A 72,089-nucleotide genomic window follows, 5' to 3' on the forward strand; every position below is an offset into this window, starting at 1 on the left:
GTGGGATGTGTGTGGGGACATGTGTGGGGTAGGTATAGGGCCCCCCTGCCACATGCCCCCTCCCACGGTGTGCAGCCTCTGCCTCCAGCAGCAGCAGCAGACAGTGGGCCCTTTGGGTGCTCATGACTGAAACAGGCAGAGCCCCCCAGCAACACGCAGCTCTGGCTGAGTCCCAGGAATTGCATGTGGCAGCACAGAGCTGGCCCAGTCCACTGGTGCAGCCCTTCTGGCCAGACTAGGCTGGATTCATGCCAGCATGTGGGGCTACCAGTACTGCATTTGGGAACTGCATATCATTGAACCAGGCTGGGATGGCTTTGTGCCAGGCATGGGGCTTCCATCACTGCAGCAGGGAGCTGCACATGGAGGCACGGAATCAACCTTGCTCGGCCCAGTGGCATGCACTCCCAGCTGCAGTGCCAGGAACCCCATGTGCTGCACAGAGCCAGCCTGCCTGGCCCAGTGGTGTATGGACCGGGAGCCATGGGGAGTTGTGTGCCACTGAGCCGGGTGGGCTCCATGCCATTCCATGCAGCTCGCAGCACTGCAGGTGGGAGCTCCTCTCCCCACTCACCAGCTGTCCAGTCATACACCATCATGCTTGGTGCCTCCACATGGGACTCCCAGCTGGAGTGCCAGGAGCCCCACGGAGGTGGAGGCATAGAGCCCACCCAGTCTGATGGTGCACAGGTTGTGAAAGTCAGTGTCTCCTGCCAGGTTTCAGAGGGACAGCAGTGGGCTAGTAATGATTGTTTTTTGGAGGGGTCCTATGGGTTGGATAGAATGGCCTGGCAGGCCAGATCCAGCCCACCCCTGCTCTATAGACATGAATTTCTGTACTGAGAACATCTGTTCTTGTTCTCCTGTGCTTGATTCTGCTGTTACATTAGTGTAAGTCAGGGGCAACTCCACCCAAGTCAACAAACAACAAAGAGGCAGAGCTAAGACTGGTCATGAAAAGGGACAGATACTGCTACTAGGCTAATTTTAGGCCAGTAAAATGACCAGCAAACACCACAAGGAGTCTGCATATTGTGAAGAGATTATTTTTTATCACCTGCCAAATAGATGTTTATTCAAAACATTTCTGCAGATGGCGGTGCTGGGAAGTCAATTTTAGCATTGGAGAACATCATAACCATTCTGAAAGCCTTTTAAGTTTACTCTTACTAAACTTATTTACTAATTGTAGTTAACCTAAAAGTTTATACTATTGTCAGCCCCTTGTCTAAAAGACAAACTATAATAGCAAAAAGAAGAAGGGGGCAGAAGAAACCTATGCAACACAATCATGGTATTATTTAAAATAATTATTCACAGCTTATAATACTTTGAAATTTCTGCAATAAACAACATCTGTCCAATAGTGAGCAGTAACACAAAGATTTATTGGTTGGAATGGTAACATTACAATAAAAGAATTGAATTGATTTTAAATGTTGCTGTGGTTTGTGGCTGTCTTGATTATTTGGAACTGCAGCTGCTCCAGTGCAGCAGAGTATCCTAACCACCTAGTACCTTAAAACACTTCATTGTGAAGTGGGTTTGTTAAACAGAGCTGTTCATAAAATAGAATTTCTATCCTGTGGGAAATGCCAATAACTTGACTTTTTTTGCCCAGAGCAACAAAATGATCATAAGAAGACAAGTTCTGAAAACATTCAAAGTGAAATTAAATAAAACTGGTTCAAAATCTGAATTTTTGATACTTTACAATTTTTCAAAAGTAATTTTCAAAACTTGTCAAAAGGGATAGTGTTTCGTTTTGACAATTCATTTTGACAATTTTCAAGAAAAATGCCGATTTTAGTAATGCCTGTATTTTGGAAAGAACCATTTCAGTTGGAGTTTTTTTTACCTCTACTGTTAAGTTATAGCAAAACAATTATAGACAAGATTCTCTTTTATCCCTATAATACTCTTTGTATATTCATGAGCACAAGCCTACTTTAAAATAGGTATGAGATCTCTGAGGTGGCCAGATGCTGCTGTAAGACAAATGATCAGTGGAAGTTTTCTGACTTAGTATGTACACAATCTGACCTGCTTGAACACAGTTTCTGAATAACAGTCTCTCAACTAATGCAACTAGTTCCAATTACTTCCTTTCCACCGTAATCTTAAGCAATATTGATTTGACCAGAAGGAGGCATAACTCAAAGAAGTGCTCTGGATGTAACTCTGATCCTGGCAGAATAGATTTCTGCCACGATTGGAAGCTCTATTCATTGCTACTTATCAGTTGCCTGAAAGGTTGTTTAAAAATACATTCAGAGTAGGTTCTGAAAAATAAGGTCTTTAACAAGTGCATTCAGAGTAATTTCAATGAATTGTAGAGTTGCTCTATTTTTTATTAACTGTATTTTATGGAGATGATTTGAAATTCCTTTTAATTGCAAACATGATATGTGGATTCCTTTGAACCTTACCATGTAGTGTCAGTAGAGAAATTTTAATTGCTAGCTAATGGCGATTGGTGCAGATTTTGAATCCTGGACAAGCTTCAAATGCCAAGAACAAGAGACACAAAAATGTTCAATTGAAAAAATTAATTCCTTTTCCTAAAAAATGTATGAAATTGGTGCTCATTCTCTTTGTAATAAGATAAAATATGATGCAGCATCTGGGACCATATCATACCAGTAATTTTTAAACAACCAGAGGGAGTTCTGCCTAAAAATGAATGAAATGATAAAGTTCCTTTTCTCTGAGAATGGGGGTTAAGGACATTTGTGTGTGTGTGTGTGTGTGTGTGTGTGTGTGTGGTTGTTGGTTTTTGGTTTTTCCCCAAATTTCAACTGAGCTGAGAGAAGCACTAGAAGATCATGTCTCACCCATGGCTAAAATGTGAATTAGTAGTAATTTCAGACAGAAGAATCTCCATAAAATAGAGACCCTGGCCTTGGAGATTATTCAGCCGAGCATACACCAGGCAATTGTGTGAAACCTTTTTGTATTAGAATGCAGATGTAATTTTAGTGTACTAATAAGGAAGTTGGATTTGAAGGGTGATTATAAATAATTGACAACTGCATCATAAGGAACTGATTGTGAAGAATGTCTGAACAATAAAACTGCAATTTTGCAACAATCAGAAATGAGTAACAACATTTTTGTTAAAACTGAAGATTTGTAAAATAGAGGAAATGCAATCAGTCTGGGCTGTGTCTGCTTCTGAATTCAAATGTTGCATATCAGGTGTAGTTAAAAAAACAGAGAGTGAGCAGGTGTACATTACACATTCCATGAGAGCTTCATGTCCCCTGGAGAAGATTACAAACCATAGTTATTCCTTCAGTCTCAGACTATGTGAATGACTAATGAGAAACATCAAGCTGAAATCCATTTATGCCAAGGGTGAAGTCCAAGTAAAAGCAAGCCAGAGAGGCTTTACTCAGGGGACTAGCACAGACACCTGGTACAGCTTTTATGATTGCTGTCAACCATACATCCCCTGCGAAGGACCTGAGGGTGATAAACTTGGACAGAAAGAAGGGTTCTGTAGCTTTGATGAACATTATGCAATTGGCTCCCATGTCTCTGGTCATAGACACCTCTCTCTCCACCCTCAATAAAATCCATCTTTCTGTAGTACGAGGTTTATGTGTCCTCTGGTGCTCTTCTATCATACATGAATAAGCTTCCAAAAGAACTGATCAATAAATATTTCTAAGGCTTGAGTGGTGCACAGTCCTCATGCTTATTTTCCTGACTAGGAGTGCATTCCTCTCATTGTACATCACCCAACCACAGCATGTCAATGGTGTTTTAGTCTCTGTAGATGCAGGCCCATCCACTGGTTTTCATCCTGAATGAGAGCCCTCTATCTGGAATGTGCTTTAACATTTTAGAACATAAACACATTCAGAATGTGTACTTTCTACCTAAAATATACCTTCCTTCTTAATGCAGTTCTCCTACAGAAGTTTGTGCCAAAGTCTATGGGAAAATTCTCCTTCGGCCCAGTATAAAAAAAACACCATAGTCTTTACCCATACATTACAGCAAATGATCTTCAGTGTCTTTTGACCTGTCTAAGGGATGCACTTCTGATACTTCCACCTCAGTGGCCGCTCATTTTTTTCAGTTGCTTAGAATATGGGTTTTTATTAAATAAATCCACATGATTGTATTAGAATTATGGGCAGTGAGGTTCAACACTTTAGGTCAGGATTACACAACTTCTAAGCAGCCAGAAGATGCATCCTGCAGGGACTGTACCAGTGTACTGCACAAGTGCCATGCACCACGCATACCATGGGCTGCACTAGCATGAGCCATGGGTCCTGCAGGGACGCCTACCTCACCTCTGAACATCATGTGTGCACAGTCTCCCTGACTGTGGGCTCCCACTGCCCTGCCCTGCCCTGCCCTGCCCTGCCCTGCCCCACCCCTTGGGACAGATGCAGGTAGCAAAATCTGGAGGAGGGAGGGGAAGCCTAAAGAGCCTGGTTGCTGCTGCAGCTGAAGCAGTGGGGGGGGGGGGGGGGGGGGGGGAAGAGGGAGGGAGGAGGAGAGAACAGATGGGTGAAAGCCCAGGGGCTGCAAATTAACCCCATGGGTTACCAGTTAGATAGTCCTGCTTTAAGCTATCGATGACTGTAGTGACCTTTGCACTAGGATTTATCCAAATTGGTAACACAGCTCATTAAATCCTATGCAGTAACACAGATCCTAATGAGTTAGATACCTGACCACTATCTATAAAATAGTTAACAAATTACCTAATCCATGCCAAATTGCATAAACAGCTGTCATTGTTGAAATAATCATTAGAATTCTCAAGCCTTAACAGTAGTTTCCTTGGATGTGGAAAGCGATTAGCTTGCTTTAGTCTGAATAGTTCATAAAGCATGAATAATGGGACAAATTAACCTTGCCCATTATTACACTTGTTCATTCAACCCTTAAACTAAGTACAGATACACAGAAATTAGCCTTTTGGGAATAATGTTTACAGCAGCTAGCTAACTTACATAGAGGATTTCTGAAGTTCACTTGAAAATTTCAAGCCAATCTATACTGTATAAGTAAGCCCTAGTCAAAATAGAAGACTTCTCTCTGGATATTGATGTTTGAAGCACATTGTGGTCTGAGTTGATTCATTAAGTTGTCACTTATGCCCATCCAGCTGAAACCACCCCTCTACTATGATAAATTAGTGCTATGTTGTAGCCAAGGTAGTAGGGCTAATAATTAGTAGGGCTTTGCGAAAAAATTTCGTTTAGTTTCAACATCCTTTTTGCTGTTTCAAAGGGACAGTGTTTCGTTTAGTCATTTTGTTTCGAAGCACTGTACCATTTTGTTTTGCCAAAACTGTTTTGCTGTTTTGACGTTTTGCCCATAGGCTATAATGGGAAATCATGAAAATGTCTAAAACTTTGTCATTTTTTGCCTGATTTGGATTAAAATGGCAAGAATGGTAGCTCCTTCTGAGGGCATGAAGCTTGCCAAGTTTCAAAGACATAGGTGTAGAGGTTTCTGAGAAACTGCACCTCAAATTGGTCAAACCAAAAGTCCTGACGCTTGCCAGCAGTGGCAGCCTTCTCTCATCCGGCACGCAGATCCAGGGGCTCGCACCCCCAGGAAGGCTGCCGAGCTGTGCCAGACTTCTTCCGGGGCTGTGAGCCCCTGGATCTGCGCCGGATGAGAAGAGGCTCAGGCTACTGCCTGGGACTGGTGCTGGGCATAGCCCATGCCCAGGGCTGGGGAAGAGTTCTGCTGCCACTGGTCCCGGATGACAGCAGCAGCCTCCTGTCATCCAGTGCACAGACCCGGGGGCTCACACCCCCGGGAGGAGTCCAGCAGAGCCCCACAGACCTCCTGGGTGTGCAAGCCCCCTGATCTGCATGCTGGATGACAGAAGGCTGCTGCTACCACCTGGGACCAGCACTGAAGCCAAGTAAGCCCAGGTTCAAAACTCGAAATATTTCCAGTGCCCTTGTTTTGTTTCCAAAGTCTTTGGTTTCATTTCAAATTTGCTGTTTGAGCTCAAAATGCATCGAAACAGCTTCAAAATGAAACACCCAGTGAAATTTCACACAGCCCTAATAATTATTACCCATATTTGAAAAAAAATGCTAAATTGCTTTGAATACATGAGATAGTAGATGCTATTTACTGGTAATTGGCTGCCTTGGATAATTAATGCATCCTCATACAGAGCTAATGACACATAACTGACAATACAAAGTCAGTTGGATAACTCTGAGGATAGGGAAAAAATAGCAGTAACTGCTTTCAACCCCAGACTATTAGCACTAATTTCATATTCTCATGAGGCACATATCATAATTGCCATAATATGCTCAAATCCTAGAAAAACTAAGTACTATACTTACTCACATACTATACATTCCCTCCCAAAATTCAGCCATCTAAAATTGGGGTGCATATTTTATGCAGGTGTAGCCCGGGTATACATGGGTTTGTACTTCCGTCTCCAATTGAGGGAATTATTGGCAGGGCAGTATGCTATGGAGGGACAAAGCCCAGCGGCCGCCTCTGTCCCCTATAGAGTCAGGTCCAGTCAATCAATTACTTAGCTATATACAGATTTATTATTTCAACAAAATCATTAAAGGGTAAGGACATAGATTATAGATATATATATATATATCTATAATCTATGTACAAATTTACAAAACAATAAACCCTATAATACACACACACACACACACACACACACACAGTTATCATTTAACATACAGATGAACAATAGAACAAACCAGACCAAAGGATATTCATTGGGCAACCTTATAACTCTATTCATATACAGACTATTACTTCAAGTTATTCACATAAACTGTAAGGCACAGTTCACAAATATAATCAGCAGTCCTTAGACTACCTGGGTGCCCTCCAGGGCAGGGGCCTCACTCCAAGGTACCACTACAGGAAAGGAGGTGGGGGGAAAGAAAAAGGAGAGGAAGACCCCAAATACTTCTAAGCTCCCCCACTATCACCCAGGAGCAGCCCATGTGGTGCCCCTTCACAACCCTTGTGGGGTCCCTCCCCTGTGGGGACCCTCTCTCCAGGGTAACTTACTACTCTACAGTCCTGGAGGGTTACCTCTTGTTCTCCAGGTCAAGCTCTGTTCCCTGCCGGGTTTTCCTGCCACCTGACTCTGCTGCCACTGTCCTGGCTTAGGGCCACATGCACCGTTGTGTGTAATGGGCTCTTCTCCTTGTGCTAGGGGTTGGAGGCCTGGACAGCCTTGTGCAGCACCAGGGCTCAGTCTGTTCCTGGACTCTCTGGGCAGCATCATCTGCACCGAGCTGCTGCCCTGTGTCAGCAGCTGTAGACCCAAGCTACCTCAAGAGGCTCCCAGGGTCTCTCATTCTCCATGCAGTGCCTCCTACACCAAGCTCCCAGCGGTTGAGGACCTGAGCCACCCCAGGGGCTCCATAGATCCTGCTCCATGCACCAGCCTGCGCACCATGTCTCTGGCTGCACGCCAGAGGTTGAAGACCCGAGGCACCTCACGCAGCTCCCAGGGTCTGGATGCCATGCGCCGTGCTGCGCACTGAAAGCCTAACTGGTGGAGCCTCGCCATGCTCCATGCTGCTAGAATGCTTCAGGGGCTCTTCCTGGGCTACTGCTTTGCCCTGCTGAGCAGCTCTCCTCAGCTCTTCTAAGCCCCACTCTTCTCTCTTCTCTGTCCCTGATGCATCTGCCCCTTGTGCTGGGCATGCAGCTCCTTTTATACGCTCCAGGGCTCCACCCCTGAAATCTTCCAGACCTGATAGCTTGCCGTTTTCAAACAGGTCCGGAGGAGCTCTTCTCCCCCTCCCCTCAGGAAAGGGGCATGATGTGATTTCTCTTGCTGCCTCCTGATTGGTGGATAGGCTCCACCAATCAAAACAGCAGGATCTCAAGCCTGGGACTCAACCCAAGTTCTGAAAGGTAAGCCTGCTACACAGGTAAGATGATATTCTTTTCCAGAAGTTCACTGCATAGAAGGATAAGGACACTGTGCTACAAGATGGTTTTCAGCTTCCAAGGAAGGTCAACCCTTTAACATCTGCTGTCAAATTGCCACTATTTTTTGTCAACTTTTATCCTGTAATAAGAGTATGGGAGATAAGTAATACTCAGATGGCACCCACCATTGTGCTACATAATCCCCGTACCCGTGTTATAGGATAAAACTTGCCAAAAACTGGTACTAATTTGAGAGTGGCTTTGAAAGGGTTACCACTGGATTGGGCCCCCTTCTGTTTCCTGGAAGGGAGGGAGAAGCTGCCAGCTATCTTGTAGTGTAGTGTCTTCATGAAAAAGCCAGCTCTAGGCCATAACTCTGGAAAGATCTTTTCTTTCTACATTCTGCCTTCTAAAAATATGGTGCATATCCTATTTGGGGATGTGTGGTCTATGAGAAAATATGATGATTTTGACATTGATTTATTCTGCCACAAAAACTGTACCTTTAAAATCAACAGGAAGTGATATGTACAATGTTGCAATGTCAGTGCAAATTCAGAAAGGCCACATTAAAACACAAACTGAACCACTATCAGTTGAAGCTGTTTGGTGATAAGGATTTGATGCAGTACAGTGAACTGGGGGAGCTAAGGAACTTCACAGCTTCCAAATAATAACATGTTAACACAGCTCTCCAGGAATGAAACTGCCAAGCTAAAAACCCAACTGAAACTATGAGAGTGCAAATAGTGTAGTGAGCTATGGGTAGAAAAGAGATTGGACTGAATAGTGGGATTTGGAGTAGCGTCTTAACTGCCACAGCATTCCAGGAGCTTGGATCCAGTAGATATGGTTTGAATTTGTCCTAGGGAGAGGCTCAGTCCATGAAAAAGATGTACTTCTCAGTGTTGTGAAAGTCTTGTGGTTTTCAAGTAGAATGTAAAAATACAGTACTCCTCACTTAACATCATCGTCCCTGTTAATGTTGCTTCATTATTATGTTGCTGATCTATTAGAGAACGTACTCGTTTAAAGTCGCACAATGTTCAGTTATAATGTTGTTTGGCTGCCACCTGCTAGTAGGTAAGTGCGGAGAAAAGGGGGATTGAGGCCCCTATAGAGTGGGAGCTGAGCAGGGCTGGGGCTGCTGCCTTGGAGTCTGGGGCCACATACATGGCTGCAGGGCCCCAGCAGGGAGCAAGACAGGGCCATGGTTGGCTTGTCTGGGGGAGGGGGAGGACCAGCTTCCCACTGCCGCTCACCCTCCTATGGGACAGAGGGGACCCATGCCCTGAGATCTGTGCATGGGCATGGGCTTCCTCCCTGCTTCACTTCCCTGGGGCCTCCACAACCCAGCAGGCACAATCCAGCATGGCTGGGGACAGTAGGGCTGTGCGGGGATCTCCTCACTGCTGCTCACCTCCACTGCTGTCCTAGCAATGTGCCCCCAGTGCCTGCCAGTGCTTTGAGGGGTGCAGCCCCACACTGCTGCCCTCACTACAGCCCTGTGCGCAGAAGGTACATTACCAAGGCAACGCAGGGGTAGCAGGCAAGCAGCGGTGAGGAGATCCCCATGTGGCTCCCTGCCATGCCAGGTCACGGAGGAGGGAAGGAGGGCAGCAGGGAACACCAGCGAGCAGCTTCTCGGTGTAGGCCCACTGTTCCCTGCTGCCGTGCTTCCCTCCCCCATGACCTGGTGCAGCAGGGAGCAGAGGAACCACATGGGGATCTGCTTGCTGATGCTTGCCCCATGCTGCCCTGGCAATGTGCATCCTGTGCGTGGGGCTGAAGTGAGGGCAGTGGCACAGGGCTGTGTCCCTCAAAGCAGTGGTAGGTGTAGGAGGCATATTGCCAGGGCAATGGGGTGGGGGGGAGGGCAAGCAGTGTTGAGGAGATCCCTGCACAGCCCTGCTGTCCCCAGCCATGCTGCGTTGTGCCCACTAGGTTTTGTAAGCCCTGGGGGAGCAAAGCAGGGTGGGAGTCTGCACCTGCTGCCTACCCCACGTACGTATCTGGTGGCTCAGGTGCCCTCCGGGAGTGCATGCAGCAGCGGGAAACTGCCCCACCCAAAACTGCAGCAGTACCCAAGCTTCATAATCATCATCATTTTATTTAAATAAAATTATTTAAAAATTATACCTGCATTAAATTGTTTGTTTCAAATTTTTTAAAACATATACTGCATATATATATATATATATATATATATATATATATATATATATATATATACTGTCTTTTGTCTGGCAAAAAAAATTTCCCTGGAACCTAACTCCCTCTATTTACATTAATTCTTATGGGGAAATTGGGTTCATCTAACGTCGTTTCACTTTAAGTCGCATTTTTCCAAGAACGTAACTACGATGTTAAGCAAGGATAGCTGTAATAGGCAGTGCTCCCTGGTGAGTGGAGTAGTGGGACTTGGGAGATTTGTGTTTTACTTCTGGATTAGGCATTGGCTTGTGTGGCGACCTTGGCCAAGTTTCTTCCATTTTTTAACATCAGAAATGGCGCCTGTAATTCTGATCCCTTTGTAAAGTGACTTGACAGCAACTAAAGAATGTATGTGTGCACACAGATTTATAAAATGAGTTAGTGGTTGCTATAATGATTTATAATAATCACTAAATTAAATGACATAAGCTACAGCACTAGACTTGTCTTATAACAAAAATATGAAGTTACTATGGGGGAAAAAACACAGGACCTTGAACACATGATTGTCATTTAAATAGCTGGATGAGAATTCTTGTTCTGGGATCTGGTTGTACTCCTAATCCTGTCTTCCCACTTTATCCAATGACTAATTAATATGAAGTACAGAACCACATTGGAAATAGGAGCCAGAACCCAGGGCACCCTTCTTCCCAGGGCAGAGCCCAGCTCCCTGAGCTGGAGAAAGGCTCCCTCTTTTTTCTGACCTCATACATTTTCCCCTGTTGCCTGGTCAGTGGGTCAGCTTTAACAAGGGTCTCTTGACCCCATCTAGCCCAGGCCTTGAGGGCTTTCATCCAATTTGCTTAGAAGTAGAAAAATGGAGGTTCAAACCACCTCAGAAAGGGGGTAGGGGGATGTTTAGTAGGGCTGTGCAAAGCTTCAGTCACTGATTTGATTCGGCAGAGATTCAACCCAGTTCGGTGGCCGAATCTCTGAATCTGAATCAAATCAGAAGACCCTTTAATCTCTCCGAATAGACTCGGAACCCTCCAAGTCAGTTCAGAGAGATTCAGTGATTTGGGCATAGACACAGCCTTAAATATTTTTTCTACATACCTCAAGATACGAGGTGGCTCGTCAACACTGAGATGGTGTGGTGGATGGAGCATCTCACAGGAGTGCAGGGGAGTCCTCAGAGCACTCAGCAGTGGAGCCAGAAGTGGACCAGAAGCACTTCTGGCCGCAGAGCACACGGGTTCCCCCCATGGCTGATCACCAAGGTGGAGGGGTGCAAGGGGGGTCCGATGCCAAGCATGCGGGGCTCCCCCCGTGCTCCTGTGGGACACTCCATCAACCCCAGCATCTCAGCGTTCATGAGCCGCGCCTGATACCTCTAGGTATGTAGAAAAAACATTTAAAGCTGTGTCTATGGCAGAATCACAGATTCTCTGAATCAGCATCGAATCTTGAGATTTAGATTTGGCCGAATTGAATTGGGACAGTGATCCGAATCAACAAATCAAATCGCTGTCCCTGATTTGGGCCGAATCTGAATTAAATGAGACCCATTTTGCACACCCAGAACCAGAGTCTCCCACTTCCTGGGCAAGTGCCATAACCACGAGGCTATTGGGCTATAAATTGGGAGCTGCCATCTCCTCTATTTTGTGCTTTGCTGGCATAATAGGATTGCAACAGAGCACATTTGGCCCTAGTAGATGCCTCCTAAGCATGCTCAAAGCAGAAGTCTAGACATAGGGGTGGAAATAGGATCGAATGGCAGTGAGTTTAGCCATTTGATCCTAATCTGTCTACTTTTAGATGGCTAAGTACTAGTTAAATTTAACAGGTAAATAGATTTTGGGCCTCTGTGTCTTGCTATTATAGGAAAATATTCATATTTATATATTCCAAATTAACCAATTGTTAGTGGTCAAAATGGTAGTTTTAAAATACAGATTACAAGAGAGAAATTACATCAGCAATTTTCCTAGTAACTATTGGGATCCAATAAACTTCCTGAATGGCAGATGAGGCTATAACAGTGAGGAAGCTAAAAAGAAGCCATGCAATAACCATAGAGAGAGGAATAAGTTTAATTGTCATGATGAGGGATTATAGGGAAGCAAAGCTTTTGATAGTCTCCTCACCTCTCCTTGCAGGTACCCTGGAAAAGAGGTCTCAACCTTACCACACCATTGATTTTCAAATTAGGTATAGTCAAATTTGAGAACTGGTTAAAATATGTCTGACTTGTGATTTGTAATCTGATTTTTGATAATGTCCTATATCTATGCCTAGTGAGGCACATCTTATAGTACAAAAAGAAAGACTGGGTGTATCAAAAATCTTACTCTTCATGTGGTAGTAGGAGATTAGTGGTTTTGTAGCAGCGATGGTCCAAGGAATATGTGAGAAACAAAGTTGTTTTGGTAATATCTTTAATTGGACCAACTATATAGTTGTGAAAGCTGTCAGACATCTTAAGTTAGGCATGTTGTCTACCAACTGTATAGTTGGTCCAGTGAAAGATACCAAGACAAAAACTTTGTTGCTTTCATGTGGTGATTTCTGTCTTTTAATCCACTGGCCCAGTTCCTTTTCAGATCTCTATTTTGCATTCATTGCTAAGGACACAGCAGAAGAATCCTAATTAGCACTCTAATTGAGTAGTCCAATAAGTAATCATTATTAAGCCCAATGCTTCTACTAGTGATCCATCAGTTTTCTTTTCAAGACGTTGCCAAACTCATATCTTTAAAAGCTTCTTTTAAATTGACTTTAGGAAGAAATGTCAATTGCATCTTAAATCAACACCTACCAAAGTGTTTAAGTCCTTCCCCGAAAGTTAGAAAAGATTTAAAACAAATAATAATGATATAAGGACTAAGAGACCATTTGAAACTAAAACAAGTAGAGCAACATAATATAGGGAGGTCTGATCTTAGTTCAGCCTTCTTTAAACTACCATGAACCAGCTCTTCAACAGGAGTAAATCACCTATGGAAATGGGTTAAATATTGATAATTTTACACAAAAAAAATAGCAACTCACAAATTTCAAGTATGTGTTTACCTCTAAGACTTTTATAGTTGCATGTAGAGAGAAGGTGAATTGAAATGGGGCAGGTAAAAATGTTGAAAATTAAAGAATCTGAAGGAGGTAGACTGATGTTCCAGGACTTACACTATAGTCTTTTATTTCCACTGGAAAATAGTTAGGCTTTAGACCATACTGAGCTAGTCAGTGGTGCTCAACCTTCTGGCCGCACAGGCCAGAAGAGGGGTGTGCAGCCAGTCTGTGGATCTGGCTTGAGGGCCCCTGCACCAACCCTACCTGCTGGGATCAGGACCCAAGTCCTTGTGCCACCCCCACCTGGTCCCACACACTGGGATGGGGCTCTGGGGCCCTGCACCACCTCTGTCCACTCCTGCATGCAGGGTTTGGGATCCAGGGGCCCTGTGGTGCCTGTGTGCCCGACCTAGCACACACAACTGATGACGCTACACAGGGGCCTGGGACTGGGCACTCCTAAACTAGTCCATTGAGAGCTATGTATTGGGATAAATGCATACATTTTGAAGGAAATTTCCTGAAAAAATCCTTATCTTTGTGGCAGTGATTTAAACTGCATTCTTTTGTGTTATGGGGCGTAGACCTGAACATCCCTGAAAAATTCTGATCTGGAGCTGAATACAAATATTACAGTTGGTTTCTTTCTAATAGACTGAACCAACTAAAATCCTGGGCCTTTGGTTGGAGGGGGTGTGGAGGGGCACTGCATTCTCGAAAGATTCCGTAACAGAATTGGAAATCAACACCTGGAAGATGTTCCTACTGCAGATGTTTTAGCGTAATACTTTTGTCACTTCAGGTGCATTCCTAAAGTCTAGACATAAAGGAAATGTTTTATAGGTCCTCTTTGCAAATGATTACATCACTTAGTTAAGTACAGTGTTCCTTCTAAGGTGTAGCAATCCATGAGCATGCCGCTTTAGTCCATGAGCACACCTCTTCAGTCCACGAGTACACTGCTTCAGTCTGTTCCTGAATTGGTTCTGCCTCCCCCTGCAACACTGTCCTGGGGAAGGTCACAGCCTCTTCCTAAGAGCTAACATACCCAAAGGTACAAAATCCATTACATGAATCTGGACTACACTCAGCCTAATAGACAAGCATCCTCATGTAATGCATTTTGCAATAATGGGTTTTGAGTAAAAGTAACGGTGAGTACTAAACTAGAACTAGAATGATGTGTGGTTTGTTTGGAGGGAGAGAGGAGGCAGGTGTTGCTTACAAAGTGGAGGGGAGCCAGGGTGCCTGTGCTGCAGGACGGGTGAAGGGAAGGGAGGAGAGGAGCTACCCAGGTGGTGCATGCAGCTGGAGGGGCTGGGGAGCAGTTCCCTGGTGCCAGCCCCCACCTTGCCTTGCCTCCGGGAGCAAGGGGCATATGGCATCAGGGCTGGGGAGCAGAGCAGTTCTCCAGCACCAGCCTCTGCCTCGCCTCGCCGGGGAGTGAGGAGCACATGGCATTGAGGCTGGGAAGCAGTTCCTCAGCCCCAGCCCCAACTGCTGCCTGAGTTTACCTTGGTAAGTATCCCGTGCCAGCCTCAGTTCATCCACCGCACTGCACACCCAGCTCATTGCCGCAGCCCAGCTCCTCTCTGGGCAGGTGCGCGGCATTAATAAGTTTGTGTGTGGCATAGTTTTAAATCCTGTGTGGCCATGCACTCACACAGCTTGGAGGGAATATTGGGTAGAGTATTTAAAAATTGGCAGCCAAAACATAAAATATGGACTCGCTATTTAAGTTTGAATGATTTAAGCAGTGGGAATTTATAGTAAGTAGGATGGCAACATGAAATATATAATTGCATTTACTAGCCATTCATGGATTCTAAAATACCTCACCCTTTCAAAGCTGCTGTTTCTGTTGTGAAATGTTTCCTTAAAATTATTGTTAAGATGGGCCCTGTCCTTGTGGTATTTATTTTTTAATTCATTACAACTTGGTATTGGTTACTCGGTGCAGATATTTTTCCACATTTTAAGTGAATCTTAAATTGTTGTAGTTTTAAATGTATGTGTGATAGATTTTCAGATTCTGTCAGATTTTTTGTCCCTTCCCTCCATGCCAGTGTTACTCAAACTAAGGCATGTATACCCCCCTTTCAAGGGGTTCAAAATGTATACCCCCCTTTTGAAGGGGTTCAAAATGAGCTCCTGGATAATGCAGAGAAAGCAGAAAAAGGGGAAAGGGTAATAGAAATGGAGGAAAGGGAAGAGAAAGAAAAAATGAAGAATATAGAGAATTGGTTGGGTTTTTGAGAGGTTACAGTGTGTTCATAGTGACATCAAATAGTATTTTTTTACTATTTTTAACACAGAATGACAGGGTTATCAGGCTTAAAAGGGGTTTGTGATGACAAGAAGTTTGAAAACCACTGCTGTGTGCTAAATGAATTAGAACATGACAGTTATATTGGAAAGAGCAGGTGCATCATTACTCAATAATATGAAACAATCATTAATCATGCTAGTATGCAACCAGGCATTCGAAGTTTGTACAAGTGACACTCCCCTGTAACTGATAGAACTAAGCATTTTTTGGCTTTGCGTGAGAGACTATCTCAAATCTTTGGCTGATCAACACAGCTACGTTGATAGTTACCAGCAAGGATTTGATCCCTTGCCATCTTGGACATAAACCATTGAAAGATGTCATTTAAATTTAAGAGTTGTAAATGGTTCAGCTGATCCCTTCCTAAAGTCTTGCTTGTTGGATATCCCTTCACTAAAGAATGGGTTAATCGGAGCCTAAATGAAACCCGTGCTGCATAGCTCCATGCAACGTGCTCTGAAAAAAAAGGAAAAATACATCTTTTCTTCATAGTGTCCCAGCCCATATCCTAAGAAATATTCCACAACATGCTGCTCGTGTTTAAAACTGAATTCTATAATGGTGTTGATTCTTTCTGTGAGGCATGTTTGCTATTTAAATGTGTTATGTGATCCAGGATCTATTTTATCAGTCTAACTACTCTTTTGTGTAAGAAACCCATTTTCTTATTGATTTATCTTTTTTTTAGTGAATTGTGTTCATACCACTCAGTGAAGGTCTACACAGATAAATTCTTTGTTATATTTAACAAATTTAAAATTAAACTACATTAGAAAATAAGTTTAAAATTATGCTATATTAAAAATAAAATTCAATAAGAACCCAGAAAAAGGTAGTGTTAATTTATTTTGTAAACTCTTTCCTCAAAGGCCTTGGAAGATCACAAAGCTAGCCAAGTAGATATTGGCACTAAATACGTTAGGGAGATTGGAAAAGAATGAAGATTTAGTTCACGTGGTCAAGAGGCTGCAAATGTGATGCACATAAAGGAAGATAATATGCAAGTGTGTGATGCCATTCTTTGAGGCAAAGTAAGTACACAAAAGGAAAAAGAATCCCTTTATTACAAGGAAAGTGAGAAAATGTCAGCATTGAGGGAGGGGGAAGGAAAATAAGAGTTGAGATTTATGCATAGTTTAAAAAATGTCTGTGAATTTCTGTAATGGTTTACTGGACTGAATAAAGCAAAAGTGATCAAAAGGCAGAGGTAAAGTGGTATTGTAGTCGTGATGGTCCAGAAATTGTGAGGGGCAAGGATTTCTGTGATATCTTTTATCGAACCAGCTATGTAGTTGGAATAGGAAACCTGAAGAATGGCTTTCTGAAGGACATTTTATATTATTAACAAGTTAGTGGAAAAAATGGAAGACTTGCAGGTGAAATTCTATGGCCTGTGTCCTGCAAGGGGACAGACTAGATAGCCATAATGATATCTTCTGCCTGTAAAATCTATGAATCTATTTCAAATGGTGCTCTATTCCTGACTAAAGACTTGTTTATTAGATTATGAATCTGCTGGTTAGTAGACTAGTTTGAAGATACTTCTAAGTTTGAAATATCTTGAATATTTTAAATATTCAGATTTTGAATACTACAAAGCCTAGAAGTGTTCAAACATGTACTATGGTAAAGATCATTTGCAAATATCAGAGCCATCCAGCTCTAGTTCCAGATAATGGATTATCCCAGTTGTTTGGGGATGGACAAATGCCAGGACATAATTATCTTTGTTTATTAGGGGTGTCTATACACATGGTCCAAGGTGGGGTGGACATTTTAAAGAAAGCAGCTCCCAGACAGTCACTCTAATTAAAACACTGCAGCATCACATGTATTAAGTGTCCTGCATTTCAAAATGACCACGGGGGCATTTTAAGTAAAGCTCATTCAACGAGTTTTAGTTAAAGCATCCCTGTGGTGATTTTGAAACACCGGACACTTAATATACATGACACTGGAAGCCTATACTCACTGAAATCATAGAAAAGTTGGGTGAGAAGGGACCTCAAGAGGTCATCTAATCCAGCAAAGACATTTAATCCAACCAAAACCATTCCTGGCATACATTCTTTTTCCATTTGCGATGATCGGGATTCTACAGTTTCCCAAGGTAATCTGTTCTAGTGCTTAATCACAAATTTTCCTAGTATCAAACCCTATCCCCTTTGTTGTAAATCAGGTAAATTATTTTTAATCCTGCTTTCAGTGGTTGTGGAGAACACTTGATCGCTGTCCTCTTTATAGCAATTGTTCTATATTTAAATACTAGTGTCAAGTTTCCCCACAATCTTCTTTTCTAGAATCCTCAGCCCACATTTTTTCAACCTTTTCTCATACGTCATGTTTTCTAACCCTATTCTTGTTGCTGTTGTCTGGAATCTCCCCAGGTAGTCTATTTTTTTCTTAAGTGTATTGGCTCAAGCCCAACACAGTACTCCAGCTGAGTATTGATGTCAAATAGTGCAAAATAATTTCCGCTTATCCCTCACATACCATAGCCCTATTAAGACATCCCAGAACGACATTTACCTTTTTTTTTTTCCAAAAGCATTTCATTAAATTTGTTCGTGGTCTTTCCTGAGATCCGAGGGCTAGGTTCTTTCCCACCTATTAGGTGTGTAAGTGTCAGTGTAAGTGACTTAGGCATCAAAGTGTGATCCTATTCCATCCTGCTAAAATCTCTGAAAAACAGTTAACTCAAAAGGTGGGTGGGTACTCCTCTTTTTACAGGGTTTTTTTTTTTTTGTGTGTGCTTTGTTTTTAAAAATAAAGATGGTGGTGTGTTACAAAAGTAGATGCATCACTGTTACCCAGGCATATATTCCCCACAATTTTATATTTATGCATTTGATTTTTTTCCCTCTTAACTATAGTATTTTTCAGTTGTCTTTATTGAACTACATCTTGCTGATTTCAGACAATTTCTCCTATTTATCAAGATCATTTTATATTTCAGCTTTGTCCTCGAATGTACTTGACACCAAGCTTGATGCACTGAATGTTCAGATTTTATGTGTACTCTTTATTCTGCCATCAAACATGCTTATGAAAGTATGAAATAGACCTGGATCTAGGATTGACCCCTGCAGGACCTCACTTGATATTTCCCCTTAACTGGAGAATGAATCATTGATAACTGTACGTTCAGTGTTTTTTTTCAACAAGTCATACACATACATTTTAATAATTTCATCTAAAATGTATTTTCCTAGTTTGCTTATGAGCATGTTATGTTATACCAGGGTTGTTTAAAGTCAAGATGTAGTCAAGATCTATCACGTTATTGATTCATCATTATCTACTAGGTTGGTTACACTGTCAAAAGAAGAAATGTAATTGGTTTGGCATGATTTGTTCCTCACATATGTACCTTGGCTGTTTCTTATTATCTTTTTATCTTCTAGGTGCTTACAAATTGATTGTCTAATCATTTATTTCACCATCTTTCTGGGCATTGAAGCTAGCCTGACTGGTCTAATAATTTTAAAGCTCAGCTAAGGACAGACATTCAAAAAGCCGGAGCCTGAATTGATTCAATCTTTGCAGGTTAGTCTAACCTACCTAGGTTGAACCAATTTGTAACAGTACAGGCATTCTTTCTGGACTGAGGAAATGTGGGCACATGCCTGTAGTTGCTAAGGCCAGGCACTGGGAGGTGCTAGAGTGCACCCTTGGCCTCAGGGAAGGGACTAAGCCCCCTCCTGCCCCCCTCCCTCTGGCATCTAGTGGAGGAGACTTATTCCATCACTTGCCCTGGGCACAGAGTGAGGAGCGGCAGTTGTGGTTGGGGTGGGCAGATCCCTCTGTGGTGCCCATGGGAAGAGGAGAGAATAACCCCACTCCCTGCCCCACCCCACCTAAGGGGCTCTGCCGGCCAGCATCGGGCCCTGCCCCACCCAGCCGCTATAGCTGCAAGGGGGGAGTGATTATGACAGGGGCAGTAAACCCTGTCATGGTTTACCAGGGCATGAGCCTCTTCCCGGCAGGGAGCCATGCTGTGGGGTGAGGAAAGCTGCTGCAAACTGTGGTGGTGGTAACACTGCAGGGGGCTTGGGCCCTCTGAGCCCCAGTGCTGCTGTGCACAGCCCACCACAGCTCTGCCTGCCCCACAGTGGGCCCCCTGCCGGGAAGGGGCTTGTGCTCCCCAACGCCATGACAGGGGCTGCTGTCCCCATCAAGGGCCCTGCCTCCTCGCTGCTACAGTGGCCAGGCAGGGGCGTGGACAGATGCCAGCCAGCAGGGCCCCTTTGTGGGGAGGCAGGGACAGGGGTTATTCCCCCTCACTCTTGCGTCCAGTGGAGGGGTCAGCAGTGGGCTTATTCTGCCACTTGCCCCAAGCAGGGAGTGAGCAGTGGCAGCAGTCAGAGCAGGCAGAGCTGACTGAAGTCCCCTGGGGGCAGTTGGAGGTTAAAGAGGGGAATAACCCCCCTCCCTGCCACCTCTGCATCAGCAGCCATGCCAGCCTAGCAGGAGTGAGGGGGCAGAGCCCAGCAGACCCGGCTCTGGTCCCTGCTGGTGGGACAGGAAATGGGGAATTAAACCCCTCTCTGGCCAGTCCCCTACCCCTGCCTGTCCCTGCTTGTCCCTGCTCAGCTGGAGAGCAGAGGGTTTGGGCCATCCCTGGTTGTCTGGAGCATAGAGCCCAGCCAAGAGATCACGCTGGGATGCTGGGGGACTCTGGTTTAAGTTAAATCAGGAAGGGGTCTGGGATAGACATTACATAAACCGGTTTGAGCTCAACCAGTTAAGTCTGATACTACATTCAATCAGGTTTATCTCAAGCCAATTTCAGCCATTTCGAAATTGGTTTACGTACACTGAATGTCTGTTTTGTTACAGGTTTTAACTATTTTCTGATCACTCAAACTGGTTTATGTGTAATGTCTGTCCCTAGCCTTCATGTTCTTTTCTTTTCTAAAGATTCTTTGGAAAAAGTATACACCAGATAAATTTAATATAAACAAATTTGGCTAACTAAAGCCTGTTGGGTTTATAGGCAACTCCAAAATTGTTCTGTAACTTGGAAATTTTAACAGACAAGTACTCTATGCTATCATAGCAGGGATGAGACAACAGGTGGGATAGATGAAGATAAAGGGCAAACTAGGGCTGGGGTTCTGGTCACCAGAAATAAGATAGAAGAGGCAGTGGTGGGTGCATATTTTATACATGAATTTTGGAAGGTGATGAAGAGTAGGGCTGTGTGAGTCAGCAGCGATCCGATCGGGTTTCAGATTCAGCCACTTCAGATGGCCATGATCTGATCCAAAGTTCCAGACTGGGTTTCCGCCTTGATCCTGCCAAAGTGGCTCCGAAGCTTCAGAGCTGCCTCAGACATCTGGCCATAGGGTATAATGGGGAACCAATGGAAGATCTGTAACTTTGTTGTTTTTTGTATGATTTGGATGACGCTTGCAGAGATGGTAGCCTCTGCTAAGAGCATGAAGCCGGCCAAGTTTCAAGAAGATGCAGGGATTTTGGGGGAACTGTACCTCAAATTCTTGAAAGCCAAACTCATGTCACAGTTGTGTATTACACCACAGGGGTCTGAAAACTGCAGGGGTGGTAGCTCTTGCTGAGGCCACAAAGCTTTCCAAGTTTCAAGAAGATAAGTGCAGGGGTTGGGGGCGGGACTGCACCTCAAGCTGCTGACAGGCAAAACTTGTGACACAAATGACCGTGTCTATGTTAAGGCGCAGCGGGCTGAAAACTGCAGGGGTGGTGGCTCTTACTGAGGCCACAATGCCTTCCAGCTGTGTGTCCTGGAGCAGGCCTGAGTGAGTGCTGGGCCCTGCCAGGCCGCTAAGCCTGCCACACACATCCCTCTTCCCCCTTTACTCCGCACCCCAGCCTGTTCCTTACCCCCTCATGCCTCCATTTCCATTTTCACTGAATGGCTTTCTTGCCTGCATTGCATGCCAGGCCAGCCTCTGGCTTCTTTACTATTCCTTCCATCCAGGACCAACTGCAGGTACTTCCTCAGCCTGACAAAGCAGTTTTCAACCCTAAAGCTGGCATCCTGGGCAGCTAAGCTGAGCTTACCAGGAGCCTCACAACTGCACTGCAACCAGCAAGCATCAGGCCTGTCAAAGACGTGACAGGTCTGGGTGTTCCCCAGCCAGGACTTTGTGTGTGTGTGTGCATTAGCTGGAGGTTATGGCATCTCCTCCCCACATTTCACCAGAGGATCGTTGGTCCTGGCATTTACGGGGCTGCCACACTGCCAGCAGTCCCACCAGGCCTCCCTACCCTGGCAGGGTGCAGTTTTAGTGGTCATGCCCAGGACCTGGGGCCTGCTCCTTCCCCATAGCCCCAATCCCATACTTCCACGTTTGTCCTGTCAGGGGAATGAGCTCAGCAGGGACATGTTCTTCCCCTGCTGGCTGGTGATGCAGTTAGTGCCCCCTCCAGCTGAGAGTGGGGCATTATTTGGCTTTTCAAAACCTGCAAAAAGGAAATTGGTGAAGATGGAGTGAAGAGGGTGGCACTCAGTTTGTCTGCAGATGGAACTTGGGGAACCCCAGCAGTGGGAGGTTCACCTTTAGGAACACCAGCTGCTCCACCAATGTAGGATCCAAGCAGGTGCAGTGGGGTGTCTCAACATCCCCAACAATGCTGAACACCCTCTCGCTTGGAACACTAGTCGGTGGACAGGACAGGTGTTGCCGGGCAACTGTGGCCAGAACCTGCCACATCTGGCTGCGACTTGCCCAGTAGGCCAAGGGATCACATTCCAGTGGCTCCACATCCTCAGTGAGATAGGTAGCCACTGAAGCCTCAGCGCTACCTGCCCAAGGCTGGAGTCTGGTGCGTTTGGACCCCAGCATTGAAGCCACGCCCACGGCCCACATTGGCAGTGGCTGGCATGGAGGAGACTGGCTGGTGCTGGTGCCGGTGCCAGTGCTGGTGCTGGGAGTGTTGGCACGGGAAAGTGGATCCCCCTCTTCCACATCCCCTCACCTCTGCACTTCAGCCTCCCTGACTTTGTTCACCAGCACTTGCGTCCAGTGATCAAGGGTTTTGGGGCTGCCAGTGCACGTGCCCCCCTTCACCCTCAGGTCACACATGCCCGCTATCATGTGGACAGTACTGGACTACAAGGGATCCAGCCATCTCCTGATGCCCTCCTTCAGCCACCTCACCAGTGCCTGAACGTCTGGTGACAGCGGCCTGCCCCAGCCAGGAATATTTATCCCTTGGAACTTCTCCATTTGGTTCTTCAGTTCCCTCACTAGGGGGATCACCTGGCTGAGGAGGGCATTGCCAGCGCTAAGGGTCTCAGTGGCCTCAAGGAAGGGTTTGAGGACCACCAACATCTGGGAGATGGTACCCTATTCAGCTCTGTTCAGGGGGGCGCTGATCCCTATCTCCCCAAGCAAGGCCATCTCATGGATGGCCTTCTGTTGCTCCACCAGCCTCTCAAACATCAGGTATGTGGAGGTCCACCGAGTCTCCACATCCTGAATGATTCTGTGCTGCGGGATGCTGAGCTCTGCCTGTTTCTCTCGCAGTATCTTGCCCCCCCTTGATGCTGCGGTGGAAGTAGCCCACCACCTTCCTGCATTTTGAAATCAGGTGGCTTGTAGCAGTACTGGTGGTGGTGCCGTCACCAGCAACCCTGTCCCCCTCCAAGGCATCCCTCACTATTAGGTGCAGCCTGTGTGCCACACAGCGGATGCCAACAAAGTTGGCATCACGGGCAGCCTTCACCATATTGGCCCCATTGTTGGTGACCATGAACCCACAGGTGAGCTCGGCCTGCCTAACAAGCCACCCCTGCACCATGTGGTTCAAGGCCCCCATGATCTCCTTTGCTGTGTGGGACTCATCCAGCACCTCGGCTTGCAGTAGAGCCCACCAATGGCCTGACTGATCGCACCAGTGCCCCGTGAGGGAGAGGTAGGTGTGATCGCTGCTCCAGATGTTGGAGGTGAAGTGCAAGACTACCTGCGGCCCTGCCTTGTGCAGCTCCTCCCTCAAGTACTCCCTGCATACCTGATGCAGGGAGGGCACCACCGCCTTGCTAAAGGTGGTGCATGTGGGCACTTTGTAAAATGGGGTCAGAAGTGCTACAAGCTACCTGAACCCTGGTTTCTCAACTAGGGAAAAGGGCTGGCTATCCAGAGCAAGCATCTCTGGGTGATCTTGCGCATCTTGGGAATGTGCCCCCCTTTTTGTCCACCTTTCCCCCACTGGTCCAGGGTGGCCTACCTCTGCTTTGGGGGTAAGGGGGCTTTGGAGTGAGCGGGGGACTCCCCTTTCAGCACACTCGCACTGGTGCCAGGCTGAGCAGCAGGAAGAAGGGAAAGGGGGTGGTGCCTCCTCAGATGCAGCAGCATGGCCGTGGTGGAGAAGTGTCTCGCGTCCTTGCCACAGCTCATGTGCCTTCAGTAGTGCTGGCAGATGGCGAACCTGGGATCTTCTGCCACCTCAAAATGATCCCACACTACACTACTGCCCTGCTTCTGGGTTGAGGGCAAGGATCCTGCCTTTTCCCCCTTCTCAGCAGGCTGAGGCTGAACAGCACGAGGAGCTGCCTCAGCTGAGCCACTTGCCTCCACAACCTCAGCCTCCTCCGAGGTGCTGCTTTCCAGAGGAGACCTGGGTCTAGGGGAAACGTGAGGGGTGTGGAGCACTAACTCTGATTCCCCCTCAGTCCCCAGAATTGCCTGAGCCAGCGCACTCAGCATCCCTGGTTCCATCTCCAGCTCCTCCTCTGGCAGTGGGAGGCTCAGACTGAGAGCTGAAATTGGAGTGGAAGAGTCAGTGATTCCACTGCTGGTGCCCACTTCTGGACTGAGCAGAGGTGGTGCAGGTGCAGGGATGTTAGGTGCAGACATTGCTACCACCTCCTGGCTTCCACTGGCAGCACTGATGTCATGGCTGCTCGGGAATAGAATGCGTCTGTGTTTGGGATGGGGGGAGTTGCAGCTCTAGCTCTCTCCTTACCCCCTCTCCCTCCCCTGCCAGAAGACCTGGCACCTGCCTTTCCAGCACACTTTGTATTGATCTTTCCTGTGCTGCAAGAGGTCTCTGTGTGTTTGTGAATCCTTTTGTATATCTGTCTGTCTTGTTCTCCTGTGAATATCCGCGTCTATCTTGTGCTGTAAATGAAATTATTTTTGTGTCTTCTTTCTGGCTCTGACAATATTGTCTATCTTGTGGTGTGAACAAAATTATTTGTGTGTGTTCCTCTGTCTCAATATATTATCTGTGTCTTGCTCTTCTGTAAATATCTGTCTGTCGTCTTCTGCTATGATTTTTTTTTTTATATTCTGGGTCTCTGTGTATGTGTATGTGTGTGTGCGTGAGTGTGTACATGCATGCAAGCAAGCAATCTGTGCCTCCCTGCACAGTGATAGATAACACTGTCTGGGAAATGTGATAGGAAACAACTGTCTTTTTGCAAAGTTTCCAAAACAAGTTCCCAAAAAATAATTCAAAGAAATAAATTGAATTGTAATACTGCTAATAATTGAATTGAATAGCTAAGTTAAACGAAGCTAAATTAAGTTAAATCCTAACCACTCCTTTATAAAACAAAAAAGCAGCTGGCAGGTCTCAGTCAGTGTTCCTCCCTCACACAGCTGCTGACAGGGAACGAGCTGCAAAAGGCACAGAAGAGCTGGAAACAGGGGCTTTTATCCTTTTTTTAGTCCCATCCCACAGACGTTGCCTTTGGAAAGGTAGCCAGGGAGAAATCCTTCTCACTGGCTACCTACAGACATCAGTCTTTGGCCACTCCCACTCTGCATCCCTCCCCCGCTCTCCCTCCCTCTTCTAATTGCCTCAAAAGGGCCGAAGCAGCTCTGAAGCATCCAAAGTGGGTCCAAAGCACTTCAGATGCCCCCAACCTGCTCTGGACACCATTGCTGGTATCCCGCTTTGACCTGGAAGTGCCACTTCGGATACCAAAGCATTCAAAGTGGGTCTGGATCCAAAGCAGGATCCGAAAACTCGCACCGCCCTAATGATCAAGGGGACAAGGTCTGAGCTGAAGAGTTTGAGTTGATGACTATTAATAGTAGATAACAGGTTAGCAAAAGTGAAGGAGTAATTATCTCAGGAGTGGTAATAATACTTTAGGAACAGACTGAATTTTGTTATAACAATTTGCATGGCATAATTCCTACTGAAGTTCACAGGAATCTGGTGCATAGAAGGATTCTAGGATTAAGCGTAACTTGTAGGGTGGTAATGTTTTATGAAGTGAACACTCCAGTGAGTCTAATTTTCTGTATTTCATCAGAAATCATTCTGCTTATACTCTGTTCACTCTCCCTTTCCGTGACACAGGATGCTTGGCAAGACGGTCCTATGGTTCAACCCAGTAAATCACAGTTCTTTTTTTCTTATAAAACTCGCCTCTGATCATAATATGACTGGTATGCCATGATACCTAATGGAAATGATCTTTTTTTATTTTAATTTAAACTGCAATGGTGAAAGAAAACTACCCCCTCTTTTTTCCCTTTTGCAAAGGACTGTAATTTGCTGTGCTTTTGTCTAAGAGAATTGCTCCATTTTAGAGACAAACAAGATGAGTCTGATAATATTTGGGAAGAGTCATACATCGCAGAGTTACAGGAGCAGTATTTTTATGGTGCATCCTACTGTCTGGTCAATGGAGCTAGCCTGATTTCATGCAAGAGTAAGTGAAAGCAGAACAGAACCCACTGACAATGGCTGGAGGTGCTTAGGGTGGGAGAGTCATCCTGGTGCTCACCTCTTTTGTTGGGTATGTGTTCAGGGTGATTTCGTTTCATCAAAAGCTACAATTGTACAACTGCTTATCTGCCATCTGAGTGCATAAAGCGATACAGGGATTAAACCTTAGAGTCTCACAGCTTTACTGCATTTTAGTATGTTTGTGGGCTCTGACAATGCCTCATGTTTTAACAATTCCAATTGCAATCTATGGAGATTAGAAAATTTCAGATTGTCTGAAGTATGGGGATGGGGGAGGCTGAAAAGACTTTTGAACCTGCAGACATGTCATGAAAAAAAAAATCTTGTTGAAAGAATTATGTTTTTCCAAACCAGAGCCCTGGAGTTGGTAACTGGGGAGTCAGCAAATTACCTTTGTTTCTGTATACTGTAAGTGTGTTAGAAACCTCACCAAAGTCAAGTAAAGACCTTGCTGAATCAGGGCTCAAGTTGCGTGCTATATCTCTATGATTTCCAAGAGACTAAACCAAAAGCACCAGTGAGAGAATCTACAGTTTGTAATCACTTGTCCTTTTTCCTTTCTTTTATTTTGTGTGCACTTGGATTGGTATGTATGGTAAAGAAAATGTGTCAAATGTGAACAACAAAACCTGAAAATTCCCACAGGGAGCTGACTTGGTGTTTCTCTATATATTGCCCCTCAGGATGTTGTCAAGTAAATATAGGGAGAGGAGATAGGAAAAACTGGTGAAATCAAAATGAATTATTTTTTCCCCTCTAGTTTTACATGATCGTAATTGTCTTTTTTCCTTTTGCTTTTTTATTTGTTTACTAAAGTTAAAAATAGATTTAAATTTAAAAATTACAGATACCCAATTATTCTTCTGCTCTGGCAGAAAAACTGTACCCTCTAAATAGGCCTTTCTTTGTCCTAACAACACAATCTCTCACCTCAGGTTGGTACTTCTCAACGTTTTAGAGACAGGGATCCAGCAGGCCCTTCTAGTTGTTATGGTTGTGATGAAAACCTTTAAATTGTCAAGGAAGTTTGACCAAGATGAACTCTAGGCCTACAACAGATGTTGCATTTGTCCTAGGAGAAGCCATTTTCTCCTGAGACAAAGTACATTTGTTCAGATGTTCATATCCGTTGTCCCAGGACAAAATCTAAACAGGTTCACAGGATAGGAAGTGCTAATATTTTCTCCTGGGATAGTGCAAAGTGCATCAGAACAATTGTCCCAGGATTAAATCAGTGAATCAATGGCAGAAAAATGCAAGTGCATTCGGCTGTTCTCTAAACCCCAATTGGAAGGCTGATGTGTTCCCATACTAATCTTTCTGTTCCAGGACAAACACAGGTACAACTTATTCTGGGTTAAATAAAAAGGTCTATTCCTAGCCTGAGTGTGCAGAGAACCTGAAACCTAGGGTATATACAAAGGTGTGCAACACCCTATGTACACATGACTTACTTACAGGCTCCTAAATGTAGACTGGGAGCAATGTATACAGACATTATTGGGGGGGGGGGTTGTATGGCCTAAAAATAGCCTGGTCAGGGTCTGGGGAGTAGAAATAGCACAGCCCCAGGGCTGGGGCAAGTAGCTATGCTTTCCCAGCCCTCGTCTGTGTTGTGAATGCATACAGGCATTTGGGAAATTGGGTCAATCTTTTTCTAAATCAGATTTGCCCTTTCTGGATCTAAGTGCACTAACTTAGCTTGGGCATCCCATTTTTGGGCCAAATTAACCCTTCTGGAATGCCCACACGATTAGGCATTTAGATCAACCTAATGCAATTAGATCAACCTAACCCTGGATAGGTTGCTCTAAATGTAATGCCTATACTGCCCCAAAGCTCTGAGGAGATCACTCAAATACCTTATCCATTTCAATCAGAGCTAACTCAAATACCCAATGGTGATGTTATAAATTATATATTATAACTGTTTCACTGCTTATCACATCATGTAAGCAATAGGGCTGTGCAAAACACCATCGTTTTGTTTCAACATCCGTTTTGCCATTTTGAAGGGACAGTGTTTCATTTCATCATTTCATTTTGAAGCACTTTCCCATTTCGTTTTGTCAAAACTGTTTCGCCATTTTGATGTGTTTCAACGTTTTGCCCATAGGCTATAATGGGGAATCATGAACATGCCTAACATTTTGTCATTTCTTGCCTGATTTAAATGAAAATTGTAGGGATGGTTGCCCCTTCCGAGGGCATGAAGCCTGACAGGTTTCAAGGAGATAGGTGCAGGGATTTCGGGGAAACTGCACCTCAAAGTCTTGAAAGCAAAACTCATGTCACGTGTATGTGTTAAGCCACAGCAGGGTCAAGACTGCAGGCATGCTAGCCCCTGCTGAGGCCACAGAGCCTGCCAAGTTTCAAGCAGATAGGTACAGGGTGCAAGGGTTTCCGGGAAACTGCATCTCAAATTCTTCAAAACACAACTCCTGACACTTGCCGGCAGCGGCAGCCTCCTCTTATCCAGCGCGCAGATCTGGGGGCCCATACCCCCACAAGGGCTGCCGGGCTGTGCAGGAGGCACGAGGGTGCTCTAGTATGGGGCTACCCAGCAGGCAGCCCCCGCACTGAAGTACCCTTGTGCCCCAGCCAGCTCCATCAAAATTTACACAGGTATTGCTGCACACTAAAGAACACCACTATAGGATAGCCCTTGTGTTTACAAGTACTAACCTACAGCAAAGTGAATGTGTTTACTGTGGCCTTATAGGGCCAGATGTGTAGACGCTGAGCCAGCTCTGCAGTTAATGTCTCTTGTAGATATGCCCAGAATGTATACTGGCCCACTGATCACAGAAAGACAGCGGAAGAAATGACAGTACCGATAAAAAAGTATTCCCTCATCTCCCTGCTTTAGCTTTATCACCTCTTTCTCTGAAGTTTCTGTTGTTTTTTCACCTACTTTAAATGGCCATGGTTTTGAATTCTGATAAGACATTAGCTTTGGTTTAATTTCAATCATTCTCTCTTTTTTTAAGGTAACTTGTTTGAGCACCTGACACTGGGTCCACACTTTCAGAGGCACAGAGTAGAACAAGACTAAGGACTGTGCCCATGGGCTTCACCAAAGTATCTATTGCGCCATTGTCTTGAGGGCGAGGATAATTTGTCCTCAGAGTAACACATGCAGAGAGAAAACATATGCCTACTGAAACATCTTTATAGCTGAAAACCCTTAAATCAACTGATGACAGCTACCCATTCACTTTCAATCAGACTCTGCATATGTCTTGTATTCTTGTGACTTGGTTATTGCTCATTGTTATGCATTACCCAAGCTATAAATATACCTCCTGATTTGTCAAGAAGGCTGGCAGTTAATATGTTGGTATACCTGTGAGAGACATTTTCATAAGCAAATATTTACAGCAAATCTTATATTGTGCTGTATCTTGACATACAAATATTTACTACATTTGCCTAACTGCTCTTTAGAATACTCTAGCTGGGGCACCAATCAGAGGGTAATAGATGTAGCTGGGGAAATAAAGAAATAAAACAGCAAAACTTGACAATTTTGCACAGAAGTAGCTATTGGAATTTTCAGATTTGAAAACAGATTCACTTAAAGGAAATAGAGTTTCTCTCATTATGTATAAATAAAAATTCTCTCTCTTTTCATCTTCTTGTGTATGCCTCTATGAAACTATCCTGTCTGTTTTTCTATACTGCATTTTTAAGAGCTCTGTTCCTACAAGCAAAGAAAAAAGCCATTTTGAACCAAAGCTGCTGTGGCTTGTTATAACCCACTCAGACTAAATGCTCTGATTGCATATTTCAGATTGCAGAAAACAATCTTAAGTGCAGAGTTGCTCTTTGCATAGGAAGGAAGAAACAAACATCCACGATAGCAAAGTAGTACACCGTTAGTAATATTAACCGGGATTGATGAGAGCCACTTTCACATAGTCATCCTTGGCAATGTCTCTGACGGCCAAAAGCTCCCAAATCGACAAAAATGCCAAAACGTGCAAAGATAAAGATACGGATGCTGTTTTTGTCATATGAAAGAAGACGTAATTTTAACTGGCCATCCACACAAGACTCAAAAGACCTTATAATCTTCCTAAGCATGGGTCAAAGAGACTCTAGACAATGTCAGAATGTCTCAGCCACATATATACACCTATTCCTAATTTGCTTTTCCCATCCTTTGTCTTCAGTCTTATCCAGCAATATTCCCACCTAGCAAGTAAAGTATCTTGTCAGTATGATAGAGTTGTTACACCACTGAAGATGTAAGACCTCTTAGATGTTCTGAGATAACCAACACCCAAGTTAATAAGCAAATCAGATCTCATAGCAACTCATTCACCACCATGAATTTCATGGGCTCTAAAAGACAATAGGATCTAAGGATGAAATATGCAAAATGGCAGCAGCTTTTTGTTTTCTCTGCATCCAAGCTGACTAAATTGTTAAGACTTAGTAGAAGACACATTTTGTGTCAGCCCAGTTCCCATGGAGGCTGAGTTGCTCTTGGCCACCCTATTGTACCTGTACTATGACAGAGGTACAGGTACTACAGAAGAGCCAATATATGCAAGGTAACGTGAAGGTATATTAATACTACATTACCACTGATGACTTGGTTGGAAATAGAATGGCTGTTCCTAAAAATGGAGGGAGGTGATGCGTCTCTGAGCAGGGAGGGGAATGGGGTAGGAATTCTTACCTGCTTTGGGGCTTTAAAAAAGTCCCTGACTGGTGTTCCCATGTCATGGTCTGCCTGCCCTGGTAGGTAGAGGGTGTGGGGAGGAGGCTGGGAGTCACTCTTCAAGCTTGTGCCCCAATATTGAGGCTCTCTATCCCATGCCCCCATACTAGGGCCTCATCTCACGCATACATCCCATCCCCCTGTTGAGCCTCAGGCCTCACTGTGGACCTGGCACCTGTCTTACGCTCCTTTCTCCAGCCCAGACCCGGCTTCAGGCCTCACTCCAAGAACCTGGGCCCTGTGCTTTATCTTCAGGGTGTGCTTCCCTAGCCTGTCCCTTGTACAGGATAACCCACAAGGTGGTGGAGGCTGAGGTTTTCTGGCTGCACATACTTACCATTCACTAGGGAGGTACAGGTGTAGCATTTCCTGGAAGCTGCCCCACCAGAAGCAGCTCCAATGCAACATCCAACCCCAATAGGGTGTAGTTTTAAGTCACTCCCCAGGACAAGGAACCTCCTGCCATCCTCATAGTTCCTGCTCTGTACCTCCAAGATATTATGTGAGCAGCAACTCCAGCCAGGTCCTGTTCTCCCCCACAGTCGCTTGCAGAAAACTGCTGGCTCCATTGCTCAGGGCCTGTTCTTATTACTCACAGCTGGGCATCTTCACAGTCAGGTGGCTTTCTACTGGCCATGTGACTCCTGATTGGGAGTGCAGCCACCTGCAGGCTGCTCTGCTGCTTGCTCACACCCCTTTGAGTGACAAGTACAACTTGTACTTTGTCACACCATGCCACAGCTGGGGTGGGATGAAGGGAAGCAGGGATAAGCAGTGGCAGCACAAATGCAGTTTGCGGATGCCCCACCTCAACACAGATTGCCACTGGCTGGATGTTGCACCTGTGCCATAGTTGGGGAGCGGGGGGTTGAGAGAAGCCATGGTGACATAAGTGCTGCCTGCCTGGTGTAGGTTTGGGGAAAGCCCTCCACTTCTGATATTCTGTGAAAGCCCCCCAACTCACATTGGACTGGACCCATGTTGTTCTGATTTGTGTTTTGTAAAATATTGCCAGTCCCTGCTCTAGTGTTGTTCACCTCATAGTGGTGAAACTGTATGATTGCAAACATTCAGCCAAAACATGCTTGAACATGTCCAGTTTAACTTGATGAATTCATTCTTAATACTAAGAATACATCCCTCAGTGTTCCTTTTCTTGCATAGCTCATGCATATAGTTATTCAGTAGTCACATAGCATCACTTAATTTACACTCATGAGGGGCATTTTCACATGTGCTCGGGGTGGGGGGGACGGGGCAGCACTTTAATTAGAGTTGCTCCGAGAGCTGCTGTAAATAAAGTGCTGTTGCATCTAATGTATCAGCATCCCTGCGCTTAAAAATGGTGGTGAGGGCGCTTGAACTAAAGCATGTTTGAGCTTTAGTTCAAGCACCTCTGCCACCATTTTTAAGCATGGGGATGCTGATACATGAGACACAGGAGGCTGCTGAAATGCAGTAATTGCCATGTTCCAGCAGGCTCAATTAATCAAGCTTACCTGAATCTGCTCCAACGCTCTAGAATTCTAGCACGTTAGAATAGCTTCCACACTTGTGTATAGGCACCCAAGGTGTCCATATTTTGGCTTTTTTCCTAACAGCAGAAGGAAAGAACCAAAGAACACCTTTTGGTCTGAAGTTATTTACATAAGTCAAAGCTACTGAATTTGTTCTGGGTTCTAGAAACAGGCAGATAGTGGCCTAATGTATAGCTGAGATGAGTATCTTTTAGTACTACATGGATCCTAGCACATTTCTCTAGGTAACATATTGCTATTGTCTCCCTTGTTCTATAACATTTACAGGCTTTGACTGACTGATGCTAAATATGGAATTGTAATAAAAAGCTGCAATGTATTTACTGTGGCTGACATTAAAATGGTAATATTCATTAAGGTTTCACTCTTCCACTTATCATATTTTAAAGGTCGCATTTACCTTCAAGCACTATTTTACTAGGCTAAATGTTCTAGCTCCTGGAAATAAATTAAAATATTGATTAATTCTTAATATTCTCCCAAAATCTCTAGTTGGTTTTTTTTTTAATATAAATCAATATGTCCCATGAAAGAATTGTTTTTAATATCTGAGAAATACCTCAGTAATTACTCTCAGGTTTATATCACTTCAGAAAGAAGCCTAGTTTTCATCATTTAAAGGTACCTCAGTGGAATAAAATATCAAATAGAATCTCATTTCTTATTTAAAGTAGCTCAACTCTTAAATACATCCATGTGCAGAGGAAAAGGTAGCATACACATGAAAGATTTCATTAGACAATGCTATGTCAGCATTGTACAAAGCACTGTCAAATCTTTACTATTTCTAAACACCACATTGCTGTTACCTTATGTCCCTGGTTTAATAGTTAATGTTTTCTTTGAAAATTAATTTTACTCTGCCATATTTTTTCTAGATCTTATAAAGAACAGTTATTTCAAAAGAAGCCGAAGAGTGCTAGTAAATTTGTATTTCTGGGGTATCTTAAATGCATATCAGTAATTCAAAGGGAAATTAACTACTTCCTTTATATGTACTTTGGCCTCAAGTCAAAGTCCATTGGACAGTTTAGACTGCTGGAGAATGTACACAATGTTATCTCTTAGGACACCTATACATGTGCCAGAAGTCTGCTCCAACTCATGCTAATTAGCACGTCAGAGCTACTTGATTAATTGAGTCTACTGGAGTGTTAATTAGTGCTCTCCAGCAGTCTCCATATCACATCTAGTCAGTAGGCCTGTGCGAGTAGGCAGCTATTTGATCCGGCTTCGGATCCAGCCGCTTTGGTTGCCAGAGATCCAATCCAGAGCTCTGGACCAGGTTTCCGCTTTGATCCAGCTAAAGTGGCTCTGAAGCTTTGGCACCACCTTGGAGATCTGGCCATAGGTTATAATGGGGAATCAGTGAAATAGCTATAACTTTGTTGTTTTTTGTCTCAGTTGGATGAAACTTGCAAGGGTGGTAGCCTCTGCTGAGAGCATGAAGTCTGCCAGGTTTCAAGAAGATCAGTGCAGGGGTTTGGGGGAAACTGCACCCTAAATTCTTGCAAGCAAAACTCATGTCATGTGTATGAGTGGTGTACCACAGGGGGGTGAGAATGCAGGGGTGGTGGCCCTTGCTGAGGCCACAAAGCCTGCCAAGTTTCAAGAAGATCAGTGGAGGGATTTGGGGGGAATTGCACCTCAAGCTGTGGACAAGCAAAACTCGTGACATGGGTGACACTGTGTGTTTTAAGGTGCAACGGGGTGAAAGCTGCAGGGATGGTGGCCCCTGCTGAGGCCACAACACCTGCCAGCTGTTGAGGAGATCGGTGCAGAGGGGAGTCCGGAGCCCTGCACCCCTAGCTGCTGACAGGCAAAACTCGTGGCATGGGTGCTTGTGCAACTGTGTCTGTCTTGCGGGGGGGGGGGAACTACTGTAGGCCTGGCTGCTAAGCTACTACATTACCAGTTACCAATCAATCATAATTTACTCAGGGACCAGCTCAATACACAGTAGCTAGCTAATGTAGTCAGTTAATTAGCAATAATGAACACCTACAAAACCACTGACTAAGGAGAGGAAATAATACAGACAATCAACTGCCCCAAGAAAAAGACAGTTAGTTGCACAAGCATTTAATTGATTCCCCATTATACTCTATCCGAATCGCCGAATTGGCTCTGAATCAATTTGGAAAGCCTAAATCTTCCAGTGATTTGATTCAGATTCATAGATTTGGCCTCCGAATCATCTGAATCATCTCTGAATCATGATCCGAAGCTTTGCACAGCCCTACTAGTCAGTGTCCCCATGCTTCAAAATGGCAATGGGGGCACTTTAAAGTTTGTCAAATGAGGTTTAGTTCAAGCGCCCACACTGCCATTTTGAAGTGCAGGATACTGAATACACGTGACACTATGGATGATTTAATTAGAGTGGCTCTTGGAGCACATGTATAGATTCCCCTGGAGTCCATGTATAGGCACCTTGATAGTGTAAATAAACATCACCAAATGAAGTGGATCAGCTGTACCCAGGTGTGTTCCAGAGCAGCTGATCTGCTTCGTTGTACTGCTGATTGGCCGAGCGGGACAACAGGTGACATGTTCCCCACTTAGAGATGCACTCCCAGGAAACTTTGGGGTACATATCTGTTGGTGGGGAAACTTGGGGTTCCCTGCTTGCAGGGGCATGCCCCTGGGAATCTTTGGGGTGTCTGTGGAGACAGGTAAAGCCAAGGTTTCCCACTTAAAGATGTACCTTGGAGATCCCTAGGAGCCTGTCTATGTAAGGGGTGGAAAGCTAGGCAAGCACTTTTGGAGTTTGAGATACTTGATTCTTTACAGGAACTCCAGGGGTATGCAGAACTGGGACCTGCAAGGCTGAGAGTGCCTATCCAGAGCAGCTGGAGAGTGTGGGCAGCTCTGGGCTTCCCACTTTCTCTGACCCTAAAGCAAATAGACATCAGCCATAAAAAAGTGGCAAAAATTATTACTACCTTTTGTTACAACCACAAAAGAAGGCATTTGTGGTTTGACGATGGGTATAGCTGTCTATTTCCTTTTTCTTTGTGTTGCCATAGCATTTTTTATGGCAGCACAAAAGCAACGTCTGTTTCCAGCATTAGACTGAATGTAGAGCTCCATCTTGCATTGAAGGAAAACTTCAGCTGACATCAAAGAGATCTGCCTGATTAAAGACTGAAGGATTGGGGTCCTAATCAGTCATCTGAATAGTCACATGTGAAAAGGAATGAAATTTAGGTAAAACTCTCAGATGTATCCTGATGTGAGAACAGGTTAGGAAAATTGTTGAGAAGAGCAACAGCTTCAAAAAGCTGAATGGTTTAGTTTGAAAACCAAATCAAGTTATACCAAGCTGAGGCACTTTTAATATCAGAAAAGCTTGTTAACTCTTGATGTTTGCTTGAATCTAATGACTATGAAATGATCAGCCTAGCCTTGCTGTATTCAAATGGTGATTCAAAATAAGAATCTTCATAGCAAAAGTACAATGTGATCACAAAACTCTTTTGCCTGATCCCAGCCTCAAATAGATGTTAGTTTCGTTATATTCATTCAGCTTGCCTCATGTACTTAGAGGGTGCATCTACATGTGACACAACATCACACTATGGAAATGTATCCGTGGGTGTCTACATGTGACCAGCAGCTGTTTTGCCACAGCGGTGCACTCCCACAGTACAGCGCGCCACTAAGACAAAGTAGCTGCTAAAAATAACTGCACTGTGTGTACAGCGCAATACGGGCTGTTACTGCACTATGATTTAGTACTTCCTCTCCGAAGTACTAAATCATGGTGCAGTAACAATGTTGCCATAGCAGCACGTGTAGACGCACCCAAAGAAAATCAGGATGTCACTGAAAATAGCATCTGTAAACAAAGTGTTTTGATACAGCGTGCACTAATGAGGAAAGAGTACAGTCAGTTCCTGAATCAACATCCTCATTAGAATCATGACATGTTGTTCAAATCTAAGAAGTTAATAGAATAATTTAGTTCCTTCATCATCCCAGTGCAGCAAAGACAGAAACCAGATGTTGTGATTTTGTGAAATACTGGCTTCGTCAACTAATCTTCTGGCAAATGACACAACTTATGTCCAAATATTGTCTTGTTCAGAAATAAAAGTTAGTGTTTCAGGGCAAAGTTATTTTACTGAAAACATGAGCTGACTAGAAGCTTAAATGACCTGCTGTTTCAGTACAGATTTACCAGAAAGTCTAGTGCCCACTTTCCCTGCTATACATGAATAACTATTGGCCAGCAAATCACACAAGATTGAAGTGCTAGATGAGACCCAGGGTACATCAGATTGAACCATTTATTTCAGAGGAATATGCAAGAAAGCTCTGTCAGCCTACCCAGTGTGGTAGTTTCTCCTTAATTACCTGCTGACTTATGCTCTGAGCCATGACTGCTTATAAAAATCTATCATATATTGAATAACTGTACATGTTCTTAATATCCATACAAGGAACTAATTATTTTCTGAAACCTATTAAACTGTTGGTCTTGCTCATACTTTGTGCAGCGGGCTTCAAAGGTTAATGTAAGTGGTGTGTCAACTTTTCTAAAAGAATCCACTATGCTTTTCTCTGTCACTGTTAAATGCGTTTCTCACTACTTTTGGAAGACTCTATTCTTGTACAAGGTGAATATTTATAACTTACCATGGTTTATTATTGTAAAATTGATTTCTGTTGCTGTTCGATTAAAATAATTAATCTTTATTCAAGGAAGAATGTAATAGTGAAAGATTTATAGTTTTCTTATTTTGAATATTCCATTTCCAGGCAATTCTACCAGTAGGCAGATGCAGTTGCCATCTGTTTGTCTGTCCTTCCTTACTTCTTGGAAAATGAATTTTCTTTTTCACTACTCAGAAATCCTTTTCATTTTCAAAGCAGTAATTAGACTGTTTATTAATCCTCACCTTGCTCATGTGGTTTTTGAGAAGTAATATTTTAGTGTTAGCTATTGCAGTATTTATTCCAATTGTAACCCCATGAACAGGAGCACCTGATAAAAACCCACAAATACATGTACAAATTCATAGTTTATGCTGAAGATGAAGAATAAGTGAAAGCTGTTTTCATATTAAGTTTTGCATTACAAATTACTTAAAAAAATTAAGCCAACATCTGACTTACGAACTCAGTGAGCATATCATTGAGAGTTCATTGAACATTTTATGTTGTGGGCCTTCCATTTCAGGTGCTTATCTGATCTCTCTCTCATGTGTGTGCATACATACGCACGCACACACACACACACACACACACACACACACACACATCAGATAAGCATATATATTTGGTTCTATGCAAATCTCCCCAGGCTCACATTAGCACCAGTATATGCTTATCTGACCAGTGACTGGGGGGGGACACAAAGGCCTGTGTCCAGCCCTCTCCCCCCTGCCTCAGGCAGGGGCCAGGGCCACGGCTTCTCCCTGCCCCCACCCTGCTGCTTTGGCCCAGGCCAGGGGCTGTTCCTCCCTTCCCCCCCCTCACCACTTTGAGTCTGGGGCTGGGGCAACTCCCCACCTACCCACAGCTGCTTTGAGCTGGGGCTGGGGCATAGCCACCAGTCACCCCCCGCTTGCCTTCCCACTCCCCTCCCTCTCGCCCTCCTTTCCCTCTTCTGTGCCACCTCCCCTTCCCTGCTGGCTGTTGCTGGGGAGGAGGTGCTCTGGCCCCTGGCTCTAAGGAGCAGGGGGGCAGGGCTTGCATTGCCCCTCTGGCTCCAGCCCCAGTCCCTGCTGTTATGGTGGTGTTCCACCATGTGGGGCATGGTGAGGCCAGCAATCCATGCTCTCACCAGCTCCAAGGAGTGGGGCAGGAGCAGGCAAAGGCCAGTGACACTGACCTCACCCCCCCGCTCCGTCCCCTCCATCATAGCGGTGTTCCGGTCTCAGTCATCCCCCTCTGCCTTCAAGGAGCAGACTGGGGGCGGCGGGGGGGGGGGGGGCAAGGCCAGCTCTGCTGCCCTCCCCCCCACTCCGGCCCCTCATATGTCTCTGTCCAGAGCACTCTGATTGGCTGCCAAGGCAACCAATCAGAGTGCAAAGGAAGTATTATAGATAGACAGACTAAGGCTTTTATTATCTATCTATATATATATCTGTATACATATATATCTATATAAATATAGATCTATCTATCTATCTATCTATCTATATATATCGCAACATATATATTAGCATATAATTTACATTGCATTTTTATTTTAACAAATCTAAAATTATTTCTTTTTCATGTTGAATATTTTTCTTCTAGATATTATGCTTGGCAAGGGAGAGGCAGTTTCTAACTCTTTGTTTGTATTGTATTCCATGGTATATAGGATCCCAATTCAGTCTCAAGCTTCTTGACACTACAGCAATACAAATGATTATTTATAACAATCAGCAAGATATGTTTTCCCTGCTTACATTTTGTCTTTTATACAAAGCTTTTTTTTGGTCCGTTGGAGACTGCACGTGAAAAAAAATCTAGTTTCAAATATTTTATCCTTTAGAGAAATATTGTAGATTAGCTGAGGGAAGCATTTTTTTCATTCTCTAGTGTAGCTATAATGATGAGCTGATACATGGTGATTTGTCTTTGTGTCTAGTAACTGCTGGCCAGACTTACTAGAACAAAACTTATTAGAAGAGCTTCTTGGCTGGATACTATAGTGTGGATGGAGCAATGGGCAGTTTTCATCAGCTGAGGATCTGCCCCATCAAAAAAGTGTCTTCTTTCTGGCTAGTACATCAGCAGTTTTGTTAGACATCATTCTCTGAAGGTTTTTGTCAGCCCCCCTCAGAGTTTTATTGTTGCATGAGACATTAAAGAAGACAGAATGAATATCTTGAGCTTATGCCAGATTTAAGTTTTCAACTTTAGGTTTAAAGCTTCTCAGCAGATGATGATAACAGGAGAGATAAAGAAAAATAAAGTTGTGTGGGTGGTAGGGCAGGACAGTCAGGCAATAATTCAAACTGTTACAAAGTTTCTCTGCTAGAATGCTGTTTTAGCAATTTATTTTCAACCCTACAATTTTTAAAAAAATCAATTAAGATGATAGCTGGGGATAGCTATCCTTTACTTCAGCAATACCTATTGCATGAACATCACTTCATTTCATTTTTATGTTCCACACTACAGGTCAGCGTAGCTCATCAGACTTTGTGATTTATGTGCATATGGTAAAAATGATAAGAGTGTTAATAAATGCTTAGTAATGCTCGTCTGTGAATACTGGATACAACATCATCCAGCCCAAGGGATGGTGCTAATTTGCACCTAGGGAGGTTTGCATGGAACCAGTCTTCAGGAGAGATCTTAAATGTAAAGTAATCTGCCTTAATTAATTGAATTTAATAGGATGTGATAGCATGGAGGACCTTCCAGGACAGGCCAAATGTCTCAAAAGATTGGGTCCCCAGCCACAGTACAAAAAGGCACCAAAGGATCTGAGGAGTGACTTGATGAAGAATGCCTTTCATTTGAAAGCTTGGCTAACTTTGCCTTAACCATGCAGGTGGTCCAATAAAAATTATCACCCACAAGAAACCTTGCTTTTCTCATTTAAAATCAGTACTGTAAAGCTTCAGGACAACTCCTTTACAAACTACTTAGTGTTTTTCTACTGCTGCAAGTTCAGTGGTTCTTGCTGTGCAGAAGGTGGCCCCTAAATATACAAGAGGCGGTAGGACTGCAGCCATAAAGCAGGACCAGTTCCCTCTTTCCCACCAGAAATGAAAACCTTTTTAAAAGTACCAGTGTGGTGCCATTGTCTAAATTTTGATTTAAAAAGTAACCTAGGCATTAAGGCTGCTTACAGACATGAAACACGTCCCCAACATCCAAGTACTTTATTTTCAGCTCGGCGTGCCCCTGCACTGCACGCAATGCATGTCTAGAAGAGGCATCGCATCAGTTTGACCTAACATCTGTATAGATCATATGCTTCAGTGGGGTTTTTTGGTGCTTTTAATATCTAATCAATCAGCTATCAGATAAAATCAGTAATTCAATCAGCTATTAGATAAAAGCGCCAAAAAGCCCCACCGAAGCACACAATCTGTACAGATGTTGAGGTCAAACTGGAGTACTGCCTCTTCTGGTAGAGCACTGTTTTATTTTTATTTCCACGTCTGTCAGTGTCCTTGCGCCTCCGGGTATGGAACTTGGTTGAGACCAAACTATCCACCCAGATTCTTATGACTGCTCACTTCAATAACATATAAGTGGTTTAAAAAAATCCAACATCAGTTACATCTTTCTCTTCCTTCCCCCAAGAACAAAGCTGGTGTGAGTAAAAATGTAATGTTCATTTTCCTGGATGAACAAGAAGGGTTTGCAGTTAGTTCCACAGGCTGTGATATTAAAAGTCAAAATTCATTTAATCTGTTGTGGAGTACCATAGCTTTGCTTTGTTTCTTGTGAAGATGTATATTTGGTTCTGAGTATTGGTGACATTTCTGCTGGTCATATAAGTCATGTGTTGGTTCACTCATCCCTAATCTCATTACCAGTTTCCAAGATTATCTAGGCCTTCTGTTGGGAAATGTTTTTGGAAGTCTACTTTCAATATTAGGATTTAGTTTCAGATGAAGCTTGAGTTTTAACTGATACAAACACTATGTATCTCTGGGTGGCAAGGGATATTTCTAGGGAGCCAAGTCAAACCTAATTTTGCAAAAATAAGAATATATTGTTGAAACTAATAAAATATTAAGTCCAGAGACATAATTTAAGATAGTGGAAATTTGGTTGGAATGGCATATGATTATTTTATCTGTTGTTGTGCTTTTACTTTGGAAAGCAGAAAATAAGATTATAAACACCAGTTGTTTCCCCTCTTATGACTGGCTGGGTTTTATTTTTTTGTTAGAAGAATAGTAATAACTATGCCTTACTGTTCTATATTGCTTTTCACCTTAAGGTCTCAGAGTTCCACAAGTGTGTATTAACTGGAGTTTGTTGAAATTATTTGACTGAAAGTTTCCCAGGAAAAAGGTTGGGGTGGGAAGGGGATTGTTTTGTTTTGTTGGTTTGTTTCTTTGTTTGAAGGGTTTTTTCGTCTCTTTTTTTTTTTTTTTTTGGAGGGGGGGAGAGAGGAGTGTGGAATTTTTTTTCCACAGAAAAAGTCCATTAACTATTATTTATTTCGACAGGAAATTTTGTTTCTCGTTATTTAAGTTTACAAAAAATCAAAACAAAAAATAAAAAATGAAAAAACAACAACCCTTAAAAATTCTAGATTTTTGTTTATTCCTGTAACAGGGGCCTTCTTGGGGCCGATCTACCAATGGCTCACCCACCTGTTCTGGGCCAACCGCCCGCCTTCTTTCCTGCCATGCCTTGATGATAATTAATTAAGATGTAAATTAGGCAGGAGGTTTCCCATGTCTTGCCCTGATGCCAGAGGACGCTATCTGCAGGTCCATACCTCCTCTACACCACAGCCCAAGCCTCACAGATGGCATCCTCTGTTGTTAACATCACTGGCCCCACACTGGACCCGAGAATCCTCCAATCAGGACCCCTCTAAGATCCCTCTATTCAGGCAGCCTCCTCACCTTCATTCTGGGCTACCTAGCTCCCTGAGCTGTTCCCCCTTACAGGTGTGGTCTCCTAGGACCTTTGACTACACAGACCCTGGCCTCACCTCCAGGCCAGTCAGGTCTGGGCATCCCTCACTGTGGGGCCCTGGCCCTTTGATCCTTCCAGTCCTGGCCCCAACGTTGACCAGTCAGGGGATCCCAAGTCAGGCTTCTGAGTCTATCACCCCACTTTCACTCCTGGGTCTGCTTTCTGGACCCTACTAGTGGGTAGCCCACCCAGTCGTGGAAGCTGGGTTATTAAGGTGCCCTGACCCACCTTTCACTGGAGTGATAACTGGCCTGGTATTTCCTGGAGGCTTCCGTGCCACTGAGAGCCCCATCAGGCCACCTACTCCCAGCAGGGTGTAGTTTTAGGTCATGTCCAGGACCAGGAGCCTCCTAGCCATGCCCTGCAGCTCCTGCTCTTACCTCAAGGATGTTCTAAGCAGCCTTGCAGCCAGCCAGTGTTATTGCCTGACCTGCAGGCAGCAAAATGCTCTGTTTATATAGGCAGCCAAAAATCTAAAATGGCCACTGCAATCAAGCACCTGCTGGCTGCTTGGCTCAGCTCTTAAAGTGGTAGGCACCAGCAGTGCCCTGCCATAATCCCATTTCTCATTTCCTTCCTTTTTCGCCACGTAATGCGATAGAATTAACAGTGTAAGAGAATCTCTCATTTTTCCTTTTTTCACTTTGTAACTTTTTAACATTCCAACGTTATAATATTCTATTATATATTCTCCAACTTACAGTGTGGGTAAAGAAAAACTGAAATTACATAACTGTCACTTAAGAATTTACCAGAAATTGAGGAAGCCATAAATAATTTCAATGAGGAGAAGAAATACAGAAAATCCTGGGCATTAATTTAACTTTAACCCATTTGGAAAAATGGGGAAGAGGCAAAATAAACATTTTAACACTTAAAAAATTCAAAGGCATAAAAATATTTTGCAGAAATTTAAACCAAACACAAATATCCCTTTTTAACTCTGCTAAACAGAAATTATTTTTCCCCCCTAAAACCATTCTGTTTTCTGAACAGCTCTAGAATTTCCTGAACAGGTCACTCCTTAGAATAGTTGTGGATAGAACCCAGGCTTTCTGGTGCCCCATTCCCCGTTGTAACTGTAAGAGCAAAGGAAGACTTGCTATAAATTTGGGTGAAGAGAAGAAGCCTTTGGACTTCTCTGGAAATAAAAAATTATCTTTCTTAGTTAAAAACCCAGCAATGTAAAAAGAGTCATTACATTTATAGACATGTCTTTTAAAAGTTTTTAATTAGGTTCTTCTGTTTTCTTTAAAATGTTCATCGTGTGTGCTGTTCAAACACTCAGGTCTGGATCTTTAGTAATGTGAAGATTTTTGCTCCCTGAAGCTCAGGAAGGGGGTGTGGCAAAGATTATTTTAATTTGTCTTTACATGCCATTATTTCTTCCTTGCTCCTGCCACCCTGCCTGCTGCCAGTCACTGGGCTCCTCTATAGGTCACATGCAAACAGACTCATAACTTCTCTGTTTTACTTTGATTGTTAGAGACTCCCAAAATTCTGGTATGGCTAGCACCAGTGTAGCTTCTGTGCAACCAGGCAACAGCCCTGGGTAGCAACTTAGTGCAGGGTGCCAGAATGCTGGCCTTCCAGGGAGTCTGTGATGTGGCAATGGCAGTGATCCTGTGCCATTCCTGTAGAAGTAGTAGCCAACCGCAGGGACACTGTACCGCTGCTATGGCATCGGCAACCCCAGGGTTGGGGCAGGTAAGCAGAGGCATAATTGAGTGTTTGAGCAGCCTGGCCAGCAGTGCAGCTACAGCTATTTTTATAACTCAGCTAGAATCAGCACCAGGGGTTGGTGTCCTGGTTGCTCCACCTTTTTATCCTACTGCAGCTAAGCTGTCTCCATGTGCTTGGTAGCACCCTTCCTCCACCTTCTCTCCCTCCCATCACTCTCTGACAGGGCTTTGCCCAGGGGCAGGGCACAAACTTTGCAAGTTACATCTTGAATGTCAGGTTATAAAGATACTTAGCACCAGGGTGACAAACCTAGTGTGGTGACATAGGAGCCCCTATTGGAGCTTGCGGACCATCTGAGGATTTTTTCTGGTGAACCTCCACAGGATGGATCCAATGACTTCCAGCACCTACATCAGAATTTTTACCAAGATCTTTTCTGACAGCTACAAATGGATAAAACAAAACACAGTGATTCAGCACTAGTACTAGGTTATAATAATGAACAGATATTACTTTTATAATATTCAAGCTAGAAAGGATTGGTCGCAACCCTCTGTAGGCACATTGAAGTTAAGGTATATGGCAATTACTATCTGCTATGATTATAATATCTCTTACTGTAATAGCCATTACACTGACAGCATGGGACCTCATTTTGCAATGACACAGAGAATGTGCTGTTAGTCATACTTTTTGTTTTACTATAGCACTTGTATGTTGTGGTATGCAGGCCCACTTTCACTTTTTTCTTCAAATTCAACAGATGAACAGTTTATTTTGATTTCTGTCAGCATTCCCTCAAATGCTACCTTAAAAATAACAAACCATTTCTTTATTTTTGCTAAATTTCCTTCAGTATTTACTTTCAAATGCTTCTTTTAATTTAATGGAAGTGCTGAGTAGATCTAGGATTTTCCCTAACTTATGCCCTGTTTATCATGAACTGTTCATTCACCAAGACTGAATCCAAAATAACACCTGATCTTTTTGATCGCTCAACAAACTGTGCAGGAGAACAGCTCGGTATTACATTTAGAAATATGAAGCCTTCCTTAAGACATTTCACAATTTTCGGTTGAGTCAGTTTCAGGGTAATTTAAATTCCATATGATCGATGTTATAATCTCTTTAAAAGCCTCTGTTAGCTGCATAAACATTGGCAGATTTGCTTCTGCATCATGCTCTGGAGGTCTGTAACTGCTTCCCATCATCTTTTCTACTATTTCTATCTTTAACCTTAATCCAAATTCTCTGCCGCAGTAGCTAACTTACATATGTCATTTTTTGTTTACATATTCATACCCTCTCTCACTTATAAAGCTACTTTTCTTCCATAGCCAGAGTGACTTTTGGGTGATTATATATTGAAGCTAGACTATCCCAGGCACTTTTCCAGTTTTAGATTCAATTGTGCAATCCGTTCTCAAGTTGTGCCACAGCAGGTAGAGTCTTTAATGTACCAGCCACCACAGATTTATCCCGCTTTGCTGACTACCCTCACTCCCAACTCTGCAAATGGCTGTTCTCAGCTACTGCAAACATATCCCAATCATATACCTGTTTTCTATACTACAATGCTTTAAATACATGTATTTGTAGAAAGCTTCCCTTTTGAACAAAAGCTGCTCTATATATTCAGAACCTAGGAGAAATAAAGTTAGTTATTGGCCTTTCTCTGTTCCCATCTGGCCTTTCTCTGTTCAAAGTGACCTAGACAAATTGAAGGATTGGGCCAAAAAAAAATCTCATGAGGTTCAACAAGGACAAGTGCAAAGCCCTGTGCTTAGGATGGAACAATCCCATGCACCAGTACAGGCTGGGGGCTGACTGCTGGGCTGCAGCTCTGCAGAAAAGGACCTGGAGGTTACAGTGGACAATAAGCTGTATATGAGCCTTGTTGTGTGCCTTGTTGTAAAGAAGGCTAATGGCATACTGTGCTGCATTGGTAGGTGTGTTGCCAGTAAGTCAAGGGAAGTGATTATTCCCCTCTGTTTGGCACTGGTGAGACCACAGCTGGAGTACTGTGTTCAATTTTGGAATCCCCACTACAGAAATGATGTGGATAAATTGGAAAGAGTCCAGCAGATGGGCAACAAAAATGGTGAGGGGGCTGGGACACATGATTTATAGGGAACTGGGCTTATTTAGTGCAGAGAAGAGGCGACTGAGAGGGGATTTAATAACAGCCTTCAACTACCTGATGGGTGGTTCAAAAGAGGATGGAGCTGGACTGTTCTGAGTGGTGGCAGATGACAGAACAAGGAACAACAGTCTCAAGTTGCAGCAAGGGAAGTTTAGGTTAGATATTCAGAAGAATATTCTCATTGGGGGCTAGTAAAACACTGGAACAGGTTACTCAGAAAGGCTATGGAAGCTTCGTCCTTGGAGGTTTTTAAAACCTGGCTAAACAAAGCTTTGGCTGGGATGATCTAGCTGGGAATCGTCCTACTATGTGCAGGTGGTTGGCCTAGGTGTCCTCCTGAGGTCCCTTCTAACCGTAACTTTCTATGATTCTATGACCTCTGAATTTTGGTGGTTGGGCTTGAGCTCTGTACAGTTATTTCTTTAAAAAAAAACAACTAATGGTTGGTGATTTTAACTGTTCTAAAATGCTGATCATTTTATGAGTAAAATTCTGAGGAAGGCTGAGTGCCTGCCCATGTAGGCCCCTGTGCCAGGCTCAGTTGGGGCTGTTAGTTGTAGTCTCTACACAGAAGCCAAGAACATGGTCAGCCTGAAAAATGACAACTTTCCCAAATACATTTGATCATTGGAAAACTCTCAGTGAGTTGCATTGTGGCTCATGCAGGTAGTCTAGCTAACCTAGCTAACTCAGGTACTGGCAACAGCATACCTGTAGCAGTGTGTTCAGAGCTGAGCCTAGGTGGGTACAGGGCCCAGGACAAATCAGCTTATGCAGGACCCCTTTAACACTGCATGTGGACGTGGTACCCCCAAAAAGTGGGGAGGGGGAGATCTCTGTGCTTCTTCTGTGGCATGGGGATGAGCCACCAGCTCCAGGGCAGGCCCACAGGAGGGGCAGCAGCCGCTCTGCCCAGCTCCATGTGTGTGGCCCGGGGCAGTTGTCCCACTTCGCCATACACTAGGGACAGCTCTGAGTGTGTACTTCAGAGGCCTTAGCCCATGCTGAAATTTATGGTGTTAGCTACATTGCTAACACCACCTGAGTTGGCTGATTTAAATGTAGGTCAGGTACCTGTATATAAGATGCAATTACACCTCTGTATTGCAGTGCAAATATACCTATACCCTGAGTTAGAATGGGCCACGAGCTATCTTCTCATTCCTGGATGTGGTTCTTCCCAGTTCAGTCAAGGCCATTCGGGAAAGCTTATACTGCTACTCAAGCTGTGTCTCTTCAGAGGAGAATGAATTTAGATTTCAGTGCTGTCAATCAAGGAATTCTTCTGAGCACTACATAACATTATTTTAGTTGTCAAGGTGCTCAGAGAGTAAGTCTTTCCACCATAATCAGTATGTTAGAGAGATGCTGACTCTCTCTTCACCACTTGTGTGTGGAACTAGGGCTCACTGGTAGGATCAAGACCAACATATTTAGTTCCCTTAAGTACATTTGACAGCAACCCAGCATGATGTGTCCAGAAACAATGTTTTTTTACCCCAACAGTAGCATACCTATCAGTTTCCTGCTTCTCTTCTATCCTTCACCATCTCATTAGCCACTTCCAGATCATAACTTGCAGCCTCCAGCTGTGACTGGTTTTATTCCCCAAAACATCAGCTCACTTCTTCATTTTCTTAATAGAATGGCTGAAATGTTTGAAAAGCTGGCTCTGCTTTCTCTGGTGTCATTTACACCAACAGGGACTATATGTGGGTAATGTGCATAGCCGCCATCCAGTACAAAGCTAATTAGGTGCTTGTTCTGGAGGGGGAAGATTAAAGAAGTTGAACATAGGATCATAAGCAAAGCTAAATCTTTTATGAGACTCTTCAACTTGTGTTGTAAGAGATGTGCTTCTACCAATACATATAGGAATAATGCCTTTTGTGGGGTGTATTTTAAACAGATCTTCAGATATATTTTTTATTTCAAAATGTTATAGTATCTGGACTAATGCTTTTAAACATTTTATTGACTGCAGTGCTAAATATCAAAACACAGGGAGCCAGTAAATTGAAGAGGACCTCAAAATCAAATTGCAGTCTGAACATCTTGTCATCTCATCATCATCACAAATGGAATTTTTTTTCCCATAGGAAGGGAAGCTTTGGTTTGAATGATGCAGTGAGAATTGCCTTGATGAGTTTTCCTAGGATAGTTTATTAGGGTAGTAGCATATATCTTCTGTATTGATATGCCAGGGATTCTGCCCACAGAGTTTTACATCTATTAAATATACATGCAGGGTAAAGGGCCCAAATAATAATTTTATTATTTTAAATAATTTTAATATATATTTTATAATAATTTATTTTGTCATTAGATATCTCTATTAGGCAGTCCTTGGGAAAGAAGGAGAAAAAAGCTGTGTGAAAGCTTATTTGCACAACTCAAGTTGTTTTCTTTAAGAAATACCGCTTTCAGAGAGAATGTGGTTTTATACATAGTGACGAAACTCCCTCTACTCACTTTAGTTCCTTAATAATGATATTTCACTAGAGATGCACTATCAGGGTTTCTCCCATAGTTATTGCTTCCTTTGAGGCAGGGCAGCCCAGTTCTGAAGTCTGGTGTCCATTATGCAAGCAACAGTAACTGCAGAAGGGCCACAGAGCCCTTCTACAGCAAAGTGACTTAGAAAAAATGAAATGGGAAGTGAAATAGCTCTGCTAATATACCTGAATTCTGAACTGCAAAGGCTACCTCCAGTTATGGAGACTTTTGTGGCTTAAATGTAACTTTAAGGTCATTACAGAATAAAACCTCCTACTACATCTGCTGAACACATTTCATTCACCCCGCTTTCCCCAAAATGTTAGCAAAATCAAGCTGTTCAGGTTGTTATATTCCTTCTTGGTTAACGTTTTTCACCAGAACAACCTGCAAATAACTCCAGAATAGGAGTGGAAGGGTCCAGCAGGAATGAAAATTTAACAATGCTTCAGATATATATATATATATATAAAAACAAACAAACAAACCCCCCCACCACCCACTCTACTCTATGTCTTTATAAACACTTTTATATCTTTTTTTCAATTCATGTGTCCATTTATAAGCTGTATTACTGGCTGGGGAAAAAGGCAATACTTCACCAAAGTTGGCAATATATTCAGACACACTGGGTTATTACTACATTTATCCCCACACACAAAAAAACAGAAGAATCTAATAAAATAAATAGTGATTTCATTTAAAAACTCCAAGGAAGGCTGTGGAGCTTGGCAGCCAAGGAGGCTGCAATTGCATCTTATACTTACACACAGAAAAAAAAATCTTTTTTTAACATTTAGTATAAAATCTTTCACTCCCAGAGTAATCTTTTGAGTATATTCAGCAGTTTTATGGTGCATAAAGTATTTGGATTGCTTTAAATATTTTTAACCGTGCCAAAGGGGAATAATGAAACAAACAGAGCAGATCTATTCACCCAGCTTAATAATTTAGAAAAACTAAGAGTGACTACTGTGTAAGAGGGCCTTTCATCTATCTGGAAAGGAAGCCTGGGATCTAAGAATCCAACTTCCTAGAAGAGTGCCATGATGCTGTGCTCGTTCTCTGGTCCAATAATGGTCACATTCATTTTTTATTTTTTATTTTTATGATCATGCCTAGTCCTGCTAGTATATTAACTTGAAATTAAGATGAGCTTTTTCCCCCAAATAAACATTGTCATAACTAAAAGCAACTATGCCCATGTCACAAGCAAGAAAAAAAAAAATTTATGCCCATGTCACAAACAAGAAACGAAACTTAAGCCCACTAACAAGAAACAAAACTTAAGATGATTGGTCAGAGTGAAAGGGGATATCCCTGCAATAAATCCCTACAATAAAACCCTGGTGAAAACTGCTATATTCTATGATTCTAACACAAACCAGATGACGTGGCATAAATCAGTTGGTTATAACACAAACAAAACCAGCTTGCACTTCCGCCTAAGTCGGAGAACTCTGAACACATGCAGCAGAGTAACTTGGTGGTTTGATCACCCACCAATAACTCCCCATCATCGGAGGTCTGATGTACCCAAACCTCCTCCCCCCCCCCCCCCCCCCCCGCATGCTCGTCAGCTTGGTTGAGGCATCTCATTCGTCACGGCATCTCGTTCGTCACGCACGGTCGATTATAACCAGATACGTATGCTCGGCTGTAACTAAAGCAAGTCTGCTATCTGCGTCGTATTTCATCCTGAGGTGGCGTAAGTAAACAATCTCCTGCAACCAACACGCTTCTGTGCCTGGTTAATTTCACTCCATCCATTAATTACCCACCTGTCAAGTCAAAAATCTAAACACTCCGGTGGGAGTCAGAAAGCAGCTGCCGACGGCTGCTCTGATTCTCGACATGGCGTCACGAACAGGATCTGGGGGAAATGTGATGGAGGTGGAGTTAATTAAGAACTGCCCCTGGCAGAGGAGGGAAGTTATAGCCGGTCCTCCCAGTCAACCCCAACCCCACCCCAGTCCAGGCTCACCCGATAGCGCTGCTAAAGCATAACATAGACGACCAAGGGGCGACACATATCACCATGACATACCGCACCCGTACCCGGCCTAAAATGCAGGACTTATGCAAAAAATCGAAACTAAAACCAGTTGAAACCTTAGCGGTATGGATGAGAAGATTGTTAGTGGAGTATGGGTCGGAGACGCTGGACAAAGAGGAGGCTAGTTTCCTAACGCGTCAAGCCACCTGGAGCAGGGGACATGCCACTGACTTAAACACAGTAACGGGCAACACCCATTGGCCCATTCTGTTCCCAGCTCTCGTTGCAGGTCAAGTGCGCCAAAAAGCCTATGCCTGGCATAATGGACGGCCGCTGAAACCCTCCGCAGAACAGCTACTGCTGGCCATCATCGGGGTATCCTACGCATCTTGGAGCCCCCGGACACATCAGTTGGAATTAACACCGCAACAACGCGATGGGCCGTGGCCCCACCAACACCTGGCAGACTCTGGCCAGGTCCCAACCACGATGAGCAGTATCGAGGCGTGTGTAGAACTCTACGGGGGGAAGGAAGCTGTAACTCTCAGGCTTCTCCTGGGTCCGCTGGCCAGTCAGCCAGCCGGAAACCCGCTAAGTGAGCTGCTGCGGCTACAGGCCCTCATGGACTCTACAACAACAAACCCCGATAGGGCAGACCCACGTTCTTCAGCGTGCCCAGTTGAACACCTGGAGTTGGACCGCTGCCAGCCTGGCCCTCAGTGTGAATTCCGGGTCCCGCCGCCAAGGATGCTAGAGGAGAGGGCCATGTTTGGCTTCCTCCTGAACAACATGCAGCTTACCAAACAACAGCTGCGCATCTTGGGAGACGGAGGCCAGCGACTCCTAGCGTCCGCAATGGACTTTAAGTACCAAGACAAGCAAAAAACCAAGTAATGGCTGCTGGTCTCACTGGCAGCCCACTCAAACCCAACCCCACAGACTCTCGTCCCTACACTGAGCTTGTTGTTTACGATGTCACTAACCCGACTATACGACGCAAGGTCCTCTTCTGTTTGGACACTGGGGCGCAAATCAATGTCATCACCCAACGACACCTCACGAAAAAACCAAAAAGGCCATTATGGTCCAGGGACTAAACGCCGTCACTGTCACAACAAAAGTAAAGTTTACAGTGGCCGGATACCACCGCGCATTGGAGGCAGTCCTAGGGGGCATCAACATCTTGGGAATCCCCGGTCTCAAAGCGCTTGAATTAAAGGAGCAAGTGTTACAAGCTCTTCCAATCTCCGTTTCAAAAATGGATCAGCACAGACCCACACTTTGCAACACGTCTACATGGCACTACAAGCCAATCCCAATGAAGGGGCCCCTGCGAGAAGCCCTTGTCACCCTTCTACAGTGACTCGAGTAGCAGGAATGCATAAAACCAATCACCAATTTTAGCTCATCACAATTGGCTCACCCATCGCTCCACACTGCAAACAAACTAATTGTCGTAAACCCAGTTACTGCTCTTGTTTTATTTTCCAGGTCCGGCAGCGAGCACGACAGCCAGATACAACAGCGGCTCGCCACCAGAACCACCGGAACATCAGGCTGCACCGACCTTGCACTTCCCAGACCACCATGGGGGCATCTATCGTGCTGATCCTGTTAAGTGCTGTTGTCGCCTCGGTGCCTCCTCCAGACCCTGGACCCTCCAACTCGATCTCGTCTCTTCTGTCGGTTTGGGCAAACATCACCGGATCCGATAAAGAGTCGGGACTCACTGCATGCCTACGCCTTCCTCTTTGGGAGGGCTCTTCCTGGCTAATGTATTTGTTAACACCTCTAATTACTTTGTTGTTACCCATTTGTGCTATTGGCATTGGTCTTAGTATAATTTGCTGTTTTGTCTAATATTTTAAAAACAAGCTTATTTCGCTTTCTGCTTTTGTATACACCCGCTTGCCATTAGAAGACCCCAATGACAATGAGTATGATGACAAGAATGAGCTGTAGCCTAACTCAAGTAGTCTCCTTCTGTACCATGGGCAAGGGGGCATGTCATAACTAAAAGCAACTATGCCCATGTCACAAGCAAGAAAAAAAAAAATGTATGCCCACGTCACAAACAAGAAACAAAACTTAAGCCTACTAACAAGAAACAAAACTTAAGATGATTGGTCAGAGTGAAAGGCGATATCCCTGCAATAAATCCCTACAATAAAACCCTGGCAAAAACTGCTGTATAATTGGCGATTCTAACACAAACCAGATGACGTGGCATAAATCACTTGGTTATAACACAAACAAAACCAGCTTGCACTTCCACCCAAGTCGGAGAACTCTGAACACACGCAGCAGAGTAACTTGGTGGTTTGATCACCCACCAATAACTCCCCGTCATCAGCAGTCCCGACGTACGCAACCCCCCCACCCCCACCCCCACCCCCGCATGCTCGTCAGGTCGGTCGTGGCATCTCGTTCGTCATGGCATCTCGTTCGTCACACATGGTCGATTATAACCAGATACGTATGCTCGGCTGTAACTAAAGCAAGTTTTCTACCTGCGTCATATTTCATTCTGAGGCGGCGTAAGTAAACAATCTCCTGCAACCAACACGTGTCTGTGCCTGGTTAATTTCACTCCATCCATTAATTACCCACCTGTCAAGTCAAAAATCTAAACACTCCGGTGGGAGTCAGAAAGCAGCTGCCGACGGCTGCTCTGATTCTCGACAAACATGAGAGGGAAAGCCCCTCATCTTACATCTTGTATTTGTGTACAAGGAAGCCTCATTAAATACGCTGTTTATCATTAAACGGCTACCAAAAGCAGTATGTGCGCAGTAATGGAAATCAACTATGAAGTTGATTAAATGCAGCCAACACATTGTTTTTGCTCATGTTTTGAGCCGAGCCCTATTCCTGCCACATGCTGATAGACATTAATGAAGGTGCTCCACTTCGGAATACTTCATTTGAACCCTCATGTCATGAAGGTTCAGACAGTTTTGTGATAGGGCATTTTAAGGTGCTTTGTGTGGCTGTCAGTGCATGGCTGTAGAGCTTCAGGAGCCCAAGCTCATGTCAAACCATCATTTCTGTCAGTGTCCAACGTGCCAATACATATGCTCACAGTAGGTCTCTTAAGAGTAGCACCGGGCATGGACTCAGGTGGACTTGGACAATATAGACAGGCCCAGATCCAGGCCAGGGAGAGACAAGCAAAGAAGAAAATGAAGGGAAAGAGAAACAAACATAGAGCAAAAAATATGGAGCTAGGCCCCAGTGAAGTTGATATTTTCCTGCCTAGCAAAGCTGGAAGTGACTCAAACAATAATTATCTATGATTTCGCTTCCTGTAGCATCTAGAAGACTCACTTAGGCATTATGGCTTGGCTTCATCTGGGAAGAAGCCTATAACTTGGTTTCCTCAGTCCTTTATGCCTGCCAGTCTGTAGAACCAGCTAAGAATAAAAATTTTCTTCCCCAAATATTTGTAACTTGTATTCTCTGGTCAGGAAATCTAGGGGTGAAGTAGCAGCATGCTCCTTGCATGTTAGTCTTGTATGGCTGTCATCTGGTTGGGTACAATATTACTAAAACAAGTTGGAATAACTTTTAATAATAATCCCTTTCCCCTCCCCAGCTCAGCAGGTGGCTCTATGAAGTATTACAAAGCTTCTCTCCCTTTCAGAATGCAGGACTCCTACTTTGTACATAGGCGTGTTGCATACGTAGTATCTATCACATACTGCCGTTGGAAACAAAACCAGATATTTAACTATTCCCCAAACCAAAGTTGACTGCTTCTATTCTGGAAAAAAAATCAAGGGACCCATAGTAGGCCTCTCAGGCCATGTCCACACAAGCATGGATGTTTGGTTCTCCAGAGACAACAAGCAGCAGGATACCTTGTCGTGCTGCAGGTTACCCTGAGTGGGGTAAGGGAGGCTGGGGCCAGCACTGTGCTGGCCCCAGCAGCCTTAACAGAGGTCCCGAGGGCCTCCTGGGGTTGCAGCAGGGGCAATCCTGCTGCTCGGATCCTGGCTAGCAGCTGGAGTGTGAATCTGGCCAGCCAGACTCTGGTTTTGAGCAACAAGCACAGCCCCCACATGCACAGCTCTGGTTTTTTGCAGAGTTTTTCAACTCCTGGATATACAGGGGTCAAAAAACACTCCCATGCTGCTCCCTTGCAGCACAGAAAACAGCTGAATGTGAGTGCCACATACTTCATGTCCATGCCTGTCTGGACTTGGCCTCAGTGTTTCTCTTTACCTCTTGTGACATTTCCAGTGTACTTCTGGATTCCTCTCACTTTTATCTCCCACACGTTTCTCAGAATACACTATTATAATTTTGGTGTTTTACCATCTGTGGGGGTGTCCAGATCTTTTTGCAGTACATCTTGGGCAACTCTATTTTAAAAACTGCATCCTAATATTGCAACCAGGCTTCAGCAGTGCAGATTCTAGATGAAAATGGTACCTGCTCTGACTCATTCAGTGAAGTCAGAAACAGAAGCACATGCAGAAAAAGCAACAACTTGTGAGCAGGAAATATTTAAGACAGGAAAGGGAGAGAGGCAAGTTTAGAAGTTTACTTATGTTCCAGTAAGCATCTACATTTTTCTGAAGCCATATTTAATTCAAATCTACAAACAAGAGATGGCCCTATAACCATAGCTATGGATATGAACATTCACTTCAGACTTCAAACAAGTTTGGGGGTAGAGCTGAGTTTCATGTTTTGAGCTTAACTGTATGAAAAACTCGAAGTACCAAAACTGAACTTTTAATTCTGAAGCCAGCTTGTGTCTATATCCAATCCTCATGGCCATCCTCTGCTTTGCTCATCATTAACTGTAACTAGAATTGCACAAAGAGGAGGAAAGATACAGTTCTGTGATTTTGCTACTGACAAACTCCCAAATAAGGTTCTACATCAGGAAAGCTTTTGAGCATTTCACTTCAGTGAGAATTATGCACATTCATAAAATTAGCATTTATTTTGTGTGTATGGGGGGGGGGTGGATGCTTGCAGGCAGTCTGTGCTGGCAGAGATTTGCAGGCAGGGGGCATTCCCTCTGGGCTCCCTGGGCTTATGGAGACTGCCAAGCATAGCTGAGTACTCAGGCCACCTAACTGGCTGCTGGATGCAGGCAGACATGGCCCCAAGAACCTGCCACCTCACCACAGACCCTCTCCCATGCCCTGCCCAGAAGAGCCCCAGAGCAAATGCCCTCCCTTAACTGCATGTGCCTCCATGTCCTGGCCTGCCCACACCCAGCAGTGGCACCCTACCCCGCTTGCCCAAGCATGTGGAACCAAGAGCTGTAACATGTCCTGCTTGTCACCCTGTGTAACTTTTGCTGGAATCTGTGGGACATCACACACAGCCATCTGGACATGATCCAGCAGCTAGTCACCATCAGATGAGGCTTCCTGCCCCTGAGCCAGAAGCCAGCTGTCCCACACAGGGTCAAATACTGCACCATGTACTCACCAAACATCATGAACTGGGCCAATGATTTCCAAGTGGTCAGTGATGAAGTCCATGGACACTGGGGTGCTCTGTCACCATCCGCAGATCATAAAGCGCTGGTTCTGGGCCTGCACCACCAACTGAGCAACTGGTGGGCATGAATCATCCTGGACACCTGGGATCATGAACAATTGATCCAGACCTTTTGCATGTGCTGTGTCCCCCCTTCCCCCCACCCCTCCCTCCTTGCACACACACTCCTCCGGGCAAGAATTGCACTGTAAATCTTTACCCAGCACAACAGAGATTAATGACCTAGCTGTGCTGTGGGTAGGCAGTAGGCCCTGCAACAGTGCTGGGACAAGTTGCCAGGTAGGGAGGGTCTAGGCCCTCTGCAGAAACCGTGGTGAAGATTTGCTCAGCTCCCTCAGAGGATCCTGGGCCAGGGAGCCCTCCTGGGACATGGACTTTTACCGGAGTGGGCAGGGACTAGCCACTCTGGTGAATGCCAAAAGAGCTCTTATTCCATCTTCTCCTGCCCCATCCTTCCATTATAAGTGAGATGTTTCAGCGCTATGTCTATGCAGGAGCAGTACTTTGCTCCCAACATTTCTCTGGTGAAAATTGACTAGGCCCAGATGGATACATTTTACCACTATTCCTAGGGGAACACCAACCAATATACCGTGCTCCTGCTGCAAGACATGGATCCCTGGGAGGCATTCAACAGCTGGAGGGGGACTGTCTGCTTTGAAGGCATGTAGGGGAAACCCGGTTTGCCATTTATCGTGAGAATCTGGTTTGCATGCTACCTGTGGCTTTGCTATGATGAGCTGACACCCATGAAAGTTTGCAATCACCACAACTATTAATGCAATGCTGAACCTGTCGTGACCTGACTGAGAGAGGTTCCCCACACCTTGTGTACTGCTCTTGGCTTTCCATTGTCATTTTGCTTTAAATAGACTATGAGGGGGTGGGAGTTGCTGTCCAGAGCCAGGTGGGAGTGGGGAGTGGGGGTTGCTTGAGTACAGTGACTAGGGGTATGGGAAGCTTTGGTCGCCGGTTTGATTCAGAGAAGATTCAGCCCAATTTGGCGGCTGAACCATCGAATTCGAATTGAATTGGGAGACCCGTTAAAAGCTCTGAATTGATTTGAAGCATCTGAATCGATTTGGAAAATATTTGGAAAAGATTCAGCGATTCAGTGATTCAGAAGGCGGTCTTGCAGGGAAACAGAAACTGAGAAGAAGGAGAGGGGAAAAAACTGCTGATATTGACATCTGTAGCTGGCCAGTGACTGTGATCTTTCCCTGAATTCCCTTCCAACCATAGTCGTCTGTGGGAGGGACATAAAAACAGCATATATGGCTGTGTGTGGAGCCTTTCTCTGCCTTTCGTGATCTGTCTGTCTGGAAGCAACAGCATGTCAAAGGTACTGGCTTTCTAATCAGTCTCTTGCTAGTCTCTCTTCTTGGAAAGGATTGGATACACCTTACTGATTACCCTTTCCTGGAATCCCTCTACTTATCCCTATACAATCCATTCCTTTCAACTTATTCTTACCCCAAAATCATCTTAATTGTTCTTGTTATTCCCCCCCCCCACACACACACTTTTTAAAAAGAGGGCTGTATTTTTCCTGGCAGTGTGTCATCCATCACTGTTCAGGAAAGCACATATATTACACACACACACACACACACACACACATACACACACACACACACACACACACACACACTAAACGCATACAAGATATCTCACACACACACACATTTTTCCAGCACAGCAAACATTATGAAGCGTGCTGGAAAGGCAGGTCTTCTGGCAGGGGAGGGAGAGGAGGTAGAGTGGGTAAGGGGGAGAGCTGCAAGTCTCCCCACCCTCAACACAGATGCACACTCTTTCCTGGCAGTGATGAGTCTTCTGCTGCCAGTGGAGGCAAGGAGGTGGAAGCAGTACCTGTCCCTGCACCTTCACCACCTCCACTAACACCAGAAATAGCCACCAGCACCAACATGACAGTCTCCTCCACCCCAATTTCACCTCCCACCATGAGCCTCCCAGTGCCAGAGGAGGAGCTGGATCTGGAAGCAGGGGAGCTGAGTGCCATAGCCAGGGAAATTCTGGGGAAGGAGGGGTAATCTGAGCTTGTGCTCAACACCTCTCAAAGTTCCCCTAGAGGCAGGTCTCCTTCTCCAGAAGGCACCTCGGAGGAGGTTGTGGGGGCAGGTGGCTCAGGTTCTCCTGCCTCTGCCTGGTGAGGAGAGAACTAAGGCCCCACCCTCAACCCAGAACCAGGGCAGGGGTGTGAGATAGTGTACTATGGGATCATTTTGAGGTGGCAGATGATCCCAGGTATGCTACCTGCCAGGACTGCCAAAGGCAGATCAGCCAGGGCAAGGAGGTGAAACACTTCACCAAGGTGATGCTGCTGCATCTCAGGAAGCAGCACCCCCTTGCCCTTGTTCCTCCTCAGCCTGGCACCATTGGGAGTGTGCCCAAAAAGTCCCCCTCTTGCTCCAAAGCCCCCGTCCTCCCCAGGAGGAGAAAGAGAGTCTCTCTCTCTCTCCTCCTGGACTTCAGTGGACTTTAGCCCCTGCACCAAGCCTCTCTAACCCCTGCTGCCATTGTGTGTGTGTGTGTGTGTGTGCGTGTGTGTGTGTGTGTGTGTGTGTGTGTGCAAGGGAACCAAAAAGACATTGTGTCACCATCTCCCCTGTTCAATAAAACAACTGTCATTTGCAACCCCGAGTTGGGTCATGTTTTACTGAATCCCAGTCCCTTCCTTACCTTAAATCCCACCCTCATTCTCTCTCTTTCTCTCAGCTCCAGCCCCCACCCCTCTCCACTAGTTTTCCCAATCTCCTCTCAGTTCCTACTGCCTTTTCCCTGTGACTTTATGCTGCCTTTCTCTGCTTTCCCACTGCCCTGCTGCCTTTCAGTCTCTCTTGCCGCTTTTCCTGTGATTTTCTGCTGTCCCCCTGCTCCCCACGCTCCTACTGCCTTTTCCCTGTGACTTTCTGCTGCCTATCTCTGCTTTCCTGCTGCCCCTGCTGCCTTTCACTGTCTCCTGCTGCTTTTCCTGTGATTTTCTGCTGTCCATCTCTCTCTTTTCAGGCTTCCCCCACACTTTCTGTAGTCCCACCCTCCCACCATAGCTTCCCAGCTCCTCGTGGCTGTCCTGCAGTTTTCTCTAGCAGGTGGAGCCTTTCTCCAGCTCCCAGCACCTACTGCCACTTCCTGCAACTTCTCTAGCTGCCCCAGAGCCATCCTCTGGCTCCCCACACCCAGAGCCCCTCTTTAACACCCACACTTTCCCTTAGTCCCATTTTCTCTCTCCCCACCTACCTTTTCAGCTCCCCCGTAGCTCTGGCTCCAGCCCCAGCCTCTGTGCTGGCATCATTCCTCTGTTCTGCAGGCTTTGGGCATTGTCTTTTAATCAATTAAGATCAATTAACCTAAAGTTACCCCTGAGCCTCAGTTCTTCAGCCCAGGCCTCTCTAGTCTACCAGTTCTAATCCCAGTCCCGGTGACTTTCATTCCCAGCAACTTTCACTCCCTGCACTTCTAATTTCTTACCTTAACCTTTCCCCAGGTATCCCAAGTACACCAAGCACATACATACATACATACATACACATTGCAACACCCAACTTAGGAACTCACCTGTGTGGGTGGTATGTGTGTGAATTAGTGAATATACATATATATACATATATAGATATCATTGTGTGTGTGTGGTATATGAATTAGTAATCCATGTATGTGTATTGGATATGCAGGTGTTGGTAACTGATTCTGTCTAAATTTGGTGTCTGTAGCATGTATGGGCTTAAACTGGTGATATGTGTGCATGAAGCTAGACCGGTTATTTTGAACGTGTGTGTATCTGAGTTGCTAGTGTGAGTGTGTATGCCTAGTAGAGGTGTATGCACCTAGTGAGTGCATGCATGCTTAATTGATTTTTATGTGTGCATGTGCAATTGTACACCACACCCTCCTGTCTAACAGCACAATGTTGAGATCCTGAGCCAACACTCTCTATTTTAAAAGAATACTGGTTTGGGTCCTTTTTTGGTCAGGATATTTGCTTAAGTTTCTGCTGTTCAGTGCTGCTGATGTCATTGCATTTGACAGACATCTTATGGTAGAACACTGATTATGCCTTATCTGAGGTTAGACAATTTTACCGGCTAAATGAGTATACTAGTGTAACTGCTGCTTGAGGATATAAATGTTCTAGCACCTTTGCAAGAAACAGGCCAGAGGGCCTGCCCATTCTATACACCAGTAGAAGCTGAAGACTTTTCTTATGCTGTTTTAATAGTGTTACTATTCTTTCTTCTCATTTTGACATTTCTATTTAAAAATAAAGGGAACTGCCTACAAAAATAAGGTAGAATGTTAAAAGCCTTACTGAAAGGTAATGTGATATAAGAGTTGTTACACAGAACTGTGACTCCAAAGTAGAGGATTCCCTTCTACTTCTTTGTGATTTTTTTCCACATGACTCAGTAGCTCTGGGGTTGAATGCTTCCCAACTGCACCAGCACAGAGGGAGCTGTATCTCTCCTGCTCTGCTCTCTGAGAAATGTTCAGCTGTCTTTGTCGTGCAAACTTTCAAGTAAGCATTTACAGGCTAAGTGGCATGTAACTTAAATGAATATTGAATTTAAGAAAGAAGATGTGATAGCATAAACAATACCATACTGTATAATAAACAGAGATGGGGCCAACTCATGTGATTAAAGCCTTAAGGCTGTCATATCCATGTGTTTCAGTATTCAGGCATGGAATTGTAATATTTTATTGAGGTAGTTTCATATGGATTATCTTCTTGTGTATGCATATGAATGTCTACATGGTACAGTGCAGCTAAGATTGTTGCGATCTAGCTTGAAGTGATTGAACATTAGCTCAGTGTTTTGTCCCAGCTAATTTACCGTGTTGAGATGCACCATGCTAAAGCAGCTGTTACTCGTTTTGGTTCCGCAGCAAACTCAAGTATCTTTACATAGCACTGCATTGTGACAGCTGCTATTGTTTTGACAAGGTCACATACATTTCCAAATTACTTTTTTTAGTGTTCAGATAAACATTTGGCATTGGGATGATCCGTTTTAGTTTTTGTTGCACCAGGTTCTGTCTTCAGGCAACACATATTGGAGCAGGGCTTTCTAAGAAGAAGGGTTTGCTTTCTGCCTGGGATTCTGATTAGAGTGAATTCTTAGGAAAATTTGTTCCCTTCAAATCAGGGATTGATGCTAAATTGAGATCCCTGAAATAAGAGATTGCTTGCATGGCATTTAGCCATCTCTGTTGGTTTGTATAAGCAAATAAAGCAAGGGAAATACACAGTATACCCAGACTCCATGTTGCTGATTTCACAGCATCTGATTAAATGAATTTGGGTTCACAAAAGATTGCACTCTATATATCTATCTTATTTAGTTAGTCTATAAAGTTGAATATCCACCTTACCTTCTGACTGATTTCTCCTCCCATGGGGAAGCCAATTTGCAAAGTGAGGGATCTCTGCACCATGTGACACAAGTAGAGAATATGACAATGTGCAGAAATATGAATATGGGTCCATAATTTTTCTGAGTTATTTGATCATAAGAAATGGCATTCATTTTTGTGACCATGCACAGGATAAAAGAAAATGATGTCATGAAGTATTTAGAGTACCTTGTGTAGGCTATATCCAGCGAGCTGTGAATTTACTATATCCATTCATTTCAGTTTCAAGGGTTGCCACTTTCACTTGTACTGAAAATGCAAATAAAAAGTGGACACACTTATTCCAGTTCCAGAATCACTGTGAGCATGTAAGGTGATTTTAGCCTCTTTCCCCTTCTTGTACTCATCTGCCACAACTTGGATTGAATAGGAAAAAAGAAGGAGATCAGTGAGCTTTGATGTTTTTGATTGGTAAATACCACCCAGGTGTTAAATGCTCAAGTAAGGGTTTATATTCCACAATAACAGACACAATCACATAAACCTTGCCAATTACTTCATTGGTGAGGACATTCTGAGTTACAGATAAGGGAAAATTCTGGTTGGTTACTTGAAAGATACTTTGTAACTAAATTGCATCCAGCACCAATTACTTAATTAGTGGAGCACATTTCTCTGCGTTTTTCGTTCTCTGCCTGAGGCTTGAGCCTAGAGCAGCCCCCTGCTGCTCTCACACTGTTTGTTCTGCTATCTTCTTAGCAGATGCTGCCCTGACACGGTCCCGATTCCTGTTTCCATGTGAATTGTCCTGGAGACACAGTCTCTCATTCAGCTCAAGGCAGAGCCGCTTCCTGGTGCCTCAGTGCTTTCCTGCACTCACCGCATATAGTCCAATTCCCCGGACCGCCGCCCATCTTGCATCTGACCTGTTCTCTAGTGTCCCCAGCTCACGGTGCTCACCGGGACCACAGATAAGAATCCTTTCCTGTTTTCTCCATCTTCCTGGGGTCTCAATTACCTCTGTGTTTGTCCTTCAGTGCCCAAAGGCAATCAGTAAATGTCCCGCTGCTGGTTTTATCTCTGGTTTTTCCGGGCTAATTATCTAATCTTTGCCCAGGTGTGCAATCTGCTCCACCTGGCACGGAGCATTCAGGGGTCACTCTTCCCAGAGCTAGCCTAAGTAACAGGACTCCTGTCTGAGTCCCTGTTACAATCACTAATAGCTTTAGAAGTCTTCCCCATGACCCATGACTGAAACTTCTACCATCTCTAAACACTAGAATCAATTGTTAAGTGATCCTGCTGCACATAGAAAAAAGGGAAAGTCCCTTTCTTTGACTAGGGACAGACAGTACACATCAACCAGTTTAAGTGATCAGAAACTTGTTTAAACTTGTAATAGAACAGACATTCAGTGCACATAAATCAGTTTGAAAAGGCTGAAACTGGCTTGAGATAAGCCTGGATGAATATAGTATCAGGCTTAAATGATCTGGCTCAAACCAGTTTATGTAATGTCTGTCCCAGGCCCCTTGCTGTTTTAAGATAAACCAGACACCCCCAGCAGCCCGGCATGCTCTCTAGGCTGGGTGGGGCTCCGTACTCCACAGCAGAGCTGGCTCTTCCCCTCTCCTCCCTGGCTGCAGCTCCACTAGAGACTTGAAGGCACAGCAGGGTCTGCCTGGCTTCACCCTGCCCTACCCCTCCACCCAAAATGCTCACTGCTCAAGCAGGAAATCCCACCTCCTCGCTGTTCTGTTCCGTTTTGTCGAAATGGTTTTGCTGTTCCAATGAGGTTTTGAGATTTCACCCATAGGCCATAATGGGGAAGCATGAAACAGCCTATAACTTTGTCATTTCTTGCCTGATTCCAATTAAACTTGCCAGGATGGTAGCCTCTTCTGACATTATGAAGCCTGTCAAATTTCAAGGAGATCAGTGCAGGGGTTTCTAGGAAACTGTACCTCAGGCCAGGTTTGAGGAAGCGCTTCCCCAGCCTGGCTGAGTTCCCACCCTCTCGCAGCACTTCCCAACCCCTCACCTCAGAGTGCTAGCAGGGGGATGGGGGTCTGACAACACTCCCACCCCTTGAGCAGTGAGCAGGGAAAAGCCTGGGATGGTGCAGGCAGACCCCCCAATCAGAATGTCCTGTTGGGGCCTGTCCATGCCCTGACTCAGTTCAGTACTGTGCAAGGGAAGGGAGAGCTACTTTAGCGCCCTCCGGGCATGTGTCTGAATTTCCTCAGTCCAGAGAGAATGTCTGTCTGGTTAGAAACCAGTTCAGCCTAGCCAAGCTAGACTAACCCACAAAGACTGAATAAATTCAGACTTAGGTTTTTTGAATGTCTGTCCCTAGCCTTTATGATTAGCTGCTCCTGCTGTTGTAGGATGGGTAAGAGGCATAGTGAGATGTAGTTAGCCATGTGGGTCTAAAGTCAAGCAGAAGAAAGGGTAAATTAACATGTTCCCAGCTGGTCCTGATTGCCTTTGTAAGACTGACTACATATAAACAGCAATTTTTGCAGTGCTCTGTGGGCTTGCAACAATATTGGTATCCCTTTTGTTTGGTTCCAATGCTCCCGGGTCAGAGGGGTCTTTCCCCTAACTCATGGCCCTCAGTTCTTAGACTCCCCCATCCTGTGACCTTTATGATCTCTGATCCTCCACATCTGAGTGACACTTGTGAAAATTATCAAATTGTAAAATGTTTGTATAGATTCTACAAAATTAATATTGAAGTGGGAAGCCTATTACAATTAGCCATAGGTGAAGCCAATCAGAATAAACAACAGGTGAAGCTAATTTACTAAAAGTATACTTCTTTAACTTTACAGTGATAATAAGCTTTCTTGAGAGATGTCATGTACTGTAGTTTGCAGTTGAACTGCTAGATTTAATTATATTTGTAGCTTCAGGGGTCTTTCAGAAGTAATTAGGTGTTTAAATTGTTTTGGTAACTAAGGGCACTATTTTGTCATTCCATATTATTTCACTTGAAGGAAGGTGAAAAAAACAAAAATCCATAAACCTCTCCAAACCATTAGCGAACTATTCTAAAGATGATTTTTTAAAAATCTAATATTTGGAGGCAAAAATACAACTGTAAAGAGAATGCACTTTAAAATCAGGGACTGTGAAACTGTTCACTATTGCGCAACTCAAAAAAATTATCAAGCTTTTGTCTATTCTAAGAAAGACATAATCAAACATACATTATGCTTATTATTGAAGATAAAGAATAATACTTAGTTAATTCAAACAAACACACCAATATTTCAGACATTGCACTAGTGGCTTATACACCTTTTCTGTGTGAATACATAGTTTCATTTATATTTTTTGCACTTCTAGCTTTCCAGACTTCTATGTTGGGAGCAGCATTCTGTATACTTCAGTCTGAATTTGTGTGTATGAAAAATATAAGTAAAATGCTTCAGCCATTTACTAGTTGTGATAGAATGGCAAGAATTTTTTTTCAACTTTATGCTTTATGCTTTAAGCATAATTTTGATATTGGAAAGGAGGAGGAAATTTGCAGTATTATCCTACTACATTAATAAACCCACTCTGCACCAGTGATGTTACTATATTTGTTTTTTCTGTTTTTTCATATTATCAGTAATGAAAGAGTAATTGTAAATATTGAGAGCTGCCCATTTCCAATGTCAAACAAAAACAAAATCTTTGATAGGCTTTAAAGCAGTAGTTCGCAACCTTTTGGGGTCAGAGAGCCCCTACATATATTTTTTAAAATTTGGCTGCACCCTGGTTGATAATCTCTGCTGTTCTGCCTCAGTTTACTTGTTAACTCCTTATTCAATAAGAGGTGTGCCAAACCCTTAATTTTGTTCTTTTCCTACAAAGACACAAGACAGCAGTAGTGTAACTGTTGGCTTCTGTTCACACTGGTGTTAAAAAACAACTTTCCCCCAACAGGTTTGGTTTTTTTGTCACTTGCACAAGGAATTCTCAATGGGTTGCAGTGCAAGTACTCATGATTTACACCATGTTAACTGAGATAAGAATGAAGCCTAGACAGCAGAATAAAGTGCTTTTCTGATTTTTCTCTTTTTAAGAGACTCCTGTTGATGTGAACGGGGTTGTTGTAAGTGGAATAAGGGTAGAATACTGAAATACATTAATTCAAATTGACTTGATTTGTCCTAGCTTATGTAACACATTTGTCATCACTTAGATTTACATAAAATAAGAGATTGTAAACTCTTAAAAAAGGCAAACTGTGACTGAGTGCAAACAAGGCTTTCAATAATAAGTACTGATTTTTTCTGTTTTTGTTACGTAACCATACAAATGCCATGTGCTCTCTTAGCATATCAGTGACTTCTCTTGTCTTTAGGGCAGTGGCTCTCAACTGAGAGATGTCACTACAGCCAGGTGGAGCTGTGCAGTATACCTCCTGCAGAGCCAGATCAGGAAGTGGCTGTGGGAGGAATGGCAGCCCGACTTGCAGCACCCCTGAAAGGATCTTGTGGCACCCTGGAGTGCTACAGCACTCTAGCTGAAAACCACTGTTTTACAGAAACACTTTGTTCATATGAAATAGGCAATTTATGGTGCTTAATGAAACTCTTGTCACATGATCTTTCTGCTTCTATGCTCCTGAGACTGTTGGGAATCAACCACTTGGGAAGGTACAGTCCTCCCCCTGGCCATAAGCACTATGTTCTGTTAAATGAAAACTTAAATGAACACTTAAATTCTGCAGAAACTCATGGGGCAATCAGGGAGTTCCTGGTTTGGCGTATCACTACAAAAAGTCCTTTTGAGTGCCTTCAGGTACAGCAAACAAAAAAAAAGGATGAAGATTCTCTGCAGAAATGTGGTTTGGATCTCTTCCTAATATAATCTCTTCCTAATTTATCTTAGTTTGGGAAAATATTTTAAATTAACACTTTAAATGTGAATGGAAGTTTCCCATCCCCTTGCCATATCACTGCACATTTTCCTGACCCAGAAGCCTGAGACAGATTGTTACAGATGGACAGTTAAAAAGAAAGGAATAGCAATCCTAAAACCTTTTTTAATATCTGAAAAGGCGAAAACTGTAGGCTTCCATATATATACATCCTGTGATATTCAGGTTCGCTATTTGTGTGTTCGGTGCATTCTGCAGTAGTCTGGAAACCTAAGTTTGACACATTATGTACAATAAATTTCAATGTTTTTCCTGGGGAAAACATCATCAAAATGTTAAACACACATATCTGTATGTGTGTGTGTGTGTGTGTGTGTGTGTGTGTGTGTCTGTGTGTGTGTGTGCGTGCGCGTGTGTGTGTATAATGTGTATCGTACATACATACATTATAATGTGTGTATGTGTACTGTAGCCCTACCAGACTTGTCTTACAGGTCTACAAATGGAAGAAAATGTCCATTTTTTCTACACACCATTCCTTTTTTTCCAATGGTATAATTTCAGAGCCTAACTGTGACCATTTATGTTGAATGAATAAACCTGATTATAAAGACAATTCAAGAAAAAAACTAGTTGGAGTTTTACAGTGTTTTTCAAGTTATCAACAACAAAATGTTCAGAAACAGGAATTGTGAATATCCCACATTAGTTCATTTTTCAAAAACAATCACAAGAAGTAAAAAGACCTCTTTAGACTTGCCAAGGTTGCCCAAATGGACTCTGAAAAGTTTTCTGGTATCACCAGATAAATGTACAGTTGCTGTTATTTCACTTTAAGTAATAGATAACAAAAGTCTATGTGAAACTGCAAAGTAAAGCTGACACAGCAACTTATTCTGCAGTAGCTTCTATAGGCTTTAGGTTCATGAATTTAGTATTTAAAAGGATGAGAATTTTTTTTACCATGTAGGTTGAACCAGTGGTGCTAAACCTTTTGCTCACAAACCATATCCAGCCTGCACGGTTATGTCATCCATCCTGTGGGGCTCCTTACAAGTCTGGAAATTTGGGGGGGGGGGTAGCATTAATTGCCATGGTTTAAACTCCCCACCACCCTATTTCCAAATCCATGGAGAGCCCTGTGGCTTTGCACAACAGATAGTTCCAGTGCACAGGGTTACTCTGTAGCTGGATCTGGCATGTTGGATTACACACATGCGTATGGGCTGGTGCACTGAATCATACCTTCAAACCAACACCACACTGGATCCAGCACATGCACCAAACCTACCCTTGGGAACTGGCCTGTAGACCAGCCTCATGCCATTCATTCAGCCTGTGGGGCTTGAAGGTTGAGCACTCCTGGGCTAAACTATAAGTTGGATCAGAATCAATGGCACAAAACTAAATGCACACAAAATGTATCAACTTTAATAATATTTGCAATAGGATGCAATTCAACAAAGACAAATGCAAGGTGCTTCACCTAGGGAGGAGTCCCCAGCACACCTGTAGGTTGGGGGATGACCTCCTCAGCAGCTCAGTGGCTGAGAGGGATCTTGGAGTCATAGTTGACTCCTAGATGAACATAAGCCAGCAGTGTAACAAAGCCATCAACAAGGCCATCAACAAGGCCATCAACAAGGCCAATTGCACCTTATCATGCATTAGTAGATGCATGACCAACAGATCAAGGGAGGTGATGCTCCCCCTCTATGCATTTGTCAGGTCGCAGTTGGAGTACTGTGTCCAGTTTTGGGCACCACGCTTCAAGAGGGACACAGAGAATCTGGAGATGGTTCAGAGGAGGGCCACTCACATGATTAGTGGCCTCTGTGAAAGACCCTACAAGGGGAGGTTGAGGGATCTGGATCTCTTCAGCCTTCACAAGAGATGTCTGAGGGGAGACCTTATAGCCGCCTATAAGTTTATCAAGGGAGGACAACAGGGAATTGGAGATGCACTATTTACCAGTGCACCCCTAGGAGTAACTAGGAATAATGGGTGCAAACTAGTGGAGAGCAGATTCAGGTTAGACATTAGGAAGACTTTTTTTACAGTAAGGGTGGCCAGAATCTGAAATGGGCTTCCAAGAGAGGTGGTACTATCACCTAACTTGGAGGTCTTCAAGAGGAGGTTGATAGACACCTGGCTGGGGTTATCTGACCTCAGTTCTCTTTCCTGGCAGGGTATGGGGGTCAGACACAACGATCCTTTGTGGTCCTTTCTGACTATACAATCTATGAATCTATGAACCAGTGATAATATTAAGTCACATATCCAAATGGACAGTTAGATAGCTAAAGGAAAATTTGAACAAGCATTACGATAACTGCATATCTGCACTGGCAACAATTGTGTGCACAAACTGAACAGATATGTTTTGTACATACAATGGCCCCCAAGGCATTCTCAAAATTGGGGCCTTCAGAAGCCTGACAACAAAGGGCATGTTGATACTGTGTTCCAGCTGAGTGAAGGACCTGCTGTAGAGGAAGAGGCATGCTTGTTCCACATACGCTCCAGTCTGAAATGGATATAATGTAGCTGTCTTAGGGAGCACTGCATGCATGCCAATAAATAGGCCCAAGACACTCAAGCTTCAGTGCAGCACACTAAAGTGGTCCACAGATAGCATAAACATGTCTTCAGTTTAATGTCATCAGTTTTGGTCAGTGCATCTCTCCTAAATGTTTATAATTTCCTGGAAGAAAAGATGTAGCATCCATTGTTACATCAAGAAACAAAAGTTACTTCAGTCCCACATTATTATACTGGAAGAATTACTTAGCAGGGATTAAGATGTTGTGTTTAAAACTAGTTTTGTTACAGGTGACACTGGTAAAATATGTTGGGGGAAAAACACTGTAAAACTGGAAATAGTATTCTTTTTATTTATTTATATTACAGCCATGCCTAGAGGCCCCAGACTCTAGTTTTCATTGTATTAGTCACAGGACACACATAATAAGAGACAGTCTCTGCCTGTAAGAGTGCATAATCTATTCACAACAGCTGAAAGATAGGAAAAAGGAAGGATTATTTCCATGTTAGCCATATAATTGAGGCCCAGTGTGGCAAAGGGGGTTTACAAGATCACCCAACAAGTCTGAGGCAGTTGAAATTTAATACATATCTGATTCCCTGTTTATTGTGTTAACCATAAACAATTTAGTCTTAGATCAATGAAATGCTCTAGCTCTGAAACACATCTGTGATAATACCCATCTAGACAAAGACCTGGTGGGCATGATATAACTTGAGATGCTCCTGCTTTGAGCAAGGACTGGACTAGATGACCTTCTGAGGTCCCTTCCAACCCTCATTTTCTATGATTCTGCGGTTATATCTATGTAATGTATATTCATTGCACAGTTGTTATAATGCACATCATATGAAATGTACATCACCCTGTACAGTATTGTTCAGTGCTCTTGTTGCACAGAGACTCAATATGGAATTGCTGTGATGATGGCAATGGTTTCATAGTTCCATAGTTTCACAGTAGCTAGGGTCAGGAGGGACCTGAACAGATCATCTAGCCTGACCCCCTGCCACAGGCAGGAATGAATGCCAGGGTCACAAGACCCCAGACAGGTGATCATCCAACCTCCTCTTGAATTTGCCCAAGGTAGGGGTGAGGACCACTTCTCTGGGAAGTTGGTTCCAGATTTTGGCCACCCTAACTGTAAAATATTGCCTTCTGATCTCTAACCTAAACCTATTCTCCATCAGCTTATTACCATTGTTCCTTGTCACCCCAGGTGGTGCTAGGGAGAAAAGGGCTCTGCCTATTTGCTGTTGATCCCCCCTGATGAGTTTGTAGGCAACCACCAGGTCCCCCCTCAACCTTCTTTTGCTGAGGCTGAACAGGTTCAGATCCTTCAGTCTCTCCTCATAGGTCCTGTCCTGCTGCCCTCTTACCAGGCAGGTGGCCCTCCTCTGAACCCTTTCCAGGCTGGCCACATCCCTTTTGAAGTGCGGTGCCCAGAACTGGATGCAGTACTCCAACTGCGGCCTGACCAAAGTCACATAGAGGGGGAGTATCACCTCTCTGGACTGGCTTGAGAAGTATCTTTGGATGCATGACAAGGTATGGCTGGCCTTGCTGGCTGCGGTCTGGCATTGGCAGCTCATGTTCATCTTGGAGTCAATAATGACTCCAAGATCCCTTTCCACCTCTGTGCTTTCAAGAAGGGAACTCCCCAGCCTATATGTATGCTGTGGATTCCTTCTCCCAAGGTGCAACACCCTACATTTGTCTACGTTGAACCCCATCCTATTCTCATCTGCCCACTTTTGTAGTCTATCTAAATCTAGTTGCAGCTTCTCTCTCCCTTCAAGTGTGTCCACCTTGCCCCACATCTTAGTGTCATCAGCAAATTTGGACAGCGTGCTTTCCACCCCCTCGTCCAAGTCACTGATGAAGACATTAAACAGTGCGGGCCGGAGGACTGAGCCCTGGGGTACCCTACTGCTCATATCTCACCAGGTTGAGTACAACCCATCCAACACTACTCTCTAGGTGCGCCCCATCAGCCAATTTTTTACCCATCCAACTGTGCAGGCATCAATGCTACAGTCACTTAATTTATTGATGAGGGTGGGGTGAGAGACAGTGTCAAAGGCCTTCTTAAAATCTAGAAAGACTATGTCCACAGCAACACCATCGTCCAAGGATTTAGTTACTTGGTCATAAAAGGCAATCAGATTAGCCTGGCAGTACCTGCCTTTGATGAACTCATGCTGCTTGCCCCTGAGCATGATCTCCCTTGCAGGACCCCCACAGATGTGCTCCTTGATGATTCTCTCCAAGATCTTCCCGAGCACTGAGGTGAGGCTTACAGGCCTATAATTATAGTCCTCCTTCCTCCCCTTCTTGAAAATAGGGACTACATTAGCCAGTTTCCAATCCCCTGGCACCTGGCCAGATGACCACGACTGCTCATACAGCCGGGCCAAGGGCTCCGCAATGACCCCTGCCAGCTCCCTCAACACCCTTGGGTGGAGGGCATCTGGACCTGCAGATTTATATATGTCTAGCCCTTCCAGAAGATCCCTAACTACATCTGCACTGACTGAAGTCTTGACAGAGCTATCCCCAAGACTGTCCCTATCTCTGGTAGGTGGGATATCCTGGTCCCTGTTCAGGAAAACAGAGGCAAAGAAACTGTTAAAAATATCAGCTTTCTTGTCTGGCGTGGCCACCAGATAACCGTTTGTGTCTTGCAGGGGCCCTACATTGCCTGGTGCCCTCTTCTTGCTCCCAATGTACTTGAAAAAGGACTTTTTGTTGTCCTTAATCCTGGACATTAGCCTGAGTTCCATCTCTGCCTTGACCTTCCTAATAGCCCTCCTACACTCCCGGGCTGAGGAGGAGTACTTTTCCTTTGTGATAGCTCCTCCCTTCCACTGGTTGTACACCCCCCTTTTAGTCCTCAGGCATTGCTAAATGCCCTTGCTGAGCCAAGGGGGTTTCTGAGCACTCTTACCCCCCTTGCTTCTCTCAGGGACTGTTATCCTTTGGGCCTGGAGGATTGCCCCCTTAAGGTACAACCATCCCTCATGGACTCCCATCTCCTCTACCTTCTGGGCCCTTAGTGCCTCCCCCACTAGTCTCCTAAGCTCATTGAAGTTGGCCCTTCTGAAGTCAAGGGCTTTAGCCTTGGTGTGAGCCCTAGATGCCCTGTGTTGGATAATGAAATCCAGCAGGTGATGATCGATATTGCCCAGGTGGTCAAGGACCTGCAGTCCCCTCACCAGGTCATCCCCCATGGCCAGGACCATGTCCAGCAAGGCGTTACCCCTAGTGGGGCTGTGCACTTCCTGGATAAGGTGAAGGTCCTGTAATACAACTGCTCCAATACTTTTTCTTGTTGGCAGGCATTACTTACATAACTGAATTTTATGAGAATATTTGCATAAGGTGTGTAAGAGCAGGCTG

The sequence above is a fragment of the Alligator mississippiensis genome, chromosome 2, assembly GCF_030867095.1.
Source record: "Alligator mississippiensis isolate rAllMis1 chromosome 2, rAllMis1, whole genome shotgun sequence".
NCBI lineage: Eukaryota > Metazoa > Chordata > Crocodylia > Alligatoridae > Alligator > Alligator mississippiensis.